The sequence below is a fragment of the Pseudophryne corroboree genome, chromosome 1, assembly GCF_028390025.1.
Source record: "Pseudophryne corroboree isolate aPseCor3 chromosome 1, aPseCor3.hap2, whole genome shotgun sequence".
In the NCBI taxonomy this organism is placed as follows: Eukaryota; Metazoa; Chordata; class Amphibia; order Anura; family Myobatrachidae; genus Pseudophryne; species Pseudophryne corroboree.
Genome location: NC_086444.1, coordinates 353467043 through 353539131, shown reverse-complemented (window position 1 = coordinate 353539131; position 72089 = coordinate 353467043). Strand labels below are relative to the sequence as shown.

At 40.4% G+C, this 72089-nt stretch overlaps 1 protein-coding gene across 4 annotated transcripts; it reads left to right on the top strand.

Annotated features, from left to right (window-relative positions):
* The first annotated feature begins 28679 nt into the window (after window positions 1-28679).
* Window positions 28680-61193, top strand: TBX1 (T-box transcription factor 1). 4 transcript variants are annotated; one of them, XM_063964754.1, is made up of 9 exons: window positions 28680-29124; window positions 34938-35048; window positions 37565-37964; window positions 41902-42003; window positions 43662-43833; window positions 44907-45062; window positions 49415-49482; window positions 50619-50716; window positions 59416-61193. In XM_063964754.1, the coding sequence occupies exons 1-9, from the start codon at window positions 29100-29102 to the stop codon at window positions 59799-59801; spliced, it is 1518 nt and encodes a 505-aa protein (XP_063820824.1). In that variant the 5' UTR covers window positions 28680-29099; the 3' UTR covers window positions 59802-61193. The 4 variants fall into 4 exon arrangements, with proteins under 4 accessions (XP_063820824.1, XP_063820826.1, XP_063820827.1 ...); XM_063964756.1 differs by having other exon boundaries at window positions 28681-29124; window positions 37616-37964; XM_063964757.1 differs by lacking the exon at window positions 28680-29124 and adding an exon at window positions 30134-30244.
* The last annotated feature ends 10896 nt before the right edge of the window (window positions 61194-72089 follow it).

Below are 72089 nucleotides of genomic sequence, written 5' to 3'. Positions count from 1 at the left end.
TCTGAGCTTACTGCATCTACTGGGACAAATTCATTGTGGGAAGAGGAGTGAGGGGCACAATATTTAACCAGTCACAGGATGAAAGTGCTCACCTGCCTACAGAGACCCAGAAAATATGTATTTATGTAATAGCTTTGCAGTTTAAGATGTTGGCAGCGGTTGTTCTACAGTTGGAATTCCAAGGTCTGATATCATCCTTTTGACAACGTTTTAGAACTGGGAAAATGTGTAGCAATGTATTCATTATGTTTTATTGTCGATTTTAGTCTCCTTTTACAGAACTGAAAGTAATCTTAGGGGTCAATCCAATTAGGTGCAAGTTTGCATCATGAAACATATGCAAATCGCACAAATGCGCACAACTGAAAAATGTGATGTCTAATTTGAAATGCTGAGACGTAGTAGTCACTGTAAGGTTGCGCAACTTTTCTACAAAACCTGGAAGAAGTGCATGGAAAAGTGGGGAAACCATCCTGCAGACCTGCACCCCAGAAAAGTGACAGCTGAGATAGCAGGACCATATAGAAGGTTGTTAGGTAGCCATAAGGAAAGTACTGGAGGTTTTTAAAAAGTGTCATATGGGTGATATTTGCGCTCTTTTATTAATGGTTGAAAAATGATAGCAGCAAGTGTTTTTATCAAATTAAATTCTCCAGCATTTTGGGGTAATGTAAATGTATGTATAGTCATTTTCCAGTGTTTTTATACAAGTTTGTAAAAAGATGGAATAAACACTTTGACCTTTCACAAAAAATGTGAATTTCATCTAAATAATTGGAAAAGGAATACAAATGTAATTCACAGTGCGAATTCACTGTGAGAACAGCTCCCAGGACCCAATTTGCACCTAACTGGATTGCTCCCTGAGGGGAAAATTTATTATTGGGCAGAAAATTTTTAAAAAAACTCTGTGGCGCAGGATTTTTCCCTCAGCTTGCGGAGTTTTGCTATTCAGTTATACCCCTTTTCCACTAGCTGTTTTTACCCGTGTTTTTGCACGGGGGCGCGCATCAACACGGATTTTTAGTAGGTGGAAACGGGTCAACACGGGTTGAGTGACCCGGGAATCCAACCCGGCTATTTACCTGGGTAGAACACGGTAATGACACGGATAGCGGTGCAGTGGAAACGGTCATTACACGTGTTTTCAGACCCGAGTAACGCTCTGAGACGCTGATTGGTGCTTCTGGGGCACTGGAAGATGATGTCATCCCTGGGAGACACGCTGGGCACATGCAGGCATTGAGGCAGCAAACAAAACACTCTGAAGTCGCGCTGGGTACATACAGATCTTTTTATTGCAGCAGCTTCCAAACAAACAGAAAATATACAGCAGCAGAAGCTCCAGCACAGCAACATGGCTAGCCATATCTGGTCAGACACAGAGATCAAGGAGCTGCTTAATATTCGGGGAGAGAAAGAAATAAGAAGGCAGGTGACTGGAACAGTTAAGGATGCTATCGTCTACAAGAACATATCCCTTATGCTGGCAGAAAGGGGCATCCAAAAAACCCAGCAACAAGTCGTTAACAAATTGAAGGCACTACGCAGACAATTCACCAAAGTACACGACCATAACCGCAAGAAAAGTGGTGCTGGGCGTATGGAATGGCCATATTATGACCTATGCTATAGTGTTTTCGGCAAAACTGCGATAACAAATCCCATAGCACTATCGTCATCCAGCTCTGCCAGTCGCCAGATGTCAGTCGACGAGGACTGTGACGAAACACAGCACAGCCTTCCCAGCTCACAATGCAGCCCATCATCCCCGCTGCTTATATCGGACAGCAGTTTTGAAGACTCGACCGTCAATGATGATTCCATCAGTGCCACTATTGAGGACGTACCACAGTCTCAGGCGGAGACGTCGCAACCCCCCAAGACCACGACTTTGCGCTCAAATAGTAAGTATTACCATTACAAATACAGTTGCAGCAGTCCCTATATGTAAAGGCATGGTAATGTTGCAGAGTATAGCTAGTGTGCAGGTGGGAGAAGGCCACAAACACGTATATGCTACCACTGCTATTTTTTAATAGAATCATGGTAATGTTGCAGAGTATAGCTAGTGTGCAGGTGGGAGAAGGCCACAAACACGTATATGCTACCACTGCTATTTTTAAATTGTTGCTTACATTCTGTTTCATCTCCTTCACAGTCTACAACGTTCCACAGCGGAAAAAGAAACTGAACAAAACAGAACAAACGGTCAAAGCAATGAAGTCCATTATCTTGGATCACCTGCGTGAGGCAGATAGTGAGCTCAATGCCCAGGAAGATGCACGGCTTGAGAGATTCCTTGCGTCAGAAAAAGAAATGCATCAAACTTTTATGAGTCAGTTAATGACCATGCATGATAGGCAGATGACATTTTTTGAACGCACGTTTGCACGTACCATAGGGAATACCACACAAACACAACAGCAAGACACAGCCTACCCACAGCACCCATATGGTCCATACAACTATGAGCCTCCCTCAAATCCCCCAACACAAATCCCGCAGTCCTCAGAATTTCGGGTATATAGACAACTGCCCTAGAGCAGCGGGTTATAAAACAATGTTTGTGTTTTAAGGTTATGTTTGCACTGTATCCTCAACCCTGATACCTACAAATGCAAACATTATTTTGATTTTACAGAGTGCCCTGTTGGCACTTTAAAGTTTTATAGTGTTACCTCAGAAAATGGGCAGTGGGATCCAGATATTTGGGCTACCTTTTTATATTGTTACCTCAGAAAATGTGCGGCAGTGCGATCCAAATATTGGGGGTGACCCGATATCTGCCAAACCAAACATTAGGTTTTTTTTTATACAGAGTGCCCTGTTTGCACTTTACTCTTTTACCTCAGGGCAGGTGTCTTCACCATGTGGCCCTCTAGCTGTTGTGGAAACACATAGCAACACATGCTGGTACATGTTGTTCCACAACAGCTGGAGGGACACATGTTGAAGACCCCTTGCGTTATGTGGAATTTTACATGTTTGCACTTAAATATTTTATAATGTTACCTCAGAAAATGTGCGGCAGTGCGATCCAAATATTGGGGGTGACCCGATATCTGCCAAACCAAACATTAGGGTTTTTTTTATACAGAGTGCCCTGTTTGCACTTTACTCTTTTACCTCAGGGCAGGTGTCTTCACCATGTGGCCCTCTAGCTGTTGTGGAAACACATAGCAACACATGCTGGTACATGTTGTTCCACAACAGCTGGAGGGACACATGTTGAAGACCCCTTGCGTTATGTGGAATTTTACATGTTTGCACTTAAATATTTTATAATGTTACCTCAGAAAATGTGCGGCAGTGCGATCCAAATATTGGGGGTGACCCGATATCTGCCAAACCAAACATTAGGGTTTTTTTTATACAGAGTGCCCTGTTTGCACTTTACTCTTTTACCTCAGGGCAGGTGTCTTCACCATGTGGCCCTCTAGCTGTTGTGGAAACACATAGCAACACATGCTGGTACATGTTGTTCCACAACAGCTGGAGCGACACATGTTGAAGACCCCTTGCGTTATGTGGAATTTTACAGTGACATGTTTGCACTTAAATATTTTATATTGTTACCTCAGAAAATGTGTGCCAACTGTTTAAAAGGAAAAATATAATAACAACTTTTGAACCAAATTTTTATAACTGAAAAAACGAAATAAACAAAAATTGTTTGCACACAAAAACTTGTCTGTTTTCTCTACTGCAACATTGTTTGAAGATTAGCTGCAATGGTGGCCCTTATGCACTCGCTGGCAGCGTCATGCCCCCCCACCAAGCCTGGTGCATCATGTACAGTGACCCCCGCCCCATGATCATGTACATTCCACTCGGGGAGAAAGTTTTCCTTTTGTATCTCACATATGTTATGGAGAATGCAGCAGGCCGCTACTATATCTGGCATTATTTTCAAGTCCACATCATTCCTCTTCATGAGGCAGCGCCAGCGTCCTTTTAAACGCCCAAACGCATTCTCCACTGCCATACGGGCCGAACTTAGGGCATGGGTATATGATGTCTGTTCGGGGGATAAGTGAACATGCTGGGTGTAGCCCTTCATTAGCCAGCGCTGTAATGGGTATGCTGCATCACCAATGAGATGGACCGGGATGTCCACACCATGTACGATCACCGATTTCTGTTAATAAAACATTAATATTATTACAGGGGTAAAACTTGACTATTGGTTTATGGGCGAACATTAGTTTAAGTAGTAAATAATCTTACCTCTCGAGGGAAAAGCCATCCACCAAGCTTGTCCTCAGCAATACTGTAAAGATCGGAGTTGGCGAGAACCCTTGCATCATGTGACCGTCCGGGCCACCCTATGAAGACATCTGTGAAACTAAAAATAAAGGTTTATGCATTATCATAAAACAGGCCAAGCCTATTTCAAACACATTAGTGAAACAGTGCTTACCAGTATTTGTGGTCCACTACAGCTTGCAGAACAATGGAATGCCAACCCTTACGATTGTAATAGTCTGCTGGGTTGTCATGGGGGGCGATGATGGGGATGTGGGTCCCATCTATGGCACCAGCACACTGTGGGTAGCCACGCTTCTTAAACCCTTTTATAGTCTCATCTAGCCGCTGTCCTTGTGGCAAGGAAATAAAGCGATGGTACATGGTATCCAGCAATGCCCGCGTGACCTGGTAGACAATCTTGCAGACCGTGCCAATCCCTACTCCAAATAAACTGGAAACTGTGCGATACTCTCCAGGGGTAGCATACCACCAGAGAGCAATCGCTAATCTCCTGGCTGGCTCAATGGGCTTACGGAACCTGGTGGTCTGCATGGTTATTGCGGGGGACAGTAGTTCCAAAACATACTCGAATGTAGCGCGAGACATCCTGAAGTTTGACATCCACTGCTCCTCCTGATATGCTAGAATAGTCTGCATGAATGCTTCCCCATGTCTGCGATCTCTCATCCACATTCTTCGGCTTGGTGTACAGTTCATTGTTATTAAAGAAATAACAACAGTGGATGATATACGCGCTCTCCTCCTTTTCAAATATTTGCGTCGATAGGTAGCCCTCTCTGCAAAGAATTGAGCTCTCCTTCTCCAGCTCTGCAGTAGGTAGCACAAGGTGAAAAGCTGCATCAAGCTGTCTGTAGCAGAAAGCAGCAGTAAACTGCAAACAGTCTGCGACTCCATGCTAGACACAGCTACTGCACCGGCGTCCATTGCTGCAATGCTGTGAGCAGGCCCCACCCCTCCCTTTTGGTCCTTTTGATGACATCATCTTGATGAGACAGTAAAAAGTCCATTTGTAATGACAGCAATAGGCTTTTACAGAGCTTACCCGGGTTAAGTGGAAACAGATCAGACACGGGAATAACCCGTGTCGAAGTGTAGTGGAAACGGAGGAGCCGACACGGGTTGTAGCCGTGTTAAACATCCCGGATCGGACACGGTACGTAGGTGGAAAAGGGGTAATAGTGGACTGAAAATGAAACACAGTGATTTTGTCTTTTTTCATGCACCTCCAGAGCAAGTCTGATTTTTCCTAAAATTGTTATGTTAAGAAAAAAATCACCAGGACTTGCGCTGGCACCCCAGTGGTACCACCCTCTGAGGACTAGTTAAGCAAATGGAAATTTCTAATTAGCTTAAATAGTCAGTAATTACTCACCTTCGGAAGCGGTATCTTCTCCAGCATCGGGATCCGGAGTCTTACAGCAGCGGTCAGTATGTGAGTGTGTGTGTGTGTGTCTAAGAGTGTGTGTGTGCATGAGTTTGTGTGTGACCCATGGTGTGTGTGACCCCTGGGAGGCAGCAGCTACCTCCCCTCCCAGTGGCCCTCAAGCCTCCCAGCAGCCCCCAAAACTTCCGGCAGCCCCCACCCCAGTGTAAAAATGGAGGGGAGACCAACAGGAGCTACAGAAATCACCGTAGACCACTGGACAGGTGAGAATCATTATTATTATTTTTATTTTTTTACTAGCGCTGCAGGGTTTTCAGAGCTGAAAACCTTGCAACCAGTTATTTAATGGTTTTTACCCTGCTAAATTTCACACCCAATTGAATTCCCCCCTAAGTAGTCATTGGAATACTGCGACACTAGATACATTTGTAAAAATTAAAAACAGAGATAATGTAACATTTTCCATCTGTTGAGATCTGTTTATTTGAAAACAATATCAATATTTACTATTCTTTAAGTAACGCATAAAACGTTATGCAGCTCTATATACAGATTGTTCCAGAAATGGACTGAAATTATTGTGTACACCGCAGTCACACATCCACAAAAAGGGGCTGTGGTCATGGCTTGTGGGGGCATACAGCGAGTCTTGGGGCCTGGCCTCATGGCATGCCCCCATCTCTCTGTAATATGCCGGGCAGCTGAGCAGAGCAACGTGAGTTGTAGCTACTCAGCTGTGTGACCCGGCAGCCAAGCAGAGTGTTAGGCCAGCCCCGGTCTCTCTGAGTGGCCAGACCAGCCCATCAGGCCATCAACCCTTCTGGCATTTGCCAGGCAGTCCGGTCCTGGATTGTTCACCTGCTCCTGACTAACTAGGGAGAATTTTGCCTGAGAAACAAAGTGACAAAGAGATCTCTCCATCATTTATTAATAGTTTCTTATATAGCGTAGCAAATTTCGCTGCACTTTACAATTGGAAACAACAGTGATGAAAGAAAACTGGGTAATAGCAGACAGTCATACAGGTAGGAAGGCCTTGATTGCAGGCTTACAATCTATAAGAAAACAGGCATTGATACACAGTAATAGTCCACCAGATTTCAAAGGTTCTTAGTGGACTGTATGATGTGGTCACACAGCAATGTTGGCCTGGGGTCAGGAGGATGTGAAAGTGAAGACAGAGAAAATATGTCAGGATATGTGTGGACTGTACAGTGGGGATGTAATTGGATCGGAAAGTTTATGAAGGTTATGTGGGCGGATTCGGAATTTGATAAGCTTGCCTGAAAGAAGAGTTTCCAGGGAACACTTGAAGGTCTGGAGACTAGAGGAGAGTCATATTGTGCATGGGAGGGCATCCCACAGAGTGGGTGCAGCCCGAAGAAAGTCTGCAAACGTGAATGGGAGCGAATAATGAGTGTGGATGATGAGAGACATAGATTTTGTGAAACGCAAGGTTGGGACATCTTTTGAGATAAGTAAAGAGTATGTAACTAAAGAGATGTATGTTGGATTAGTTTAGTTAATGGCCTTGTGTGTGAGTAAAAGTATTTTATATTGAATACGGTAGAATACAGGTAACCAATGGAGGGACTGACAGAGTGGATCCACAGACGATGAACGTCTAGCGAGGATGATTAGCATTGCAGCAGCATTCAGAATGGATTGTAGTAGTGAGTGTCTCTTTTTGGCAAGACCAGAAAGAAGACTATTGCAATAATCAATGCGGGAGATAATGAGAGCATGGATAAGAGTTTTTGCAGTATCTTGTGTAAGATATGGTCCTATTTTGGATATTCATGTAACATGAATAGGCAGATTGGATGTGTGGGAACAAAGGACAGCTCGGAGTCAAGGATGACACCTAGGCAGCAAGGATTGATTGCCAAGTTCTCAACAGTGATAGAGGTATCAGGTTGGTAACTACTATTGGTCGGTGGAAATATAATTAACTCTGTTTTGTAAATAGTAAGTTTGATGTGGTGAGATCACATCCAAGATGAAATGGTAGAAAGGCATTCAGTGACACGGACCAATACAGATGGTCACAAATTTGGGGAGGAAAGCTGATTATTTTATCAACAGATGAGGTATAGATTGAGAAAAGCACAAGGCCTAAGACTAAGCCTTGCAGTACTCCATCTGATAGAGGTAGCGACGAGAGGTGGATTCAGAGAAGGGGACACTGAAAGAGCGATTAGATGGGTAGGATGAAAACCAAGAAAGATCTGTGTTCTTAAGACCTAGGGATTGCAGTGTTTATATGAGAAGAAAGTGGTCAACAGTGTCAAAACCAGCAGAGAAATCTAGATGAATAAGAAGTGAATAATGGCCTTTATACTTTGCATTGACCAGATCATTCAACACTTTAGTCAGTGCTGTCTATGTGGAGTGTTGGTAAACGAAAGACTGAGTGAAGTGGGTCCAATAAGTTGTGTGAGTTAAGAAAGTGGGCCATTTCACAAAAAAGAGGACAAATTTGGTTTAAAAAATGGTTTAATTTCTTCAATATTCATTATCTGTGTCTCACAAATTAGGCCATAGATGGAGCAACATTACTCATAAATATAATGTTGGTATCTACATTATTAAGTAGAGAGAACATTACGTAAAGTTAACATTATTCTAAAGAAAAAAATGTTTATAAGGGATGCAATTTAATGTTTGATTTTCCCACATTGCAAATGGGAGTTCCACAATTGATCACTAGGTGGTGTTACTATTAGTATATGGTGGGTGACCACATGTGTTCACATGCAAGAGCAATCAGTGTTTGAAGATGAATATTGAAAGAGAACATTACTATAACTAACTTGTAACATTAGTTACAAAACACAAATTAGTTTCCTTCAGCTTTGTAAGATGTGTAATTTTTAGATACTATAAAGATTATGAGGATTCTGGACATCTAACCAATACTTCAATGTCCAATAATGGCCATTAAATAAAATATCTTATCTTATAAATGGTAACTAAAGTTACATATGTATTTAAGTCAATATCATATGCTAAATAAATTTTATTTTCTAATATTTTGTCCTCTTTTAGAAACCTACTAAAGGTAAAGCAAATCGTGTGTGAAAATACAACGGCTCTAGAAAATTGCATTTAATTTTTGATATTTTTTTTAGGAAATTCTGCAATTTGAACATATACAAAAGGTGAAACCATTGGTAGGATGATGATCATTTGAGGGCAAGGGACAGGTACACCTTTGGTCATTTTTTTGTGCTTTCATATTTTTTTTTGTTTGCAAAGACAGAGCAAGTAATAGACGGAGGATCTCATACATGAACATATGCTCTTGTGTCATTTAACGGATACACCCCATGCTGTATGTATAAGGTATTGGTGCTGTGGTGTGAGCTGTCAACGTTTCCCACTAATTGGCTCCCAGGATGACACTGCTCTGCACAGGGCCATAACTCCCAGAGGCAATGGAGATGCTTGCTTCCAGGGCTCCAAACCATGAAGGGGCATCTGCATGTAAAGCAGCCCCTGTGTGGTTCACAGCGGTATCCAAGTGTGACCGCTGCTCTTCTAACATAGCCCTGCAGCGCACCCACTGCTTTAATCTGCTTTGTCCCAGGAGCCCTGCTAACACCTACAATAGGGGACAGAATGGCCCCTGTCTGGTACTGCTCAGTCTGCTCTCCAGCAAGTGCACCCTTCTCTGCTGCTGGACTGTGAGTCCAACCCTGAAACACCAGTCATTGTCATACAGCATAGCTGGAGTCCTGCTTCAGATCATTACATTTGTTCAGAACATTAAAGGTTGACAGGGTGTAAAGGTCGATGTGACAATGGTTGACACAAAAATAGTTGACAGAAAAATAGTTGATACAAAAAATGTTTACAATTTTTTTATGTTTTTTTGGGGTCAATTATTGTTTAATGCATGTTATGTGACCACCATCAGTACAAACGCACCCAATACCCAAGAAATTGAATCTCAGGTCACAGTTCTACCTGTGAACTCTTTTGTAGTAGTTAAGTACCCCACAGTTAAAAGGGGATCACAAACACTAAATTGTAAAAAATTATAAGTATCAGTAAAGACAACTTTCTTACTGTACAATACTTGAAAAGAAAAGGTGGTCTGGTTTTATGGTATTATGATGTATTTCCTGAGAAAGAAAGCATTGACATCATAAGCCCAGATTTAGTGCTGTGTACTTTGGCAGAGCCATGTAAATTGCGTGACAAACATTATTTTTCTGATTTGCCATGTAATATTGAGTTTTGTTAAATGTTTATTGTTATACTGCCCAGAGTATAATGTATATTCTTTGTGTAACAGTTATATTATGTGATAGTAGTTATATGATAAATATTAAGCATAAATATTAAGCATAAACATAACTGGAAATTTATGGTACATCATTTAACTATTTATACAAACAATCTTATGTTCGACTATTGCTATTGTAAAGGAAAAAGTTGCCAATTACCACATTTAACAAATTTATATTTAAAAAAGTTTAATACTGAGGTTTTTTGATCATTCATGGCATGTAGTCCTAACTGTTAAAAAGTGTCCGAGAAACATTACTTCTCTGATAAACCAAGTATAATTGAGTTTATTCTTATTATACTATAAAGAGAACAATTTTTCTGTATTATATTTTCTCTTTGTAATGTTAGTTATGTGTGTCACGTTAGTTACAAGAACATCTATTTAATAAATATTATACACGATTGAAACTCATGGTGTTTCATTTAAATAAATATACCAACATGATCATATTTAGTTCTGAACTAAAGAAAAAAAAAACATTTACATAAACTATACAGAGAAGCAGAAAATTAAATTGTAACAAAGGCTGTTACTTTTAATCACTCATTATATGTAACATTAGTTGCAGCAAGTTGGACCAGAATTTTTAATTAAATGTCAACCTAAGTTTTTCAGCAAAGAAAGTAAATTATGCTTACAAAAGCACATTAATTTCATCTTATCTTGTAATAGTATATTTTATACATCTTCCATCTATTTGGAAGTTATGCAGTATTGTTCATGTAACAAACAGTAGATTTGTAACGTCAGTTCTTTGAAATGGTCTAAGTGTGTTAGGTGAATGTAGGCAAGTCTTTTAAGTAGCTTGGAGGGGCATGGGAGCTGAGAGATGGAATGGTAGTTTGAGAGAGATTTAATTTAAGCTGTTCCACCTTTCAAGTACCAAAAGGGAGAACTCTAATTATATTATAAACTATTACAAATTGTTATTAAAACTTTAAATATGTACATATTAATTATCGATTTCACTTTATAACAATTAACATCAATATTTGTGTCACAACGAGTTTCTCTATCCATGCAGACTTTGCTCACTTTGCCAGGCGCAGATTTAGAGATGAGGAACCACAGTAACGTATATGACAAAACGGTCAGTTGACACCCAGAAACGCCTATTTCATGTCAATCACTCTGCGGACACCAGTGCGATTGAAAAGCTTCGCTAGACCCTGTGTGAAACTACATCGTTCATTGTAATAGGACATCGCGCATGCGCATTGCACCGCATATGCATGCACAGAAATGCCTTTTTTTGCCTCATCGCTGCACAGCAAACGAAAGCAGCTAGCGATCAACTCGGAATGACCACCTCAATGTAGAGATGCAGCTTGAACACTTTTAAATAGAAGCGTTGTATTGTCCCTATTCATACCACTTGGAGAGTGGTAAAATGGAGAGAGATAAAGTACCGCCAACCAGCTCCTAACTGCCATGTTACAGGCTGTGTTTGAAAAATGACAGTTCGGAGCTGAATGGTTGGTACTTTATCTCTCTTCACTTTATCACTCCGCAAGCGTTGATGCATATGCCCCACAGTATGATGAGATATTATGCCATATTCAAGAGAGAACAGTGTCTTGACAGTGCTAGAACTAGATGCAAAAGACATTGCATATAAAATGTAATTACATAGAAACACTACCACATATGTCGCTTTTTACTTTAGAAATTAAACATCTTCTTTTTGCCTGCTGTTGCCCAAATACAAATAACAAATAAGTAATATGATTAAACTATACAAAGCATAGCCATGATACATAGAATATGTTAACTGAAGAGTTCAATACACAAAGAGCCAATCCAAAGCTGCTAGAAATTGCTGCTAGTGTCCTGATCAGGACATATACTTACATCAGGTCTCAAGTCTCTCCAGGCCTCCTAAAAGATGTGTCTTGTTTTTCTTACATATCCATGTACACACCCTTACTGGTCTTGATTTATGCTTCTAAACTCTGGTTATGCCCTTTCAAGGTATAAATTGCCACTAGTCTGAAAAAGGCTCGAGAATAGACATGGAAACTTTCTGGTACAAACTTTGGTATGCATTTTGGTACATTTTTGGTACCTAATTTGGTAAGTATGGGAAATGCAGAGATTTTTGGCACAAAAATGGACGAATATCCAATTTGGGATAAATGAAATTAAATATAATCAGTTGTCAAGATCTGAATTAATAATATGTTCAGTAAAATGGAAAGTGTTATTGTGAAGTGATTGAACTGAAGTCCGTTGAAGTGTATTTTAAATATCCAGTAATTTTAAAATTGACAAATGTGTTGCACTGTGGCCCGCCAAAAACCCCTGATTCAGAGGTGTAGAGCAACATTGTCGGTGATCAGCAGAGGTCACAGATATATGAGTCGGGACCCTGCTATATACAGTGAGTGCTGGGGGAACCAGGGCAGTGGACCCCCAAAAAGTAGTATTGTAAGTAGGAAAATTATTAAGTTAAATTCATTTTTAAAGTAAGAAACCCATCTAATGTAGTTTTGCACAAAACATATATTAATAATTGCAATAATTATAAGAACATACCCTTCAGGGGTTGTTAAAAGAATACACTAAGCATAAAAACATGGAGAGAAAATAAAACTGTAATTAATAAACATTTATGAAATGTGAAAAGTTTATTTAACTCTGTAGGACACTATAATGGCATTATCACATGATATGTGGACTGACACTATTGAGAATGCAAGATACTATGAGAAAAGAGAACAGAAATGAAAATGACATACAGCCCCACTTACTCGCACTGACTCATAGGGGCGAGTTAATTAATTTGACCCCATAGTATGTGGGTGACAACAACTGATCAAATGTGATCAACTGTAAATTATTAATTTGAATGATATTCCAATTGTTTTTACTGGCAATTGTTCATCTGAATGTAGATGGAGTGCCTCTCACTAAAGTGCATGAAAAATTATCATGAGAGTAAAATCTAATAATTGCCCTATAATAATTCTGACGATAGCTAAGAAACAAATCCTTAATCATTGGATCAAACCGTCTACCCCCTCTTTAATGGCAGTTAAACATATGACCCTTCGGATTCTTTATTTTGAAAGGCGTGCTTCTCTTCCTGATATAGAATCAGAGGTCAGGCGGTTTGCCAAAAAATGGGACAGGTATACTGATACTTTCCTGATGTACAAACGTATATTTGCAAACTTTTTGAGACCACTACGTGGTATCTGTATAGACAACTTGATGGTGTTTCTTAAATAATCTGTGCCTATTTACTGCTTTCTCTCTAGAATTTACTGATGCCTTTCGAGCCATGAAAATACATTATGTTTTGTCTTGAATTTTGTCCGATACTATATGTATACCGAGCTTTCTCTCTTACTGAGGCTGCTAGGTAAACTCGAGTACTGCTTCTAGCCAGCTGACTTTTTGGGCCTCTCTAGCCGCAATTCATTCCTGGTAGCATTACATTTGTCTTGTCTTCCCCTCCATATTTCCCCCCCCCCCCCCCCCCCCCCCTGTTGTTCCCTTCTTCTGACCTTTCATGTATATTTTTATTTTCTTTGATATGTCAATTGTTAGACCTCTATATATGTAATCCTTCTTTTTAATGTGACTGATGTCAGTAATATATAGTGTCTCTTCTTGTCATCATTTTGGCTCACGGTTATTCTTCTTCTCTTATTTATCGCCAGGATGTAATTTATACATCTGCTGTTTCTTTCAGTAATTCCTGGCATAGCCACTAAATGCCTTATTCCTATTGTACCGGTCCTCTATCAGTTTTGTATACATGTATCATGAAGGTCCTTTATGTCTTTGTACTTTTCCATAAACCCAAATAAAATTGTTGTTCAAAAAAAAAAAATTGCCCTATAGTAAACATGCACTGCAAATATCTTGCTGCTTAGATGAAAACTGCTTGGTGTGTGGAGTAATAACTTGTCTTTTAACAATGTATAAGTACAAATTACTAATTAGTAACAGGCATCAATTGTATTTTCATTTAAAAGTAGATAAATGCAATTATTGTGTCAATAAATAAAAAGAAGAAGACGACGATGAGAAAGAATGCGAAATCAAGATTCCATAGTACATTTTAGCATATTATTATTATATTTATTTACTTTCACGTATAACACATTGTCATTTAAGACTTATACAATAGCCATGTGTGCTTTCCTGTCCGACAGCTACAGTTGTTGTTGTTGTTATTATGCTGCTTTCTATATCAAGTGTTCCCATAGCATCTTATATATCAAAGATAATAATAGTAGACATTACAATCATTAAAAAAAAAAGATTGTTTTATTATCTAAACTTGCTCAAGACTCTCTGGGTCTTTCTATCCCTTCTACACCTCTGGAATCGGTTCTGACAAAAGAATGAAGTGCAATCATTACTTTCACATTTAGTGAATGCAAGTGAAACATTAAGAAAATATATCACATTACTGTCAGTAGCATTTATTTTACTCCAGTTTCCATGTAGTGCAAATGCTCCAGCATCCATTATCATCTTTAGAGAATGCTTTGGTAATAGACAATCATTATACAGTATATAGGATTTCACTTACTAATAAGGGGCAAAAGATCTGGAAGTTGGGAGATACCCAGTAATATTGTCTGGTAGCAGAACATATTAATCTTACCATGTTACCAGCCCATCGGTGCATGGGTGACCCGCATTTGCTGTGCAACTGGGAACCCTGACTTGGGTTTTCAGTTCACTTTCATCACAACAACAACAAAAGTTTCAGAATGACCAGAAAAAAATTGTATAATAACAAATGTAATGTTAATCAAGCAATATTTATTACAAAAACATTATCTGCATAAATATTTTTTTTCTATGAATATATGAGGGTTATTATCACCATTGACCTTTGAAGACTTTCCCCAGAGGGGCTATTGATGGTGTTCACTGTATAATAGATAGGGAAAAGTAGTAACTCCGATGAAAATAAGTGTTTTGATCAAAAGAGTAATCTCCCTTTGATTACTATAGCATATAATGCTTCCTAAGAACTGCCATGTGACTTTAGTCTAACATTCTCAATACAGTTTCATCCAGAATTCTGTCTAAACATTCTTTAATATTAAAATTAAAGTTTAATTTTTTTTGCTACAAAAAATCTTGCAGAATTAAGGGCCTTTAACCACTGGAGTCCAAACTACAAGCATTTCCTGGCTATTTTTAAGCTTGTACACTTTTCTGCTGTGCTGTACGTTTTTCCAATGTTCTGCCTTTTCCATGTACTTGGTTTCACTGCAAGTGAATGCATTAGGACCCACAAAAAGTCCTCAATTGACAAATCCTTCCCCAACTAATGTGCAAAATCTCTCTGATCACTGTGTTTGCCTTCATTTAATGGAATATGCCCTAAGTAAGGTAAGGGGTAAGCAGTTGATTTGATTCTGAGTTGGGACCAAAGGGAAAAAAAGGAACTTTGACCCTGGACAAATCATTCTGCAAATAATATTTATTTTAGTTTTATTTTGCATGTGGGCAAAAATACTGACTACTTTTGCATGTAGCCCACTAATGCTGGACAGCTTTATTTTCGCGCTGAAATTTAGATTTGAGTTTGACACACCCCTCTCACATCTAAATCCCTCTGCACATGTTACATCGGCGGCACCACCACCACTACGACCACCACTTATTCTGCAAACAACAGAACGTTTAGATCCCATCAGTGACGCAGTTAGTTATCTGGACTAAAGCACAGAGGTTGGCCACATAAACAGTATTTTTTTATTCCATAAACTATTTCCACTATTAGTCCGAGATCATGAAGGATGAAGCAATGTGTAACTTGTAGTAGCGTCCGCGTTAGGCGTGCGTCTACTCAAGTGTGTGTAGCCGCATGTCAGCAGCGTATTTCTGAAGTGTCACATTATTCACTTTCCCTGACACAACTGCAACGTGCATCCCTTCACAAAGGTGTCTAACCTGCCATCACACCAATATAAACCACTTACTACAGTCACGTACTGTAATTACTGTACCGTTAATTACAATGTTTTATTGTGACACTGTTATGTGTATAAATGTATTATTTATCACTTTTGGCTTATTATCATTAATATATAAATCTAGACGTGTCATTAAACATGTAACTAGCAACCCATGTCTACACTGGGCTATTTATTTCCATTGATTTATATGTAATCAGGCCACTTTGCATGCTTCTGTGAGGAGACTAATTGTTCACATCAGAAATATGTTTTTGCATGGTGTTGGGTGATAATTGTGTATATAATTCACATTGCACTCGCAGCCCGCTGTAGCCACACTACAGTAAATCTATCAGTACTAGGTTACATATTAACTACAGCGATTAAAGAGGGAAAGCCACCCTGGAACAGTATGCACTAAATCTGCTAGTAAATTACAGTCATAATGATACAGAAATATCCAAGTCGTTATTATGATTCATTGCTGTGTTCATCGTCATAGATCAGGACTATCTGGTTACCCGGTCCTACACTGACGCTAGATAGGCGATTCTCTCAATATTAACTCTTTCATGGATTTTGCATTTCCTAATACAGAGTGAGACTTCTCAGACTGCAAATGTCAGATACAAAGGATGGCTTCAAACCAAAACACAACATCTCACCTGGTCTGCCGAGATCTCTGACCTGCAGAGCTTGCAATCTTATGGGACTCCCTGGGTTCTGTAAGCACCCGTGTGAGGGGAGAATAGGTGGCCATATGAGAGCACGTGTCAGCGCAGGTCCTTGAACCCTGACAGCTCGGAGAACATTATTGCTTCTTAATTGAGAAAACTTCAAAAAAGCGTTGTGGTGTTATCTCTGGCGGTGCTTAGGCTGAGCCACTGCTGGGGCCAGGGGTGAGGAGGTTAATGTCATTCTTCCAATTTCAGGAGAGGTGATGGCTAGCTGCGGTTTCCCTGTGGCCAGTGACAGATCAGAGATACACCGAATCCGACCGATCGCAGGTCTCTCATCCAATTATCATCATACATAGATTGTACTGTAGCATTATATAGTGGTGATAGGTTACACGTGCAGATCTGCCATGAAATACCCATCTTGTAACAGGCTTATTAACGCTTTCAATCCCTTCGACAAGGATTTGATGAAGATCAGACTTAACCAGTGACATTGCAGGTGATGTGGTCTGGAACTACAAGCCCCAGCATTCTTTACCAGCTCTGGCAGGACAGTCTGTATTTTGAAGTTCCATCATTATGTGCCCAATAGTTGCTTTGGACTGTGGTGTGCTGTTGTTGTTGTTGTTGTTGTTGTTGTTGTTGTTTTGTTTTTGTTTTTTTTTTTTTTAGGGGGGGGGTTCATTTATTCGTTTTTCTTTTTTTCAAAAACGTTATCAATTCTGATACTGTATTTTTTGTAAGTCGGATAATTTTCTTATAGCCCCGTGTGTTGCTGTATACAGATTCAGCGAGGTTGGTATGTCGACTATAATGTTCTTATATAGAAGTGGCCTGGTACTTACGATTCTACAATTGGAAATGTGATAACAAGCTAAAACTCATCAAAACAAGTTGTATGACTAAAATCACTTTGTTGTGTTTATAGTGACATTTTTTTTTTCCTACCAGACCCACTACAACAATGATAATTGCCTATAAGTTATCACCCTATGAAGTCTTTACCTATTAACACATTGCAATACAATGTATAAGATTGTTCTTTTGTGTCACAGAGGCACAACGTCTGACATTTAGAAATAAAAGCAGCGGAAATGTTAAGAGAACTACAGAAATATGTTATCTTTAGATACTGTAGCAAATTAAATAATAATTAAATCCTCTAATTATTCATAGTCAGGTCGCAAGGCCTCAGCTGGGTGAATTTATCACTTTGTTTTAATGCTTGTCTGTGTATCAGAAATGATTGATTTTAGTGAAACTTAATACTGCTATGTGTATTCTTTCTGCAAGCAGAAATGTCATTTGTTATATGTATGCATATATATAGGAAGGGAGAAGACTATATATTATTAAATGTCTAATAACGATTTGCCTAATAAAATGTGTTACCTGCTGGTGAATTTTAGCTGGTGTTTACCCTGCACTAAATATGAGCTGTATTTATTGTGGGTAAACCCGGTGCTGAATGACTTATGGATTTGGCCTGGAACTCTCCATGTAATATCTATATTAGCAGTCTGTTGCCTTAGGACAGATGAAGCTGTGTCTTGTATGTCACCTATATGCAGCACATTTAGTAGTTGGGAAGGCTGGGTACACTCACTCAGGCAGGTAAGAGCACTGAGTGTACACTCACTCAGGCAGGTAAGAGCACTGTGTACTGTATAACAAGCCCATCACCTATACCAGCAGCCAGAGTGCAGGACATGTGCGGGTGTTTGCAGATTTACCCTCTCCCTGCTCCCACAGGATCAACTTTCAGTGTTCCTCGTTTCTTTTGGCTCCTGGTGCTGTCTGGCCATGGAGACAGGGCCTGAATGCTGAACCATGAATTGACTTGTGTGTATAATGTTTTTGCTGCAAGGCTGTAAAATACTCACACAGCGGTATGCGGGGAATATCCTAAAATGTACTCTTATGGATGACATAACTTATTATAATAGTCTGGCTACTACAGTATCATGGTAGTCTGGACAGTGGACTGTATTCATTTACTGCTATACAAAATGTAATAGATCAGCACATTTCTGATAAAGTAATTAAATAGGTAAAAATATTACAAATTATATTAAATAATAAATATGTCAAATTATTAGATAGATAGATAGATAGATAGATAGATAGATAGATAGATAGATAGATAGATAGATAGATAGATCGATCCAATATAGTGGTTATCATTGCTGCCTCAAAACACTGTAGTCATAGGTTCCATTCCAACCAGGATCCAGTATGTGTAGAGTTTGTATGTTCTCCATGTGTTTCATCCAGGTGCTCTGGTTTCCTCCCATGATCCAAAAACATATTGGTAGGTTAAATGGCTTCTAATAATAAATAAATAAACTGAATAAATAAACTCCTTTTGGGTATTGAATGATGTGCTGCATAATGTATGAGATAGATAGATAGATAGATAGATAGATAGATAGATAGATAGATAGATAGATAGATAGATAGATAGATAGATAGATAATGACAAGTGGTTAGCACTACAGTGATGTGTGGCAGCACTGGGTTATGGAACAAATTCAAGCATGTCCTTATATGTGTGGAGTTTGTTTGTATGTACTTTCCATTAATGCCACAAGGACTGATGTAAATGACTGGAAATGTTCTGGGTAATAGATACAAACGATGTTATAAATGAGTTTCTCAGTGAGACATGGTACTTGGCTGTAACATCACACTGGGACAGTTTACACAGAACCATTTATTGTATTCCTTTTCCTCTGATACCTACAGCGTATGAAATATTGAGCTGCAGACTATGCAATAGACTAAAGTACTGGCCCCTGTGCACCGGATGTACTAGCACCATGATGGCTAACCAGGGCCGTTTCTAGACAATTTGGCTCCCAGTGCAAGATTTCAAAATGCACCCCCCCCCCCCCCCCATTGCTATAAAAAAAAATTGCGTGCCCCCCCCATATAGCCAGAAAAAAAGCATGCGCGCGCACTCCCGACAAGGCTGTGTGGCCTGATTAAAATGGGCGTGGTCTCATTACAGTGGGCGTGGCCTCGTCTGATATCACACCCACCACAGGGGGAAAAAATAAAAATAAAAAAGTCCCCTTTTTACACATTACACCAGGCAAGTGTCCCCATATTACACAGCGTGGCAGGCAGGTGTCCCCATTTACAAAGTGCGGCAGGCAGGTGTCCCCATTTTACAAAGTGCGGCAGGCAGGTGTCCCCATTTAACAAAGTGCGGCAGGCAGGTGTCCCCATTTAACAAAGTGCGGCAGGCAGGTGTCCCCATTTAACACAGTGCGGCAGGCAGGTGTCCCCATTTAACAAAGTGCGGCAGGCAGGTGTCCCCATTTTACACAGTACGGTAAGCAGATATCCCCATTTTACACAGTACGCAGGCAGATATCCCCATTTTACACAGTACGCAGGCAGGTGTCCCCATTTTACACAGTACACAGGCACGTGCCCCCATTTTACACAGTACGCAGGCAGGTGTCCCCATTTTACACAGTGCGACAGGTATCCCCATTTTACACAGTACGCAGGCATGTGTCCCCATTTTACACAGTGCGGCAGGTATCCCCATTTTACACAGTACGCAGGCATGTGTCCCCATTTTACACAGTGCGGTAGGTATCCCCATTTTACACAGTGCGGTAGGTATCCCCATTTTATACAGTGCGGCAGGTATCCCCATTTTATACAGTGCGGCAGGTGCCCCCATTTTACACAGTGCGGCAGGTATCCCCATTTTACACAGTGTGGCAGATATCCCCATTTTACACAGTGCGGTAGGTATCCCCATTTTACACAGTGCGGCAGGTATCCCCATTTTAAACAGTGCGGCAGGTATCCCCATTTTACACAGTGCGGCAGGTATCCCCATTTTACACAGTGCGGTAGGTATCCCCATTTTATACAGTGCGGCAGGTGCCCCCATTTTACACAGTGCGGCAGGTATCCCCATTTTAAACAGTGCGGCAGGTATCCCCATTTTAAACAGTGCGGCAGGTATCCCCATTTTACACAGTGCAGCAGGTGCCCCCATTTTACACTGTGCGGCAGGTATCCCCATTTTACACAGTGCGGCAGGTATCCCCATTTTACACAGTGCGCAGGTGTCAAGGGGGGGGAGAGAGAGAGAGAGAGAGAGAATACTTACAACTTGCCGCTCTTCGGGTCCCGCGCGCCGGCCGCCTCCTCCTTCGATGGTTATCTTTGACTACTCCTCTCCTCCCTCTCTCTTCCACCCGAGCGCTCCTGCTCGGGGGGCGGGGCTTCGCGGAATGACGCGTTTGCGTCGTGACGTCACGACGCAAACGCGTCATTCCGCGATCCCCGCCCCCCGAGCAGGAGCGCTCGGGGGGAGAGAGAGGGAGGAGAGGAGTAGTCACAAAGTGCCGCGGCGGGCGCCCCGTGCGGTTGCACGGCTCGCCCGCCGCTAGAAACGGCACTGTGGCTAACCTATGACATGCGTGTCACTCGTGACACGCCGAGGCACTTTGACTGACACGCCTGTTGGTGCTGCCCTTTGGTTACATGTGCCGCTCTGGTCCAATCCCTGCTTGTTGCGTCATGTGCGGCTCTGTTCCAATCCCTGCTTGTTGCGTGCTTGTTGCATGGAGGCGTGGTGTCACCGCTGGAGCTGGCGCGAGCGCTCTGCAGGGAACCGGTCGGAAGAACGCTACAGGAGGAAAGGTGATCGGCGAGGTTCACAGCCCTGTAGACAGCCAAGTAAGGTGGCCTTCCGATCCCCACATCCTGCACCTGCAGGCCTGAGACCCGGGAGACAAGTTTCACAGCCCTGTGCGATCACCCCAGCTCAGTCCATCATAAACAGCGCAGGAGGACTTGTGATAAGCAGCATTGTGTGGCTCTCCTGTAAGTGCAATCATTACCTAGTGTAGTGCTTTAAATTATTTTGTACCAGGAGTCTGTCCAACAATACCATTACAGAGGTAATAAAGCATTTAATTTAATAGGTTTTTAATTACCTCTGTAACAGTGTTGTTGGACTGACTCCTGGTACAAAATAATTCTCAGCATTAAATAATATTAAAACAAATAAAAGAAACAGACTGACAGATCAAGTTAGTAGCGCTTGCTTGGCCCTGAAGTGCACAAAATACGGGTGGTCTTCAGTATGCCGACTACAACCCTGCAAGATTTAGCAAATGCAATTCAGCAACAGAAAAGTCACTAAACCTGGTAAATCATTATTTGTTTTTTTCTTTTTGAACTAATAAATATATTAAATATATAACTCTTTCTTTATTATGGCTGCAAATATCACCAAATTATTGATATTTCTTGAAGTGACACGCGACCCGAGGAAGGCTACACTTTTTTCCAATTTTCGACACACCAAGCTGAAAAGGTTAGCCATCACTGTACTAGCATGTACTACGTATTAGTTACAGCAGATGGCTGAAGAAGGTTGCAGCTTTCTGATACCGTCTCCATCATGCTAACAAACTGCTCATCGCTGTATAGGTTATGCAGAATAATAGGGTATCCTGAAAATACAAAAGTAAATGTTCTATAGCTCTTTTTCTCTCATGTGATGTGCCACATGTATGACTCAGTCCTGACATCCATATACTGTACAAATACTCACCATACACTATTACAGACATGTCACAATTAAGCTGCTTAGTACATAAGTATATCCGTAGAACAGGCACGATGCATCTTCCCATGACTCCGGCACATTTCCACTTGTTGCTTTGTACGAAGGAAAAGTCTAATTACATTCTGCTACATTTAAATGACATAGCTACCGTATATAGTACTTAAATACTCTCATAATCTAGCATTTATAATTTAGTAACCTGGACACATAGCATGGCAGAAAACAATTCCAATGATGGTATTGGTTACTTCCAGCAATATATAAAATCATATAAATCATGTCTCTTAAAAAAAAAAAGTTATATTAGTTATAAACAGAATCGACACAGATTCACCAGCTTTGATATGTTCTGTGTCACATTACTACGACAACATGCCTGACTCCATGTCTCCCCCAACGTGAAATTCACTGTGTGTGTGTGTGTGTGTGTGTGTGTGTGTGTGTGTGTGTGTGTGTGTGTGTGTGTGTGTGTGTGTGTGCGCGCGCGCGCGCGCATCTATGTAAAGTAAACGCAGCCAGTTACATCTACATCGGTACATTATTACAGTATATACAGTTGGCTGTCTATGGTGCTGTGGGCACTACATACATGAAATACCTATGTAATTTCATCACCTCCATCACAGTGTTCTGTAGTTTGGTAGCTCATGTAACTAATACAAAACTGCTAGGCTACAGGATTCTAAATTAGACCTCACTGTCCCCATGGAGATGCACATCCACAAACCCATGCCGACTAGAATTTAAAGACCATCACACAAGTAAACAAATTCCCACTGTATGGGGAAATATACAAACTCTACACAGTTATAGCCATGGTGAGAATCAGAAATAGATAGATAGATAGATAGATAGATAGATAGATAGATAGATAGATAGATAGATAGACAAATTGATAGATAGATTTATATACATATGTGTATATATATATATATATATATATATATATATATAGATCCCATCCATGGCCGTGTGTGTGTGTGTGTGTGTGTGTGTGTGTGTGTGTGTGTGTGTGTGTGTGTGTGTGTGTTTATGACAATATATAAATATAGGCGTCAATATTATATTTATATATTGTTATAAATACACACACACACACACACACACACACATAGGGCCATGGATGGGATCAATATATATATATATATATATATATATATATATACACATATATATATAAATCTATCTATCTATTTGTCTGTCTGTCTGTCTGTCTGTCTGTCTATCTATCTATCAAATGACTGATTTTTTAAAAAAAACAAGAACAGTATCTTCCTTTTCTTTACAAACTCATGTCAATTTACACAAATCTTAAATATTATTTTCTTTCCTAGAACTAAGTATATTAAACATATTTCCAAGAAAAATCAACGTTCAACTCCTGGGATAAAGAAAACAAACAGTGATGAATATTAAGAACGTTTTGTATAGAATTCTTCATGGTGAAACATTTGCAATCTAGTACATTTCAGCGGACAGGTAAAGGTCAAGGTCAATAGCTCAGCATCCGTTATATAAATATAGAAGTAGGGACGCCAGCATTTGTGGTTCCACAATAACTGGAGACTCATATGTTGGCTATGGGTAATATTGCTTACACTTAGATTACTTATTATACAGATCTGATCTATGGTCAACAAGCTGCCAGCTCCCAGGATGCTTTTCAGTGCCATACATCCCGCTCTTCTGTTATTGCTGCTGCTGTGGCTATTATTATCAAATGTCAATATTTGCCCGTGTTGCAGTAAGGAATGCCCTTCCCTCTCCCCATGGGGTTTCCTTTTCTAAATCATATTTTTGTTTTTCCTTTTTCTTTCTTCTGTGAGGAAAACGCTAATTTCTGTCCTGATAGTTAATAAAGGTTCCTTAGAGCACATGAAAGTTTTCCTCCTGAAAGCTGAGAAATATGCAAACACGCAGAACTCAGGCTTTCATGTTCCTTTCATTAGCTGCAGGAATTCAGCCCTGTGTATTGTGCTGGCTCCTCCAATTAATGAGTTATTGATGGAGAAAGCATTAACTGGAAAGGGAGGCCTTTTCCCCTGCTTTCAGAAATATGCAAATAGTGGTCTGATGAGAGGAGTTCCGAAAATATACAATGTTATGGGACACCTGATGAGTGAAACTCGGCTTTAATGTGTCATCAAAACACCTTTTTACAGCACAAACCCTACACGCACCACAGCAGAATATTCCTGTTCACACGGTCCCCCAAGGGAAGGGTTAAAGCCACATAGAACACTAAATACATACTATTTTATCTTATTATTGCCATCATGCCTCTACCACTATATATTCCTATATATGTTGTAGCTATTTTAAAGTTATCTTTCCATCTGACAGTGACCTACATTACAGTACCTATATGCAAACATACATGCAGGATTATAGCGGTACAGTCATCGACATACATTGATAGTAATGTATTAAGAATGAGACATTTATTATCTTATTGTTATATCATTATTACAATGTTCCATGAATTTTAGTCTGCTACTTGTGTCCCTTTAGGATTTTGTATACTCATATGCCTCTAAATACCACACAAGTGGCATAGTTAGTATTCTCTTCCCACCAAGAACCAGGTGTGAGCTGCGTTTTCAACACAATCTAGATAACAAGGGTATATGGAGCGCTGCCTTCCCCAGCGAGCTGAGAGCTATGTGCAATATTTATTGTTGTGCCTTTCAGAACGCACCAAACACATACATTGGAGGCTTTTGTTTTACAATTAAAATAGCACAACGGGTGTTGTATTTCCAGCGGTGTGTATGCTACTGGTATCTGTGGGAGGTGAACACATTTTGTTACACTAAAAGGAAATTTGGCGTTATAAAGGCATACATTCATTAAACTTCTGAGACAGAGAGGACAAAAACAACAGAAATATAATGAAACACACCTCCTACAGGTCTAAATTATACAGATGGTTAGATGATAGATAGATAGATAGATAGATAGATAGATAGATAGATAGATAGATAGATAGATAGATAGATAGATAGATAGATAGACAATTTGTGCGCTGTAAGGGTTAACTGTTTTCCTCATTTGTTATCAGCAGAAATCATTTGAATAATACACATTTTATTCATTTGAAACGTAACTTTCAGTGACTCGGTGTCTGCCAGAAACCTGTTATCTGGACAGAATAATCGGAGATCTCCCGGGAAATCCTCCATTGATCACTGGGCAGCACAACCGTACAGCATCGGATGGAATTTGTGATCACTTTAATCAGACACATCCATGTGTAACAACAAATTCCTCACTGGAAGTGACACCTTCATTCTTAGCAAAACTGCAATGTTGTTTGTTTATTCAGTTTTTATAATATACTCTTCGTACTGTTCGTTATGAACATTGCGCTTACTTCATCTAGCAGCATAAGAGGCATCTAACTCTTGTTTACTACCAAATCGTTGTTTTCTTAGTCTTTTTGCATATATATATATATATATATATAATGTACACAGCTATATCAAACTAATCAGGTGAAGTCGTTCTAACAATTAATTTATATTATGAGCAGGGCATGTTTGTGTTTCCTTTTTTTTTTATTAAGCTAATCATTTCTATTGTCAAATATTTATGGGAAAACAAATCAATAATTCAGTCGGTCATTATTATTCTAAATCTTAACTTATTCATTACTACTGAAACATGCTATATTATTTTTTGAACCGATTTTCATTTATTTCTTGCACATTTATTAATCCACCCATAAAATAAATGTATCAAAATAAATCTAGTGAACCATAATAAACACATAACGTGACTAGTAATGGTAATTTAGTACTAATAAGACTACAACGATTTCGCAAATTAGTCATTAATCAAATTAGTCCTAGTATAACACACTTAATTTTTCTTGAAACATACTTGGTTTTAGATATCTTTTTAAGCATTAGTTCTAAAAAGATAACAGATGTATATAATACGTTTCTGAATTAGAGTTTTTTATGAGAATAATGAGGATTTATTGAATGTACTAAACTATACTAGTGTCTAGCACTAGTGTCGCCCTATTTTGTGTGTGTACATTCATCAATCACAGAAATTCGTTGAATAGTATGAACTTCAGACATACAAGGTCAAAATATTACTGTTATCTCACGAAGTTAAGCAGATTTGGAACCTTATTACTATTTAATATTCTATTTAATATGGAAAACTATAATGTAACTAAATATAATATATACAGTATGTATATATATATATATATATCGAATGTGGTTCTAATAGACTTGCTTGTAGCTTTGCACACAGCCTTGAGAAAAGCGCCCTGCGTGGCGCTGAAACGTTGGCAAAATGTGCCAATCACCTTATTGAATTTTTTGAAAAATACACTTTCTTACAAAGACCAGCGAGTGCCGCCTGTTCTATACAAATGATGAGTGGATGGATGCATACCCCTCTCTATTAGAACCACATTCGATATCCATTGGACCTTAGGACGGCACCCAGGCAGATGTCGACATAAGTGAGTGCCGACCTTACCAGCTTTGTATATATATATATACATATACTGTAAAAACAAATACAGAAAACAGTAACATTAATAAAAGGGTTCATATTTGTCGTTAAACAATCTACATGGCTCAAACGACAGACAGACATAGATAGATAGATAGATAGATAGATAGATAGATAGATAGATAGATAGATAGATAGATAGATAAAGAGAGGAAGAGAGATGATATGCATAAGCTTATGTTAATTTTTTTTTTTTTTTAAATAAAGCGAAATACTGTATGTGATTGTTTTGCATCTAAATTAGACTGTGCCTCTTAAAAAGTGTTGGAGCTGGAACGTTTTACAGAAATGGTTCAGTGTTTCAACCCGGATAATACTGCAAATACTTGTAAATGTCTATTGCTATCCATGTGCCTGATAAAGATCTATATGCAGGGTTCAAATGATCCGTCTGATACCCTAAAGATAACGGATCTATTCAAGTGAGGCTTATGGAGGCAAATAAATGTGTCAGAACGCACACTATAAACGTACTAGTTCTGGCTACTAGTGCTGTCTAATTGTCTGTACAACACATGCACAACATACAGTATATTTGAAAAACCCAGATCTGGTCCCTAATATGTATGGAAAATGCACAATACAGAGACCTCTGCAAGATCCAGAGGTATACATAAGAAGTAGGGGTGTTTATGTTTTGCAGGTAGCGGTGGGATACCACTCACTGTACCATACTTTCCCAAGCATTTGCCTTCATACTCATGATTGCAAGTCTTTTGATCCCACGAGTTTATATGCTAGATATAGGTCATTGTTATAATGCCCGGTATGTAACACCTACCCGGTACAGAAAAGATAGGCGTTATAATAATAATAATAATAATAATAATAATAATAATAATAATAATAATAATAATAATAACAACCACTGTATTATTGCTTGTAGGAATAGAGTGTTAGAATTACATGAGTGTAAAAATACTCACAAAAAATATGTGGGCTCTGTGGGTGCCTGGGCACCTCATTTGTGTTACCTTCAGCTATGTCTGTACATGGAGTCCTGTAGTCATAGACAGATAGATAGATAGATAGATAGATAGATAGATAGATAGATAGATAGATAGATAGATAGATAGATAGACAAACAGACAATACAGGATGAATAGACATATTGTAAGGCATCAAAAAAGTGCGTGGGTCCTATGATAGATAGATAGATAGATAGATAGATAGATAGATAGATAGATAGATAGATAGATAGATAGATAGATAGATAGATGTGTGTGTGTGTGTGTGTGTGTGTGTGTGTGTGTGTGTGTGTGTGTGTGTGTGTGTGTGTGTGTGTGTGTATAAATATATATATATACACACAGTGCGTGTATATATCTACAGATAGAGAGATAGAGAGATAGATAGATAGATAGATAGATAGATTAGATTTTATATATATATATATATATATATATATATATATATATATATATACGTGAGGTTTTGCTATTGTGGGTCATTGCAAACTTCCCACCAAGTGTGTCTGTCCAGTGACAGATTTATCATATGCAGTTTGGAGCAGAGGGAAGGGGAATAACAGGCTATTGAAACATATCCCCTGTGGTGTATAAGGAGTAGGGGAAGGGAAGGGAAGGGAAGCGTTAACACTCTGTGGGGCTGTTAACATTTTTAATGGGTAAATGTAAAAATGATTAAAACAAAAGAAAATAATAGATAACTGGTAACATTATTTCGGTAAAAAGATAATATCACTGGTTACACATCCTCTGTATGTCCAGACACAACGGTGTAGATGGGGACATATGTATGATTGTATTACTTATTTTCGATAGTGATGGAAAATAAGGTTTGAGGTGTCTCCATGCTCTTGGCCCCAGCCGTCTCATCCCCGCTAGTAGTAACAAGACAGTGGCACGCCAGAGGGGAAGGGCAGAGCTCATGGCACTCACCTGCATACAGACAGAAGAGGCGCTAGAGCAGCGATAAACAGTAGCACAATCCAGCACCTGAGCTTACAATTCACTACTGAGGGCTATTACTAACTGCTTTATTCATCCCTGGAGGCGGTGTTCCTGTATTTTCCCATATACCCCTCCATTAATTAAACTGCTATCCCAGGCACTTTAGAGGACACTACATGTGTCATAAAATCTGTTTTATTACATACAGATTAGAAGCTGATGACTTTCCGGCAGACTGGGAATGATCTGGATTCACGTGTTCTGCTCTAATGTATAATCAGTTCATACAGGGGGAAAAAGAAGAACTTAAATTCCAGCATTGGTGGTTGGCTAATGAAGGCTGCCTTAAGAAATCCTGCGTTGGATTTATAGGGCAAGAGAAAAAGGAGCCAGGACTGCATGCTGTGATGGGAGCAGTATAAATAAATCCGTGGCTACTGGTGTCTGATCCAACAGCCAAGGTCTGCTGTGAGGACAAGTGAATGTTTTCACCCTGGGACTTAACATGTAAGTAGATGGCTTCTTCCAGAACATGGGCAACTATGAAAGGGGTACAGACTGTGGCATGGGGGAACATTTCATGGGATAATAATCAATACAGCATTGAGCAGGATCTTGACATGGTATTAGTTTTATTTGATGTGGATCTGTAGTGGTTACAAAGATGTTAGACAGCTAGCCGCATTGTATTAAAACTGTATCATTTCTAAGGGAATGTATGACATAATAGCCATTGCCCAACAAGTATGACAATAGACCACATATCATTGCAAGAACTAGACTACAGAAACCTTACATTGCACCCCTGTTACCCCCACCACAATACAACAATACAACCAGATTTGTAGTTTTATTTTCTACATGCTCACAGCACTAATTGCATGTTTCATAAATCCATACGTTCTACTGTAGTTGACATCATTCCCATTCACACAACAGTTCTGTGTGTGTGTGTGTGTGTGTGTGTGTGTGTGTGTGTGTGTGTGTGTGTGTGTGTGTGTGTGTGTGTGTGTGTGTGTAGTTGTAGAATAACGTACAGACATAAACGATTATTATCGTCTCAAACACTTAATACAGTCAATATAGATGTATTTAAAGATTAATTTAAATGTTTTGGTGAGATCAGTCTAATCGCAATCATGTTGTGTCTGTTTTGGAACAACAATAATAATAATAATAATAATAATTAATAATAATAATAAATCGTGTATTTTAAAACACATTATACAACAACTGTCAGAGAATATAGAACACATATTTGTATTACTCTTTCTGGAATAAACTATAAAATGCAAATCAAGTTATAATATTATTTTAATCCCCTTATGATAAATAATGCAGATTAAATCCAGCCTGTAGTCCGGGTGTGCAGGGGTTAACCCGGTGTGGGGTTTTCCCCCATTGAGGCGCAAGTGGCGGTAGAGGGCCGGCAGAGGGAGGAAGCACTGCAGTCAGCGGGCACATTCCTATAGAGCTATCTAAGGTAAAGCAGCCTGTCCCCGGCTCCCTGACCTTGTCATTTGCCCTGTAAGTTTTTGGGAGATGTGTCTCTAACATTCTAGACGTGGAATCACCATTGTTCAGAGGACTCATGTTTGAAGAGACGATGTAATCATAATATTTTAAGGTATTTTCCAGCTACGCCATCGTGATCTCTTGTTTCTTGCAATGTAATAAGTGTCAGCAAATATGTTAATATGTCTGCTTTCAATCTACGGAATAAAATAAGGAATACATTGAGGAAAGTGGAAGGTTGTAGCAAATAAAGTCATTTGATATGTTGATATGAGGATTAAGTGATGGTTAAACACAATATCTTAACTGGGACTGTTCAGGAAATTTGCTTAGTGCTCAGGATCTCATTACTGCAGAATAATAAACAAACGGATGGATGTCTCCTGTAGAGTGTGCAGGACAGGACTGTGTGCAGGGAGCTATGGGCTGACCATGTACAGGGCTGGATGCAGTTGTTTATGTTCCTTATAATGCACAGGCTGTGCACTGTACACTCTCATGGCTCATTCCTTAGTACATGTACTATATATAATACACCTATACATTGCTTATACAAACATTGCCTCCCCGTGCCACTATTCCCCGTCCAACAACCATGATTAGTTATACTTTGGCAGAGGCTTGGTAGAACTGTATCATTCCATCTGACTTAGGGTTCCTGACATAGTTGCTCATTTCAGAGAAAAGCAACAGGAAAAAACAACAGAAGGCACAAAGGTGGGTGTTGACGTTCCTAAGAGTGATAAATTAAGTGCCCTTTAACCCCTTTAAAACCACGGGGATGGGCCTCTGTCCTGAAAATGTTTGAACATGATAACATAGGATAGCAGGAACTGGGCTATTTTCCTGTCATTACAATGAGAGCATCCCTTATAACGTGGTCTCAGCCAGGGAGGTGTCAGGATTGCGACTGCATACTGCCATGCACATCTCCCGTGTATTATGTGACAGGTAGAAGGGGTAGAGTGTGAGGAATGGGCAGGGTGCATAAAAAACTTATCCACACTTCCTTAGTGGGGGAGGTCAGAAATAATAATAACAATAATAATAATAATAATACTACAATAGAATGAATATATTGACATCAAATGACAAAATACAAATAGGGTGTGGAAGCAAATCCCTTATTGTACTGCGGTGGTCTCCTGGCCACTTACTGTGTGCAGGTTTATGATATACTGTAGCTGTTTGGTGTCTCCTCAGATACATTGTATCACCACTTGTTGTAGGGAGTCAGCGCGGCTTGTGTAGGCGCAATATACAGAATAGCTTGATCTCGTTTAGAACTAGGACTGAATCTACTCCAACATGGACGGTCTTATACTGGATCACAGGCCTGATCCTCAGCACAGAACTGGCCGGCGCTAAAGAGCTATTATTGGAGTCAGCAGAAAATCAGGCAATATTGACTTACCTCCGCTTGTCCGTCTACCTGTCAAGACACTTGCTGAAAATCAACTGTCACAACACAGAGCAACCAAGTCACAAGTCCAGTTTGCCAGCTATAAGTATGAATGCACACTTACTCCAGACACACTCCAGACATGGAAACTGTTCTGTATCTCACGGCGCGGGCTTCGGAGTCCAAGATAGTCTCTGTGGTTGGACGAGAAGAATATTCAATATAATTGTCATATTGTGCATAAAAAATTATATTCCTGAATATCTTACATACATGAAATACAATGCTTCTGATAAAATAAAATACCCCAGGATCTCTCTCTCTCTCTCTCTCTCTCTCTCTCTCTCTCTCTCTCTCTCTCTCTCTCTCTCTCTCTCTCTCTCTCTCTATATATATATAAAACAGTGTAGTATTTGGGAATATTATAAATAGAATATAATTTCTTGAAATTTAAATAATCTGCAAAAAACTACAGCACATTAATATAAACATGGTCCTAAATGTTATACCTAATTAAGGACACCATTGTATTCCAAGATGTCATATGTGATGGAGGAAATACAGCACAGGGCCCTACTGTACTAAAGCGTGCAGAACAGTATTACTCCTGACAATTGTGCGCTGGAAGAGTATCTAATACTCCCGGATGTTGTGTGCATAAAATTCAAGCACATAACGAACAGTAGTTATGAATATTGAAATTACTTTAGCATATATATATATATATATATATATATATATATATATTTCTCGTGAATATGATACACCCTATAGTACAAACAGCGCTGCTGAATATTATATACACTGCACAACAAATAGTGCTTGTGGTATTGTACGTACAGCGGAACATAGTATTCTATGTAGTAATGTATTCCTGAATATCACACACACTGCAGTACTCCTAGCAACATGAACATCATACATATTGTAAAATATAAAATAGTTCTGCATATTTTATGCCTGCTATCTATATATACAACACACTATGGTACCTATCTGTTCACATCCGTACTGCATTAAGTGATTAAATAAAATGTGAAACTAGATGCAAGTGATAAGTTGGGAGAAATCTGTGGCTGGTGGCTCTGATCCGATCAGTGATTTATTAGTTGCCGCAGTAATTGTAAATCTGTGAGTAAACTGGTCCACGGGTAAGAGGTGTATCGCCAGTGTATTACTAAACATAGCAACGTGACTCTCCTGTGCATTCCTGGTGGGGTATGCAAGCACGAGCCTCTGATTCCTACCTTCGCCACCGAGTATATGCCCAGAGGGGTTAGACTACAAATACAAATTATACCTTGCTTAATTTGACATGCCTAAAATATGGCCTATGTAAGTTATTGTAAGAAAACCAGTTCAGCACCATGCCATATATGATATTACACTTACATTAATTTATTACTTTATTCCAATAAAAAATGTTCTTACTCGCTCTATTCAAGCACTCAAAGTTAGATAATTACAGTTGCAGAGCCTTTTCTTTTCATAGTACACAACAAATTATTATTAAAATATACTACTTCATTTCATAGTGCATGTTCAATGTACTCTATATTCTCCATTTCCTCGGCTGACTGGCAAATTCCTGGGAATTAACTCCAAATGTCATGGTCTGATGGTCTGAGGACGTCACTATACATCTCTCTCTCTCTCTCTCTCTCTCTCTCTCTCTCTCTCTCTCTCTCTCTCTTTACTAACGTGTAACACAAACACACACGCATATATATATATATATATTACGTGTGTGTGTGTGTGTGTGTGTGTGTGTGTGTGTGTGTGTGTGTGTGTGTGTGTGTGTGTGTGTGTGTGTGTTTCTACGACGCTAAACTACGTCTATAGAATATACATGTTAAAATGTTTTATATTAATAACTACAAGATAGAAAATGTGAAAATGTAACTAACTAATATTATCAGACACATCGGCCAAACGGTTTATTTTCGGAATGGATAGTCTGTTGAATCGGAATCAGAAACGTTGGCTTTATATTACCCACCTGACAGACAACGGGAAAACACACACACTGCAATGTCACTGCAACTAGTTTTTCCTTGTTGCCGCGGTCTTGTCTACAACTATGTACACTATTTATTATTATTATTATTATTATTATTATTATTATTATACCTCTGACAGTCGTGTAGTCTGTATGTTATGGAGGGCATGGTTTGTGTGACAGAGCCCGTGAAAGGGCCATTTGAGCAGGTAATATGAGGAGGACACATCAGAGGTATAATCCCCTGTTAATAAGATCCGCTGCTATTTTAGATCGGATTCTTCACAAAGGCCCTTTTTTCACAGTAATATCTGCACATTTCTATTCCCATCAGCTCTATCTGCACAGCATCCTGCTCTGAGTGAGGAGATTACACCTGACATTCTACAGATCCCAATATATATATATATCAGTCACTGCAGTGCACAAAGTGTACATGAGTGCAAGCAAAGTCCACACACACACACACACACACACACACACACACACACACACACATATATATAAAACACAGAAATTTGTGCAACCTTAGCGTATAAAGATGCTTTATAAAGTCGATTTAATAGATACAATGTGAGTATAAGTGAGTGGGTGAGTGAGTGAGTGAGTGAGTGAGTGAGTGAGTGAGTGAGTGAGTGAGTGAGTGTGTGTGTGTGTGTGTGTGTGTGTGTGTGTGTGTGTATATAGATATCTATATCTATAGATATATATGTATATATAGAGATATATGTATATATAGATATATATCTATATATAGATGATAGATTAGATAGATAGATGATAGATAGATAGATAGATAGATAGATAGATAGATAGATAGATAGATAGATAGATAGATAGATAGATAGATAGATAGATAGATAGGTAGATAGATATAGATATGCACACACACATCAGGTGGTGATGTGTAGAAGCGTGCAGCAGACCCCGTGTGACGTTCGGTGTATTTTCCAGTTCGCACTTGGGCATGTGAGTGACAGGACTCTATTTAAATCATCCATCAGAACGTGCAGCCACCTCAGGCTGCTGGAGGAGGCGGGGAGCTCCCTACACTAACTCTGTGCGGCAGGATAGACCGTGACATCACCCAGCTACTGGCTTCAGGAGGGAGACTGGGGACAGATGAGGGTTGCTGGTGAGGCAGAAACAAATCACACTGATACCCCAGTAAAAGAGGGGGGGCTCCATAGACACCCATGAGGCTGCGCTCATTCCACTTAGCATTCAACAGCAGACCATGGAGTATCAGATCTACAGGACCAACACTCTGATCTTGAGGGCAGCTGGGTAGTGCTAGCTTGGGGCCGATCTTTCCCATGAATGGTGTGATAGAGAGAATGGTGTGATAGAGCAGCCCTCTCTCCCCAAAAGCCAGTGCTTTCAGTATCGCCTCTCTGATTTCAGCCTCAGAACAAGTGGACACAGAGGAGCAAAGCGCTGCCCTGGAGAAGCTCTGCAGGTTCCAGTCCCACCCCATGAGAATGCACTTCAGTGCTGTTACCAGGGATATGGAGGGTAAGTGTCCTCATCAACACTCTACAACGTCCCTGTCACTTATCAAACCAACATGTATCTTTCATCATCACAATATGTCTCCTTGGCATCGCTCAAAAAGTATCTTTAGTCACTTGCCAGTGTCCCGGCGTCTCTGCCAGCAGCACAGAGAGGCAGCAGCAGTCCCCACACAGTCCTGAAGCAACGTGTAACAAACACCACCTACCCCGCTCTGCCCTAGTAATAAACTCATTAGAGTGCATCAAATCACTCATGTCCTTGTTCTACCCATTACTGTGACAGTGCACGGAGAGCAGACCACGCCGCAGGAACACATACATCACATGGCGGTGGCAATTTGTTACAATCAATCTACTAAACACCTACAGTATGTGTGCACAGCATCCGCTAAAGGCAAGTGGATTGCATCTGAGTTATAGACCACTTACCATATACAGTATGTGGTTCCAGCTGTGCACCAGGAGATACCACTACATGGCAATACAAGTGTACAATTGTGTATATCAGAACACTGACGAATGTGTGACTGTGGGCTGTATGCACTAGAATGAGAATAAATCGCCACAATAAAAAGATTAAAACAAAGACAAAATAACCAGTAATAAATACACACAACACAATAGCTATACATAACTGCTCAGGTCTAAGCACAGAATACATTGAGCATGGCATGCGCCTAGTCGCTTACACGGATATGCCCCAGCATGCCAAATAAATCACATTTACTGTACACATTTGTATCTCACATTCTACATTTACACGATGTCTATATAAGATATACACATATATATATATATATACTTATGCCCCTTTCTAACACAAACATGTACTTAGATTTATTGACAGACAGAAAGAGTTGTGTGTGTGTGTGTGTGTGTGTGTGTGTGTGTGTGTGTGTGTGTGTGTGTGTGTGTGTGTAATATATTTAGGCACACACACAGGAGCTGGCACATGTATATTATAAGTGCCCCCTCCTACATGGATAATATCACAACAATCTTTAGCCATCAGATTTCTGTTTGTCATAAGCTGAAGTCCAGTCACTGGATGACGCCTTCACAGGATAATTATTATTTAGTAAATAACGTTGGTTACGATGAAAGATACATGTTAGGTTATATGATTGCCAATGATAATCTATAGGACACCGACAGAGTGGGAGCAATCCACACAATAAAGAGTCATATCATTGTGTACAAGGTCCTATAGTCTTTCGTTTGCTCAGTAAGTATATTATTTCTAAATATTCTGACCCATTTCATGGACAATTGTATTATTATTGTTATTATTATTATTATTATTATTATTATTAACAACATCAACAACTACAATATCGTTGTTGTTGTTGTTGGTTGTTGTTGTTGTTGTTGTTGTAGTAGTAGTAGTAGTAGTAATGTACCAAAGTCTTGGAGCTCCCAGGAGAAGCCATACACTAAACGCAGCTAGAAGCCTGCCAGTGCCACCCGTCCATTGCAGGTAACAAATGCTGCAGAACCTAGTGTCAGATTTATAGGCTGGAGGAATAGTTAAGGATAAACGATACCAATCCAGTTGCCCTCCTGTTTCCAATCTGCTTGCCATGGGCATTACCAGCGGCATGCTACCTATGAGGACACCATGCCCAGGAAGGAACAGGCTCCATTAATTGTGAGCTCAGTGACATATCCATAATGCAAGCCCTGTCCTCCAGGCTAGATAAAGGGAACTCATACAGCCAGGAACAGGGCACCTCATTGGTGCTGGTTGTTTGCTTTTAGCTAAAGGAAAATGCCCTGTTTGTTTTGTTGTGGATGGAGGTCCACACAAGTGTGTATGTCTATTGTTTAAACAATAGGAAGGGGAGGGCTGATGTGCGGGAGGAGGGGGTGTACCGAGTGTGACGCCTTATATAACTGCAGTGAAAAGTGGGTGTCATGAAGAGGAAGCTCTGTTAAGAAGAGGCACTTCTGTGTCAATCATCCCATCAGGGTCCCACAGGCAAGGAAGAGGCGCATTACCTGCAGGTCTCACCGTCTGCTTATCTAAATAGAACTAGGAACCGGTTTTCTAGCAGGAGGGGAGGCCCTGCCTTCCTGAGCCAGCCAGGAGATAGGACGCACGGCTCTGGCTTTGGGCTGCAGCACAGCGCACAGGAGGGAGCTGCTGTACCTTGGGCCACAGACCCCAAGCCCAGAGGCATGTAACAGGGACAGAAAGGAGATTTCCTGGCAGCCACTTGGCTGCGCGTACAAGCCAGCCCTATCTAGGAATGCTTCATATTGCACAGAGCTCCAAGACTGTAGCTGCTCGCAGACCAGGCGAGATCCTCTGTCTGTGTGTAAGTTACTGAGCAGACACCAGGAAGACGCCGTCAGCAGCTACATTACTCTCCCAAGTCTCTGCAGCCAGAGGTGTTAGCCTGAACTCAGGTAGCTGCAGCCCTGCCGGATCCCCCCAGGAGGAGGAGGAGAGCGCAGATCTGCTTTCTGGCTAGTTTTACTCTATTTGTTCTCTTTATTTCTTTGGAATGATTTCAGCCATTTCCAGTCCTTGGCTCACCCAGCTGTCCCATTTTTGCGATGTTGCAGCTTTCACAGCCAACAGTTTAAGCAGCCTAAATGCATCGGGGGGCTACCACCTCTCTCCTTCACCGGGCGACCCGTACAGCCAGCACGAAGCCCACTATGAGCCCTGCTCTGCGGCGCAGCACACGTACAGCTTCGGCCCTGGCTCCAGCCATGCCTGCCCGGAGCCTGAGAGCGGAGCCTCGTCTTCTAGCTGCTCCTCTTCTTCCACTCCAGGGAGCAGCAGCAGCAACAAAGCTCCGGTGAAGAAAAACCCAAAGGTGGCCAACATCACTGTGCAGCTGGAGATGAAGGCGCTGTGGGATGAGTTCAACCAACTGGGCACGGAGATGATTGTTACCAAGGCTGGAAGGTAAGCGGCGTCATCGGTGCTTACAGTGTGTGTGAGAATAAAGCGACATCTTTCTTTACTTTATGTCACACTGGTCCAGTCCGTGCTCCTGATTTCTCTCCCTGCAACCTGTTGTGTCTGATGACATCGTGACCCAGCCTAGGGCGCAGTGACCAGTCTCCAGGCCTGAGGCAGGCTGAGGGAGAAGGCTGGGAGCCGGCACTGGAAAATGTGACTATTATAGAAAGATGATTTCATAGTGGGAATATTTGGTGCTGTAATTACAATAATTCGCACAAGCGCAGTGAAGGGAAACCTAAATAATTCACAGCAAGTTGCTTTCAAAATATTTTCTAACAGTACATTAGCCACCTGCTAACACTGGCTTTATTACATGAAAGCGTCAGAGAAAGAAACACTGTTGCCTTTTAGAAGATTTATAAAGTGAAAAGTTGATCCGCAACGTATATTTACTAACACCTATGCTTTTATTTTATTAATTCCTTACTAAACCTTTGTCACCGCCCACCCCACCAGCATAAAGACCCCTAGGATTATTTTAAAAATGAGGAGATTTCTGCATTGGAAAAGCATAGGCTCCAGGGTGCTGACTGCAAAAGTGAGAGAGGACAGGGTAATCTGGAGTCAAAACATTATAAGAATTCCCACGTCAAGAAAGCTTTCAGCGCAATGATCAAGACGTTGTGGATTTCTTCCCTAAATGATTTCTTTCTGCTTGTGTAACGTCTAAATTCCTGCTGGGTGTCTATTATATTCACTGCATTACAGAGTGCCACTAATCTTACTGGATTTTCTGGCAATTATGAAAATAATAATTACCTAGCCTAGCTACCACAAATGAAGGTGATACTGGAGTCCGTGCTTACACTTATATCCTTATCTATATCTATCTATATATATATATATATATATATAGATAGATATCTATATCTATCTATCTATCTATCTATCTATCTATCTATCTATATATATATATATATATATATATATATATATATATTCTGTAAAGTCACTGCAGATTAAAATAATAAACAAAATATTACTGGATGATTTTATATATTTTTATATACTTCCAATGTACATATTATAGTGGAGTTTTTCATTATTGATTTGTACTTGAAATACATTCTGGGGTCCACATTTCTGCCTCAATCTTGTTTTATATTTTATGAGTAGATACAGGTCTGGGTTTATAAAATTGAGTCTATTTCCTTACAATTTACAAATTGATACAGCGAATAGTAATAACAGATAACAAGTGTAATAACCATAAGTAGACATTTTTGTTCATCATTTGAAATGTATAATTTTGAAATACTATTATGTGCACACTATTTCAATTATCTAATACATTGATAGACTCGTATATTTACAATGGTCACCCTTTTGTAGTAGGCTTTAATCCCAGCACCAGACAAGGAGATCTGTGATTTATTCAGTTTCCAGGTAATGGAATCACCGCATAGAAGTAGTAGAGCCTTAAAACCATATGAATGTGTCCAGTCTCCAGGCAGTTTAGTATGATGTTTATAGGGATTTTTTTTTCTGGGAAATTTTAATTTAGGTTTTCAACACCCAGGCCCAATACAGTGGTTCCCAGGTCAAATCACTGCCCTCACGCACAAGACTTAATTCAGCATGTGAGCTGCACTCTTTGCTCCATTCTTCCTCAAGCTCAGAGTAAATATTATTCCAAGTTACTGAATCCAATTAGTTCACAACAGGTGATTGAGCAGAATTGGTCGTTTTAGGCAAGGGAGATAGGAATAGCTTTTAGTGAATGCAGAAAAAAAACTACAGAAAATGGGGTGGGGGTTTGCAAAAATGTTCTCTTAATTTCACACAAGAAGCTTAGATTTCATAGCACGGCCGATTAACCCATACAGAGCTGCGCGTTTTCTTTTCCTCCAAAGCTTCTTATTGCATTTAAATGACTGCACAGCAGGATGCCCCAAATTCACACATCCATCCGCACATAAAATGTAATACACTCAGTTCCACACCATTAAGTGCAAGTGTTAGGGCCTTCACACCGTTGGTGTTAATGTCAATGCTGTGTTTAAATCGACTTAAACAAATCTAAAAAGCAAATATATATCAGTATTATCACACGGAAGGGTCGATTTCTCTTTAAATCCATAAGAGCTTTGCATATTTATAGCACTTTAATGTGCTAGCTGCCCTTCTTTAACCTTCAGTCTTTGGTGTTTACAGATGCCCATTGACACCATCTTGATTTAAATTAAGTTACTTAAGTTACAAATTGAGAAACAAATACTATATAATTCAGTTCCTCATCCGGTGTGTTTTGGTTTTGCTATACATCAGTAAATTCCTATGTTCTGTATTAATAAATCAGTCCAGAGAATGCTCATTTTACTATTAGTAGATCATCACAGGAATTAGTAAACTATAATTAACTTTCAGCTACAAGAATACCCCAGCACACACGTTACCTTTTCCTTGAGAAGAAAAGGACATCAGCAAACAATCCACGTGTACAAATCTTTCTCCGTTTAAGCGCAAACTAAATTATGAAAACACCCCTATAAAAAAACAAAACAGACACTGGTGTTTACTAAATAAAAACAGAGCTTCACGACTCCTGTAGAAAATGCTACAAGTAGCTATATTCTAAATAATCATAATACATTTATGCGGGTGGGTACTTAATAAAATAAGATGTTTATGATTTGATTTTATTTAAATACAGAAATAAATAAATATTTAACAGTTTTATCCATAAATCTCCTTACTAATTAGCATGGTATTATAACATGTAATAACAAGAATATAGTTTATGCTGAACAATATTTTGAAACTTAATTTACAGTGCAGGACTTTCGTTTTTCGTTGTTCCTGGGCATATAAAGCAGGCAGACGTATCATTTACTATCAAATACTTTTCCATTGTGGAGAAATAAAACAGAATATAATTTGAGAAAGTCATTGAATAATTCAGACGAGGACTGGGTCATGGACATCTCCAGTTACCATCCAGCAACCCAGGGAGAGATCTGGGCGAGGGCTTCGTGCCTTTGTCTGAGTATAGTGTGAAAGGAATGTAAGAGATGACATCTAGTTACACTCAGAGACCACTGAAACCTGTTTAAGGGCTAAATTAGTTAAAAGCGCTTTTCAGAGGTGGAAGAGAGCAGAAAATATGTGCTCAGTGCGGCAGGTCTGTGTGCTTTACCTGTCTCTCTAGGTATTGTTGTCCTGACACTTCAGCCATCAATAATAGCAGTCTCACTCCTATAGATCACTCCACAGAAAAGGGGGATTGGCAAATTAAAGTGACTGGAAAACTATTGCCACATTCCTGATGTGTTTTCACTTTGTTCAGGAACAAGACCTGTTGTGCTTCTCTATATTATATGACAATAAACTAGATGTGGTCAGAAATAATGCTCTAAAAACAACGCTAAAACGATCACGTAAAATAAGGCAACAATAGATGGTTTTGTAACCCTGGGATGGCTAGTGGATCTCTCTTAGTACATAGGAGTAAATAGCCACTGCAGTATTGCAAATAGAAATATTTTAAAACCATGTAATAATGTTACAAATAAATGGGAAATGACTACATGCAACCAGGGAACGACCTGCGGCATGCACAATGCAGACAGTGTGCCAGAGATAAGGAAAATTGCTACTATCGGGTCCATACATACAATGTAGCCTGCAGTTAGTGACTTTTCAGGGGCTTTGAAATAGACACCAAATACTCGTGCAAGTTACAATTAAATCTTTTATTAAAGGTCATCAATCTGAACAATGTCAGTAACGGAGATGTGCGATAAAACGTGGTGGCTTGTTTTAAATGATACTAAACTTTTCTAATGTTCTGAATGATAAATGATCCCATGAGTCCTGTCACCCTGTTCCCAATACTTATTCCCTGTACTTACCGGCGCTGCTTCCTTCCCTTTGCCAGGCGCATGTTCCCCACCTTTCAGGTGAAGATATTTGGGATGGATCCCATGGCTGATTATATGTTATTAATGGACTTTGTGCCGGTGGACGATAAACGCTATCGGTAAGTAAGATAAACGCTTTGTGATGGGGAGCTAATCATTCTCTTACTCATAACACATCACTGCTTCATACTGTTAGGTATATACTATAGCTGGTGCCCAAATAATTATTGTATTCGGTGTATTTCTGCTCTTTTGTATCTCCATGCCTCAGAAAATAAAGTTGTAGAATGTCCATTTATAAATGTAGAATGTAGTAATATAGATACAGAGAGATACACATATATGCACTATACCGTTCCAATGGCAACATATATGTATGTATGTATGTATGTATGTATGTATGTATGTGTGTAAATATGTATGGTACGCATGGTACTTTTAGGTGTAGAAATCAGAGCTGACTTTTTTGTTTGTGAATCTGCATAGATTGTATTCTATATGTGTGTGTGTGTGTGTGTGTGTGTGTGTGTGTGTGTGTGTGTGTGTGTGTATATATATATATATATATATATATCAGTAATCTGATGACGTTAAGGGGTCCCTTGGTTGGCTCCCTCAAATACATTAACATTTGCTTGGTGACCATCTAAATTGCACAAATAACCACATATGTATGATGCAAAGATGTTTGGTTTCAATATGCTGAATTACACGTATGTTGTAATTTGCCTTTACATCACATTCCGCAGTGATACACATGCTGTTATTATTCATAGAAACAAGCATGTGTGTTGTAAACGATATTGATATATAGTTGAGGTCACTTAAGCCGATATTAAAGTATTAAAAATTAACTTTTAATAGATATGTATTAAAATAATAAGGTGCAGCTTGGATTTGAGGACGTTTGTTCTGCTGTCGGATAATTAAGATGGTGTCTTAAAACATATGGCCCATTCTAAAAGAAAGCAAGGTGGAAGAGAGATTAATCTAGAATCAAATAAGGGGTCATATGCACATGCACATACGTCTTGCCAAGATGCCTCTAGTACCTTTCTGACGTGTGTGTGTGTGTGTGTGTGTGTGTGTGTGTGTGTGTGTGTGTGTGTGTGTGTGTGTGTGTGTGTGTGTGTGTGTGTGTGTGTGTGTGTACACAAAATTACATACATGGAGAGTTATACAACGTTTTAAATCTGTTAGATGTTATTGGCATATAGCATATATGGAGGGAAAAGTTTGGCTGTGTGTGCGTTTGGGGGGGGGGGGTTGTGATGATGTAATTACAGATAAGACAAGGGTGATGTCACATTAATCTATGATCGCATAATTAAATAAACATGTTGACTTCTCCAGATATCTTTCTCATTCTTGCGAGTAAGACATCATTATTGGAAAGTATTGCTAGGAAAAAACAATCCATAATGTGAGATGATTCTGTAGCAGGCTAACGTGTCTCTATAAACCTTTTATTGTGCTGGCTGATAGACAAGTTCACATTACTGTCTCTAATCTAAAATATATATAACAGAGCAGACCAGATCGCTTGATTGTAGCAGGTTATTTCGGTAAACATAAAGTTGTTATAAAGTTTTTATACATACAGTTGAATTGCTTTCGGGGCTTTGAATAATCTTTGTCAGATTAAAAAAAATCGAATATTTTAGGAAAGTGCAGAATAAAATGTATTACAGATGTGTGAGCACACACACTCTTTCCCTACCAGTCTATGGTGGCAGATGCACAGTAATAACATGTGCCTTTTTCCTCTGTATTGTAGGTATGCTTTTCACAGCTCCTCCTGGCTCGTGGCAGGGAAGGCTGACCCGGCCACCCCCGGGAGAGTACATTATCACCCGGACTCACCGGCCAAAGGCGCCCAATGGATGAAACAAATCGTCTCCTTTGACAAATTGAAGTTGACAAATAATTTACTGGACGACAATGGTCATGTGAGTGTGAGATGGCACCAGACAGGGCTGAGACGGGCAGGAGCCATCCATTCATATCTATATTAATCTGCACATCCATCACAAATGGAGTTGGGGAATTGATAAACGGAACCATATGTGTATAGTTTAGCTGTTTAATCCTAGAAAATCGCTGCAAGGTTAATACATATGAAACCAAATTATGATTGTTACACAACTAGACACAAACTGCAGCATGTAATTAATGAGTATGACAATCGGATTTCAGTCAGAAATCGCCAAATAACATCATATATTAAGAACGTAAAGCGTTGTACGAACATTCACATTACCATACGTATTTTGCATTATGTAATATATTTTGCATTAGCGAGATACTTCAATATAAGAAAAATCTTCATGTATTAAAATATTGTAATAATTAACATAAAATGGCTATATATAAATACACACAAATATATAAACCAATTATATATATATATATATTATTTAATTATTATCAGTTATTTATATAGCGCACACATATTCCGTAGCGCTTTACAGAGACTATTTGACCAATCACATCAGTCCCTGCCCCCAGTGGAGTTTACAATCTATATTCCCCACCACATGTGTGTACACACACACACACACACACACACACACACACACACACACACACACACACAGAACTGTTGTGTGAATGGGTTAGGAACCTATTAACCTACCTGTATATTTTTGGATCGTGGGAGGAAACCGGAGTACCCGGAGGAAACCCATGCAAGTACAGGGAGAATATACAAACTCCGCACAGTTAGAGCCATGGTGGAAATCGAACCCATGACCTCAGTGCTGTGAGTCAGTAATGCTAACCATTACACCATCCGTGTGTGTGTGTGTGTGTGTGTGTGTGTGTGTGTGTGTGTGTGTGTGTGTGTGTTATATACACACACACACACACACACACACACACACATTTTATTTATATATATATATATATATACACACACACACACACACACACACACACACACACACACACACACACATAATATGATTGCTATTTCCTATATATTTATATGAATAAAATGAACATTGGCATATTCTGTCTTCAGATCATCCTGAACTCCATGCACAGATACCAGCCCCGTTTCCATGTAGTGTATGTGGATCCTAGGAAAGACAGCGAGAAATATGCAGAGGAAAACTTTAAAACGTTTGTGTTTGAGGAAACCCGCTTCACCGCAGTGACTGCCTATCAGAACCACAGAGTGAGTATTTCTGGAGTTTATTACCTCTTCCAATGCACCATACATCAGACCTTTCCCAATGATGGATGAGAGGCCGGAAAAGTAGGAAAGAAAGAAAAAAAAATACTTTAACAATAATGCAGAGCAGTCAGTTCTAGGAAAACACAGTTGTGAAGCAAGAAGAAAGGAAAGTTGGTCGGTTAACAAATAAATATACATTTCCTTTTACTGATTCTCATTTTGCAGATGCCTATAAGCATTTTTAATATTGCAAAATTAATTTAAAAAAGCGAATTGATGAAAAAGGCTGAGACCATTCTGAATTCTTGTCTAGCAAGTCAGGGATTAGTTACACAATAAATAAACATTAGAAAATAGTTTTCCTTTCATAGAAAACAGAAATGTGTACGACCTGTATTTATGTTTGTACAACAATTTAAGAGATGAGAATAAACATTACAGGGGATGGAATCTTCCTAGGGACGCAAGCCGTTGCATTGCGAAATTACCGTAATAAGGAATTTAATAACGTTTAAAGCGTTATTCCTAAAGAAAATAACAAAAACAAAATTTACTATTATGAAGTCTCAAACTAATTTTTTAATTACTGTTATCTAGATAGATAAATACACGACTGTATTCTAGAATACAAGACTGTATTCTACTAAAAAGTTGGATGTTATATGAGATCATTTATAGAGGAAACCTGCATTTCTCATTGGTATCACGGAATGACTTGTGCGGCGACCTGATTGGGTGACTGTGTTCTTTGCAATTACCAGGACAAATATTGATCAATCGACATTCGCCTTACGCATCTGTATTATGTATGCAGTGATATATACTCATATACTGTATGTGTGATGTTTCAGGACAGGCTTGGAAGTAGCAGGCCTGTTGACTTCTTTCCATCTGTTAAATGAATTGCCCAGCTAGCCAGGAAGTAGGGAGCAGAGGGCGGCTCAGTCCTGCTATGCAAGTGATGGACATCAGGGGCTAAACATTTGCAAATTTGAGTTGCTAGGAAAAAAAACAGCCCTGAAACCCAGAGGGATACCATTACCTATGTAAACGCTAGACCCACTCTACTTTGACTATATATTGCTTCCCCACTGTGAAATGTCAATCAAATTGTGTTTGGACAAATCTGCTTTTCTGTTTACCTAGATGTGACAATCCTGATGTGCAAACCAATTATAAAGGAAGTAACCATCACTGGTCAATTTCCACCAATAGATTAATGTAAACAATAGATACATACAATATAATAAGCGCATCTTTTTGTTGCGGATTATAATCTTAGTATCAGGCCCAAATCTACTTCTGTAGTAGAGTATATATAAATATGTTGTCGTATTTAAATTAATGATGTCTGTAAGAGATCGCTTTCAGGGCATGCTGTGACTCATAGTTCCACATACCGACTGCAGGTGATAGGTTGTATAAATGTTGCCTATAAATCTGATTTAAATTTGACGATTAAGAAAAAAAAATTCTCCACATTCTCTCATAGAGAACTGTTGATGTGATCTGCAAGTACAGAGCAATATGCCTAGCTGTATGAGCTGTAGGAGCCTGGGATATGCCAGTGCACGGCCGCACATAGCAGGGTGTGTGTGTTAGCAGCTCATACACTATATTCCTCTAACAGAAAGTCTCAGATTTAGGAGAAGCTCTTGTGAGCCTGACATGTTCCTGATGACCCGGGACAGCTGCTCCCTCTCTCTCTCTCTCCCCCTCTCGCTGCCCCTCTCCTGGTTTCTATCAGTTTGACCTCTACGTCTGAAACTGTCACTGAAAGGGCTTAAAGATTGTTTTCCAACCCATTCCGGAAACTCACAATCACATACTTTATCCACGGATTTACTTAAATATAGAAAATGCCCTGCCTTGTCCCACATGAATTAAATACACACACACACGTATGATGTATCCAGAGATTTGTTTTAGCTGTTCTGCTGGTGACCCGTCTATGTAATGTGGCATTTTCTTACAAGTGCTTGCTACACACCCTCCCATTCTTCCCAATAAGCTGGAACCGGTGCTTGTTTTCTGGAGCCTTATAGAGAAGAACCATATGTTCCCCGCAGATCACCATAGTTGCTCTTATTGGGGGTAATTCCAAGTTGATCGCAGCAGGAATTTTTTTTAGCAGTTGGGCAAAACCATGTGCAGTGCCGGGGGGGGGGGGGGGGGGGGGCAGATATAACATGTGCAGAGAGAGTTAGATTTGGGTGGGTTATAATACTGGCTGCTTTATTTTTACACTGCAATTTAGATTGCAGATTGAACTCACCACACCCAAATCTATCTCTCTCTGCACATGTTATATCTGCCTCCCCTGCAGTGCACATGGTTTTGCCCAATTGCTATCAAAAATCCTGCTGCGATCAACTTTGAATTACCCCCATTGTTCCTTTACCTCTTAACCTATTGTATTTTATAGTGCATTTTTAATCCTACACATTTTCTCCTCGGGTTTAGCACAGTTTAGAGAAAGTATTGTAGCTCCTATAAATGAAACTGGGTCACTGGTTGGTAACATCAAAGCCTGTATAGGCCCTTGCTCTGTATGATTACATTGTTTCATGACGTTCCTTCATTCCCTTTATGTGTACATTGCTTAAACTAACATTAGCATTAAAAAGTTTATTGGCATTTCACTTTATTCATGTTCTTATCAAACTTGTAATGCTAAATAAATAAATCCATCTCATTCTTCTCATATCTATTTATTCTGTATATATTTCTCCCTAGGCATTGCTACGTGTATTCATGTCTATGCACACAAGTATGTTATTCAATGAGTTAGTCGTATACCTATCAGTGCATGTAATCAGTCCAACGTTTTGCATAATTATCAATTCCAAGTAGATGCAAGTAGTGGGGATTGTTCCCAAATGGTGGATACAGAAAGATGTGAGGATAACCTATAGACATGCGCCCTATGCAGCAGCAGTGGGTCTGGGCGGACTCACCAGCTGGAGCAACTTCCACCTAAACTCAAATAACTATTATATTATGGAGAACCTCTAGCCTACAGGGACCATAGGGTTTTTGTTGTTGTTGTGTTTTTTTTTTTGTGTTTTTTTTGGGGGGGGGGGGTTAAACAAGGGCTAAGAAGTGTATCCTAAATTATCCATTCAATTATATGAATATAAATCTATTAGCAACATGTATAATACTATTATAAAGACATACTTTAACCCAAAAATAGTGTTACTAAAGAATAGAAAAGTAAATTCACAAATAACAAGTAACTACATTGTAATAACTTTGTTTGGACAGAGAAACAGAAGCTCCCGACTGCTATAAAAATACATATCTTTGTCTCCACTTTTTGTTTTCATTGGTATTTTAATCTCTGCAGGTTTAATGACAAGTTGCCAACGGGTTACAGAACATTCCTTTCTCCCCTTTCTGTGACTTTTTCGTGAATAGCGAAGTACAGCACGGCAGAGAGCTACGAAATCGCTACTGCTGGTTTCTGTCTGTCCCCAGACCTTAGGAGGACATGTACTAAGCAGTGAAAAAAGTGGAGAAGTTGCCCATGGCAACCAGTCAGCTGCTCTGTATACGGTTATAGTATGCAAATTATAAATGTTATGTCAATGCTGATTGGTTGCCATGGGCAACTTTTCCACTGGCCCACTTCTCTTTTATCACTGCTTAGTACATGTCACCCATAAGTGCCATAACGTATAACAATAAGGAGTGCATATGTTTAATAGATGATCTGAACCTGGAGGACAGTATTTTGTATAACGATCAGTTAATACATTGGCACTATGACGTTGAATAGTAAATAAACTAAACAGCCACTTGATTGCAAGGATTCCGTCCATTTTTTCCACACCTGAGATAATGGGATAAAGACAAACTCCTATCTGTTGAATTGGCAAAGATGTTAATGGTATTGATAGTACATAGAGCATGGTGCTCCAACCTTTCGTATTGTACTTACCTGAGAAGCCTAATAAAATGAGGGGGGTGGGGGGGACTGGCTGCCAGGAGCCCGGAATATATAGTCCTACAGATATACGCCCCCTCTCCCGGGGTTTGGAATGTCGGGGGGAGAATGAGGTAATAAAATGTGAAGTTTTCCCTGAATTGTTAGATGAACCAATGCAGTATGCTGTCTTGATAGTATTATATGTAGTAACCCTCCACATTTCATAGTATACGCTATAAAAGATGAACTCATTATACTTCACCTGACTTTGTATTGTACTGAAATCCAATTTCGAAAGCACCTTTATTACACATATTGGTCAGACAGTTTGTGCATTTGATTAAAGCAATCTGACCTGTGCACCATACGAGGGATTAGGAATAATAAACATGTTTTGTAACATGCTCTTTGCTTGTCCTAGATTACACAGTTGAAAATCGCCAGCAACCCGTTTGCCAAGGGGTTTCGGGACTGTGACCCAGAAGATTGGTAAGTATAGAATCGTGGGATTAAAATAACGAATTGTTAAAACAAATGAAGTTTCAGTCATTCTTTTCATTGACTGAATTTATATATGTATATATATATATATATATATATATAGTACAAGGTTATCCACCTAGTGGAACAGATAGCACTCTCCAGACTTTATCTCAATTTAATCAGCAAAAAGTATTTAATGTTATGCTGTGATGATGTCTGCTGTGACCATGCTGTAACTCCTTGACAAAGGTCCTGGTGTGGACCGAAACGTCGGAATTGGACTTTACATTGGAACTGTGAGATTACCTTTATTAAATACTTTTTGCTGATTAAATTGAGATAAAGTCTGGAGAGTGCTATCTGTTCCACTAGGTGGATAACCTTGTACTGTACTATGGGTCCCACCTCTAAGTGGGTCGGACTCTGATTGGCACCCCAGTTGTTGGCAGAGTTGTGTGAGAGTGCAGGGATTTGTATGTATGTATGTATATATATATATATATATATATATATATATACTTTTTTTAATGCACACTCCTTATTTCTCTAGAGTCAGGCTTGTTAATGAAACTTTAGGGAATTAGAGTCAAAGCAAGCACTAGTCATGTGGTTGTGTGATCAGCATTACACGTGTAATTTTATTAGCTGCAATAAGAACAGCCACATGCATTGTATTGTCTTAGTGTAAGAGCAAGTACCTGCATGCCTCAGACCTCAATGCAATGTGTTTGCACAAGGATATTAAGAAATCACCAACACAGAAGATTCATAGCAGAGTGAACTGAGGGTAAAGGGCTAGTATAGAAAAAGATTGCTTTCAAGAAGTGCTGCATCTATGGCTATCTGCAGTCACAAGCTTTTCCGCAATCGGTATATGGAGCATGGAAAGTGTGCCATTCATTACCCCTAATATGGTGGAGGAAACACATTGTTCCCCTTCTATATTTCATATACCCTAAAAAGTAGTTTCATGGTGGAATAAAAAATATGATCCAGTATTCTGGGTTAATGCCTGCTATGTTGCTAGTGGATATCATGCTGTATATACACCTAGGATATGACAGCTCATCAGGGAAACATTGGCAATGATTAGGTCTACAGGGAAGAGCTCAGAATTGAGTTATATTTGTGTGACCTTGCAGGCCCAGGAATCACAGACCCGGATCCCTCCCACTCATGAGTGCCTTTGCGAGGTCCAGGAATCCAGTTTCATCCCCTCCACAGAATGGAAGTGAAAAAGGTCAGTATATGACTCACAGTCCCTATGCTGATCAATATGCTGGCTATTTGCTTCTGCTATTCAGGAGGTGCCTATAATGATGTCAGCAGGCAGCTGTCTCCGGCCACAGATATTCTGAGACAGCTTAATGTACTGAACCCATTCAAAACACATTTTATTTCTTGCTGTAAAGTAGATTTTGCTAACTGGGTAATAACATGTGATAATAATAATAATATTCATCTTTGATTACAAAAGTCACATAGAAAAGTTCCAAATAATGGATGGGAAGCACCATGTCACAGAATGATAGGTACACCACTGCTGCTAACTGGATATGACGAACACAAAATATAATATAAAAGCTCTTTTATTGCACTGTTATATTCTTAGCACTAATACTGAAATGGCTTATATAGTATATTTTGCATGTTACTTGGTCCAACCTATTTGCATATATTAGTGTAGTTTTATAGTGGAATTGTAATGGGGGTTAGTGCAGACCAAATAAATGTAAATGGCAAACACTGGAATATGGGCACATTTAGTCTGATGAATAATGTACATTATATATATATATATATATATATATATATATCTCTATGATGATTAGTGAGAAAATAGTATTTTCCCAATAGTAAGTGGGTTAAATGATTTGCTATAATTTGGTATGTTCACTACAGAAATATTATATTTTTATGTCCATAGCAAACAGTTGAGGTAGGTGGAAAATAGGTTTAGCTTCCAGCACATCAGTACATCCCCCATCAGTCACTGATAGGCAGAATGAGGTGCAGAACACTCACTATGCAGGGGCTGTGAGAGTATGTGTGCTTCTGGTCTGCAGGATCACCTTATTATTGAGATCCAGGATCCCGCCAACCACTATCTTGAACGTATCCTCTCTGTACAGCACTGCGGAATATGTGTGCGCTATATAAATAACTGGTAATAATAATACGTATACCATTTATATAGAGGGTCTAACAAGGTAATGTTCTGTTTTGGAATGGGTAGAAGTGTGGAAGTGCAGAGTTTATGGCCATGTGGTATTGTTGCAATTACTTTCTTCACAGAGATTGTGTTCTTGACATTGATAAGTCAGCACTGTGTCTACAGTGGCAGCTTCCTGCCAGATACAAACCTGCACACATGCAACCAATTCAAGTAGAAAACATGTTATGTGCAAAATAAAACCATATGCCTTACATGTTCCTTTAAGGTGAAACTTTATTGCTGTACATTTCCATGCTAGAGTACAACAATGAAGAGGCTGCAAGAGGCAGCACATAATTCAGAGATTAATATTAATAGTACTCAATCATTGCTGTATAGTCTAGGAGAGAACAGAATTGGAATCCTTTTAGGAAATCATTAGCAGATACTCTAGCAATAAAAAGGTACAAGGCTAGGAGGTAATGACAGAGGTGATCAGTGATAATAAGTTACACAGGAGATACTCATTGTGTCAGAGTAGATGAAACAGTAAGAGAACTCCGTACGGGCAACTAGATAACTGAATTAAAGGTAAACTCTTTTCAGACAACATGGAATGTACAGTATGGGGTGGATCTTACTGAAATATGATGTTTATATATGGTTGTCATACAGTGGGAATTTAATAAGAAGCTACAATAAGATATATTAGTAATGTATTTGTTAGCTGCAATAGGAATAGTAACAATACAATAAAAATTTCAGGCACTGCAATTATTATGATGAAAACAATTAATTAATGGTGAATGTCAGTCTTCCTATACAGGTTGAGTATCCCATATCCAAAAGTCTTGGGACCAGAAGTATTTTGGATATCGGACTTTTCCGTATTTTGGAATAATTGCATATCATAATGAGATATCATGACGATGGGACCTAAGTCTAAGCACAGAATGCATTTATGTTTCATATACACCTTATATACACAGCCTGAAGGTCATTTTAGCTAATATTTTTTATAACTTTGTGCCTTTAAACAAAGTTTGTGTACATACATACAATTCATTTATGTTTCATATACACCTTATTCACACAGCCTCAATGTCATTAAATACAATAGTTATAATAACTTTGTGTATTAAACAAAGTTTGTGTACATTGAGCCATCAGAAAACAAAGGTTTCACTATCTCACTCAAAAAAAATCCGTACTTTGGAATATTCCATATTTCGGAATATTTGGATATGGGATACTCGACCTGTATGAGACCAAATTAATGGTATATTGTCTTTCTATAAGGACTAATAGGGACACTAGAAAACATGTGCAGGTTAATCTCATATTTCTGATTAGATAGCTTTATACTGGGAGTGGGTGACCAGCAACTATTTAGAGCCTGTAAAACTTATAATAGAAAAATTACCACATCATCTTGCTATTACCTTGACAAGAACAAAGAGCATATTATATTATTTAGACAATAACCCCCAAAATAAAAACAAATTATGATGGAGATTATCCAGATTTGGGATTAATACAAACATTTATCTGTATACCTTTAATATTAAATAATTTCACTTTTTAAATTCTTTTTATTAGCAGTCTCAGTTACAAGGTAGCTAGGGCGATACAGAAAGAAAAGTGGAAGAGTGGTGAATATAATTGCACACAATTTCAAGGAAACAAAATAATAGAGATTTACAGCTGCAAAATAATGAAAAGAAAAACATATACAAAAAGGATATAATACAGTAACAATTCAGGAGCTATGGGAGGAAAGGGTCACAGTAGAAGCACTTCAATAAAGAAGCAAGAATGGAGTCAAGAACGAGTGAAAAGAGGGGGGAGTCACTGATAGACAGAGGTCAGGAGGTGCGAGGAGCAAAGTCAGTCTCGAAGAGAAGGAGGGGTACAAAGAGCCCAGGTAGTTCAGAACTATTATGTAGGGTATTAGAAACATGTTCCATGTGGTAGATCTGCCATACTGTATTTATGATCGAGGTTATAGACAATAGTAAAAAATGTGATTTTCAATCTGGAGCCAATCTTCTTTACATACACTTCCCCATGTGATAAACAAAGACAAATGTGGAGCCCCAACTTGGTGCAAAACTTGGTTGATAAATCAGTTTCTTGCTCTGTAGTGATGAGTATAGAGTTGTTTTCCTCTGGATTCCAACAACCTCCTTTTGCTAACTTGTCAGTCACAAGATTTCAATATGATTGTACTCCACATTCATAGCACTCCTCCATCTTCACATAGAACAGGAACACACACAAAAAAATAATAATAAATAGCTGTAGTACAGCACCTTTTGATTGAAAGGTATACATTTATTCATACATCAAACTCACATTTGGAAAAACTTTAAAAGCATTATAAACCCCAATGTGTGGTATTCCTCTGGATCAGTTTGCCCAGCTTAAACTCTGCATCATCAGGTGCAGGTGAGTTCCAGCAGTCAGACTCCAGGGATTCACTGGCTCAATGTGTTTCAGACCTGTTGGATGAAAGACAAGTTGGGGCTCCCCTATTGTCTTTGTTTTCACATGGGGAAGTGTTGTATGTAAAACAAGATCTGCGCCAGATTGAAAATAACATGTTTAACTATTGTATACATTTGGGAGGTCAGTGAACATTCATTTGATTTTCAATAGCCTGCAGATTTTTATATCTTTGCACACTAGAAGGTTATCCACTGCTTATAAAAGGTAGCTCACTGGTTTTAAAGTTGTAGACATATGTTATAATGGAAAGAAATTACATTTGTAAGATTTAATAAATGTGTATATCACTAAGTGCACCACCACACAAGAACAACTTTTTTTTAACTTATATGAATGTACTTACCAGTTATAAGGGGAGATGTATCAAGCCTTGGAGATAGATAAAGTGGCGAAGCTGCCCTAAGCAACCCAGTGTCCAAAAAATGTTTCCATGACTAGACTGATTCAGACTGGCAAAAGCGATGTTAGATAAATGACAGTTAGGGGGAGATTCAAATGTTTGAAAAGTCAGTTGGGAGTCTATTTTTTTCCTATCTAATACACAGGGAAAAAACAGACACCCAACCGACTTTTCAAACATTTGAATCTCCCCTTTAGAATCTGATTGGTTCCTATGCGCATCGGCCACACTTTGGGCCATATTCAATTATCTGCAGTGCTTACCACAGGCTCAAAGCTCCCGGTTTAAGTGCCTGAGACTCTTTAATTGCAGCATGCAGGCTTCTCATTCCCTCCCTCAGGGGCAGGCACAAGTAAGTAGAGGTTTTTGCCCTTACTTTGGCAGCCACAAGTACTTTCGTTAACCCATAGATCTGGTCACTTAACCCAGATTATGGGTTAACACGCATTAGCTATGGGTTTTCCGTGTGAACAAATAGGCTTGTAGTTAAGTAGCCTCAGGCATTAAAGCCACGGCTAATTGAATCTGGCCCTTTATCTCTCCCAATGATACACACAGCTTGATACATCTCCTCCATAGTAATTTTATATTGTTATGTTGCATATTTTACTTAGTTTGACCTTGTTACATCACAATTGATGATATTCATTACTCAAAACAAATCAATAGCATAATACAATATGTAACTTCTACATCACTGCTCTACATGACACCCCTACTGGTGTCAGCACTGAGCACAATGTGAATTTCAAAACCCAAGTGGCACAAAATATGTCACAGTTAGATAATATTCTACACAAGATACAATACATTGTATACTGCCATTATACAAATTTAAGAACACATAAAAATGGGGTTAATTCAGAGTTGATCGCAGCAGAAAGTTTGTTAGCAGTTGGGCAAAACCATGTGCACTGCAGGAGGGGGGGGGGGGGGCAGATATAACATGTGCAGAGAGAGTTAGATTTGGGTGGGGTGTGTTCAAACTGAAATCTAAATTGCAGTGTAAAAATAAAGCAGCCAGTATTTACCCTGCACAGAAACAATATAACCCACCCAAATCTAACCCTCTCTGCAAATGTTATATCTGCCCCTCTTTCAGTGCACATGGTTTTGCCCAACTGCTAACAAATTTGCTGCTGCGATCAACTCTGAATTACCTCCAATCTCAGAGTGTATGCAATTAAGAAACAAATTGCCTGTAAGCCAAACACATCATCAACCAGGGGATTTGATCTATAAATGCACATACATCCGATTAGAGTAGCAATCTGGAACAGAAGAGTGGCAAGGGAATTTGGATCAAAATTGGGCATATTTAGGATGCATAAAACAGGATGCCAGGATGGAATATATATTAACATATAGCTACATTATGTAACTTTTCATTTGTCCCAATTTGTGCATGTTGCTTGGAGGCACTCTGACACAGTGTTATACATTGTATAGTGATACTCAGGCCCATTTAACCTTAGGTGTAAATCCTAATAGAAGGTGCAATTTTGCAAGTTGACATAAGCATGCTGCACTGGTGGATGGGGGAGATGCAAATATAAAATGCACAGACAGATTTAGAATGTTGTGTCTTCCTTCAATATTAAATTGCAGTGTAAAAATAAAGCTAACCAGTATTTGTGTCCTACATACAAAGCAGGCAGTTTATTCCTTGCATATAATGACATTTGAATTATCACAGACTCTCTCGCTAGAAGCTTAATACACCCTAGGCCTAACCATAGTAATGGTGCAAGAGTGTGAGCAAACATTATTTAGCATAATAGGAGGATCAAGCTAAGGGATATGATAAGTCAAGATTAATATAATGGTGTTTCTTTCAGAATTAACCCCATTATATTCACTGAAATTGCTGCTTATTGAAAAATGATCTCAAGAATACTTACATTTTCTACCTAAAAGAATGTTGTAGATTCAGCTTTGTACTATGCTTATCACTTTGGATATTTTGTTACTATTTTGTTTATTCACAAAATCACTTTTTCACTTTATGTTTTGCTGCAGGGACATTCAGGCAAAATATTCCGTTTTAATTATGAATCCTAAAGATTAAAATATTAGTGTGTAATAGACTCCGGCGTGCCCCATTTAGAACTTCTTGTCTGTTTTCTTTGTATGAATCTTTGTTAGAGGGAGCGCCACCTACGGGAGGGAATTATAACTATACTGAGGAACCTTGGCCCTCATCCCGAGTTGTTCGCTCGTTATTTTTCATCGCATCGCAGCGATTTTCCGCAAACTGTGCATGCGCAATGTTCGCACTGCGGCTGCGCCAAGTAAATTTGCTAAGAAGTTTGGTATTTTACTCACGGCATTACGAGGTTTTTTCTTCGTTCTGGTGATCGTAGTGTGATTGACAGGAGGTGGGTGTTTCTGGGCGGAAACTGGCCGTTTTATAGGAGTGTGTGGAAAAAACGCTGCCGTTTCTATGAAAAACGCGGGAGTGTCTTGAGAAACGGGGGAGTGTCTGGGCGAACGCTGGGTGTGTTTGTGACGTCAAACCAGGAACGACAAGCACTGAACTGATCGCACTGGAAGAGTAAGTCTCGAGCTACTCAGAAAATGCAAAGTAAAAGTTTTTCGCAATATTGCGAATACTTCGTTCGCAATTCAGCTAAGCTAAGATTCACTCCCAGAGGGCGGCGGTTTAGCTTGTGCACTGCTGCGAAAAGCGGCTAGCGAGCGAACAACTCGGAATGAGGGCCCTAATTAATAGGTAGTCAGTCTATAATCTCTAGTGAGGATTTGTTATCGTTTTTTTCTATAAACCAAATACTGCCTGCATGCTGTAATAACCTCAGTGAGCTCCTAGCTTTAACGTTACAATTTTGGTTATTGATAAGAAATTAATCCTACTGAAGTGTCCATCAATAAGCAGCTGATTACTGAAGCCCCATAGCTGGGTCATTGTATTGTTTGTTAGCTTCAAGTTGCAAAAACAAACTCCAATTGTACATTACCTCGTTTCCTCTCTCTTTACCAGCGGCCTTTCATTAACTTTACTACGGAAGCATGCAAACACCAGGTCACTGCTCATTAAGCTCTTTATGTGGATATTCCCCATGTTGGAAAAATTCTGCAAATTTGGGGAGTGTTCCCGCACACACTGTGAGAACTTTCCTTCCTATTTACACTCCACATTTCACAAGTGTCACACACTGGTACATCTTGCATGTATTTATTTTCCATTATGCAGTGCAAACAGTTGTAGAGACACCAAGGGGCCCATCCTCTACAGCACACTTTGGGTCTGGTAAAATAAATGCAGTCTGTATTTGCTTAGGGTTACACAACTTTAAGAAATTTCATGCATGCACATACTTGTCAGTCATTTCTTTCAGATTTCATCCCTATAAGAATGTCTTGTCAGGAGGGCACAGGTTTCAATTAAGTACAATGATATGGATTGGAGAGTTTTCCACACAACGGTTTAGCTGCCTTTATCCTCCCCGCACTCAGACTATGGACTGCTGGAAAATACACAGTTTACTTTTCAGATAGATTTTCTTGCATTGTTGGCAGCTTCTGCTTAGAACAACTGCAAAGCCCCCTGTTTATTTTACTAACAGGGTGAAAGAACATCTGACCCATTGAATACAAAATAGCAATAATAACAAATATAGATCTCTATTTTTCACTCTTCTATTCCCTCGTTGAGCTCTGTTTTTTCCTGTTCTGTGCCCCATACCAGTTTTTCAGGTTTAAGATAGACTGTACTGCTTACTGTGAGGGAACGTTGTTTGTAAGTAATGATAACTTTGAGTGGTAATGATCATTTTGAGTGGACCAAATTAATGGTGCGTACAAGACTCCAGTTTGTTAATTTAAATACACTTGACATAGGGACAAATTTACTCTCCTAATTTCCACTGGTAATGAGGCAGAAACTGCAGTTTTCAAATTATTTACGTAACAAGCTTATTTAACAACTCTGAATGTTTGAGTTATTTCCTGCATCAGGCAAACTAATGCTGCAGAATGCAGTTCCCATGTTTTTCAATGGAAACTGTGGTCTGGCTCAATTTACCAACCCCAAAAAAGCTTAGATATTTAGAGCTTGGCCCTATTAGCTAAGCCATCTTCAGATGTTACTAGCTGCTATAGCTTGTAAGGTACATATTCACTATAGAGCAGTGGGTCCCAAACTCAGTCCTCATGGAGCATTAACAGTTCATGTTTTCCAAGTCACCTGTGGATTTTTAAAATGACACAGTGCAGCTGACGGGTGACTTGGAAAACGTGAACTGTTAGTGCTCCTTAAGGACTGAGTTTGGGAACCACTGCTATAGCGGGTTCTTCGAATAACACTCCAGTAGCTGGACTGTGCATATGTGTGCAGGAACTCTACATGCCATCTAGGAAGTGAGATCTTTTGCAAAAATATTTTACAATGGTGAAATTGCTTTGCCGATACAGGTTCTTTCTGAAGTTGTATCCAGGAAAGCAAAGTAAGATAAATAAGTCTGATAAATCAGAGCTATACGTTAAATTGCTATTTATTACATTTTGGCTTCATTTAGGTCTACAGTATCTGTTCTCAGGATAATTTCAGTTTTAGGTCATGATAATGAAATCAGTATGTTTAAAAGAATGCTAACATGCATGTCCAATTAAAACAGTTGTTTGCAAAGGGTGATCACTAATGGACTACAGTATATGTCTATGCACATGGCATTCTTCCTTGTATATAGAGAAGTGTTCTACCATGAATGCTTCCTGATGTGGGTTACAGACACATAAGGGTTACTTTTCAGATTCTTTTAAAAAACACAGTAATATTCCTTCTTGTCCGAACAACTAGAGAATGATTACATAATTTAATATTAATTATGACTGATTGATCTCTTTTTTTATGTTTCAGAGGGAGATGGCAGGAGAGATTATGAGAGGGATACCAGTGGCACTCCATTACACGGGGATGCAGCCCACCAACAGCTCATGTCCAGAGTTCTCAGCCCTTCACTTCCTGTGCCTGGTGGACTCGTTCCCCTGAGTACTGGCAGACCTAGTCCTCCTCATGAACTGCGCCTGGACCCTCATTCTCAGGGTTCAGAACCTCTTCATCACCATCCATACAAGTACCCAACAAGTTACGATCACTATCTAGGAGCAAAAACAAGGCCGACCCCCTACCCTTTGCCGAGCATCAGAGGACATGGCTACCACCATCACCATATGAACCCAGCAGCAGCTAACATGTACTCCACAGCCGGCGCACCTAGCAGTTATGAGTATGGTCCAAGATAACGTCTAATGCAAGAAAAAGATCTTATTGGACAACTATTTAAAGTTATTAGACAATGGATGTTTTATGCATGATTTTAATTATTCAGTAGTGTATGCTTTGGCTATTACATTACTGCTGAAATTAAAGTTGCCCTCTCCCTAAACTCATTAGGGCAGATCTTCAGTTTCCATTGTGATTGTGACAGCTACCAACAAGCAAGCTGGATCTTCTCCCTAATCCTGCTGGGGCTGTTATGACACTTGTCAGCAGAAAAGACAGGCTCTGCCAACAAGGCCACTTGACGTGTGTCATTAACTTGCTGTGATGCTGTGCTGGGGGGAGGGTGAAGGGGCCCAGAGACTTAGGAGGAACATAATAAAAGGAATTCTGTACAAGTTCAATTTTACTGAAGTTGCTGGAGGAGAAAAGTCTGTGTCGGCCATCATAACTGTACTGTTAAATCAGTGAGTGATGCAGACCTATTCATAAAGGGCATTGACTTCTGCAGGGTCAGGTGCACTATTCTTGCATAAAGGAAGCCATATGCTTTTGTTGTTGTGTTGTTTTCTTGTACTTTCTGAAAAGAAATGTACAGCATAGTGGGCTCGGTGACAGAAGAGCTCTGAGGTATTAAAGTAAGAAGCATTTTCTATTTTTGGAGAGTGAAGTTTGGCTGCACTATTTGTGAAATGACCTGCACATTCTGTGCTATTAAACTGCAGTAATGCAAATGTGTTTCTGTGTAGCCTACGTTCCTTCACAAAACCACCAACAGCTGTAATAAAACTCCTTTACAGGTAGCAGCATAACCGAGCAGTTCTGCCTCAGACAATCAATGGAATGTACAGTATGTGTTACCCATTTCCACAATGTATTGTTCTATAAAACTATATAATAATATACCACCTACAGAACTGTAATGTAATGTCATGTAATGTCACCAGCAAATGTGTGTCGTGTAAATCAAAAGGCTATATATTTGCAGTGCAAGTAGTAATTTTATTATCTGGTGCCTTAAATACTTATTTATCAGGTAGTAACTATTGTCTATGTATCAATTAGTTCTGCTCATAGGTTTGTGCCAAAAAGTTTGATCAACCCAGTGGAGCCAACACAGCATTGTTCTACTGCACCTACCAGTCTGGATGTGCCCATGGAGTTCTATTTATTTCCCTAAGCAGAATAAACCATCTCTTCTATTTATTTCCCTGCAGATATCCCTAATAACATGCCTAATATTTAATGATGAGACGCTCTTCTGCAACTAACTTTTCACCAATGCAAGCACTGTAGACACAAGTGTAGGAAACATTTGTAGACATGTATGGAGATAAACTATAACTGTTAAATTGAAAAAAAAAGAAAAAAAAAAGAATGGAGTCTTCTATAAACGTTTCCTTCTTTTATTGGAATGTAGCCTCGTGTCATTTTATTTTTGTGCAATAGGAGGAGACCAATGGTATCAGTCAGTGGGTGCCAGGGCAGTGGCCACTACAAGGTCCGAAGGTGAGCCCCCAATGTCACCCCCTCTGTCTAGGCCAATGTACCTCCCTCCCCAAGCAGAGTTGCAAAGAGAAATCCTGGGCCCCAGTACAAAAACTTCCCGGATCTTAGCAGCGGGCGGCGTATGGAAGTGGCTGCGAGGGATGTCTCAGACATGGGGGACACAGCCCGGAGACACACACATACACAACCACCCTGCACGGAGGCCCAACCAGCCACTCGCATGCCTGCCTGCCCACTGATTTATGATAAGAGAAAAAAAATGGCTACTGGTGTGCTCCGCCACGGGCCCCCTGGCATGCCTGGGCCCGGGTAATCTGTATCCACTCCGCCCCCACCTCCCCCCTCTGGGCGCCACTGTACCCAAGACTCACACTCAGGATTACGGAGGTCAGAGCAGCCTCAACTGAAACCAATACTTATTAACTTCAAAAAAAGCACTAATAAGTTACTAAAAAATAAAACCATAGTTGTAACAAGAAATAATTGTAATTTACAAATATATGCACTGCAGCTCATATGCTGCTTTGGGACATTGGGGCAGATGTATTAAGCCTGGAGAAGTGATAAAGCAGTGCTAAGTGCAATGTGATAACACACCAGCCAATCAGCTCCAATATGTAAATTGACAGTTAGGAGATGATTGGTTGGTGCGTTATCACCTTACACTTACAAAAGTATATCACTTTGCTTCTCCAGGCTTAATACATCTGCCCCATTGTGCACTAAACACTTTGGATATACTCTTATTTTAGAGGCAAAACTTGGATTTGTACGTCAAGATAACAGGGTCTATAGGGAGGTAATTGTAATAATTTTATGGGAAGAGCTGGGTGAATCATGCCTGTTCTATCCTACTGTTGCCGTATATGTACGGCGCTGCGGACCACTTGTGGCACCTTATAAATAATATTAATAATACAAAACATATCCTTTGTTTTTCAAAACAAGACATGTTGATCAGATTCTAGTGATAAATAAAGCCCATTTAGGTGGAACTCCTAAGTTAGTGCATGTTCACCAATTCTCTTTACCACCGTATAAAAGGACTCGTTTTTTAAAGCATTAACACTGGGAAAAGCACATTTGCCAATATGACTCTTTTTCTAGGATTTATTGCTCGCCTCCTGTTTTTCTGGTCCTTTTCTCCAATTAATTAAACTTGGCTGCTTCATGCAATTAATGGTAAAATAAACTATACTTAAATAACAATTATACAATTTTTAGTTAATTCAGCGGAGAAAAGTTGTGAGGAAAATGGGAGTAGACCAAGTAGGGTGAAATTGCCCATGTTAGCAGGTTAGGGACCTTAGTAGTGTTTAAGAGTGCCAACTTATGAACACTTTATAGTTATACCCAAACAATATATAGTTATACCCAAGATCCTGCTTTCTATATTTTAATCTTACAGTATCTGTAGGTGTGTCGATGTTGGGTCTAATTTAAAGGATATTTCTGAGTCAAAAACAAATGATAATGTATTAGTTTTTAAATGTAACAGATGTGGCAGCTTTGTTAAAAAGTAAAAATAAGATTTTACTCACCGGTAAATCTATTTCTCGTAGTCCGTAGTGGATGCTGGGAACTCCGTAAGGACCATGGGGAATAGACGGGCTCCGCAGGAGACTGGGCACTCTAAAAGAAAGATTAGGTACTATCTGGTGTGCACTGGCTCCTCCCTCTATGCCCCTCCTCCAGACCTCAGTTAGGATACTGTGCCCGGAAGAGCTGACACAATAAGGAAGGATTTTGAATCCCGGGTAAGACTCATACCAGCCACACCAATCACACCGTATAACTCGTGATACTATACCCAGTTAACAGTATGAAATATAACTGAGCCTCTCAACAGATGGCTCAACAATAACCCTTTAGTTAGGCAATAACTATATACAAGTATTGCAGACAATCCGCACTTGGGATGGGCGCCCAGCATCCACTACGGACTACGAGAAATAGATTTACCGGTGAGTAAAATCTTATTTTCTCTGACGTCCTAGTGGATGCTGGGAACTCCGTAAGGACCATGGGGATTATACCAAAGCTCCCAAACGGGCGGGAGAGTGCGGATGACTCTGCAGCACCGAATGAGAGAACTCAAGGTCCTCCTCAGCCAGGGTATCAAATTTGTAGAATTTAGCAAACGTGTTTGCCCCTGACCAAGTTGCAGCTCAGCAAAGTTGTAAAGCCGAGACCCCTCGGGCAGCCGCCCAAGATGAGCCCACTTTCCTCGTGGAATGGGCTGTTACTGATTTAGGATGCGGCAATCCAGCCGCAGAATGCTCCAGCTGAATTGTGCTACAAATTCAGCGAGCAATAGTCTGCTTAGAAGCAGGAGCACCTATTTTGTTGGGTGCCTACAGGATAAAAAACGAGTCAGTTTTCCTGACTCCAGCCGTCCTGGAAATATAAATTTTTAAGGCCCTGACTACGTCCAGTAACTTGGAATCTTCCAAGTCCCTAGTAGCCGCAGGCACTACAATAGGTTGGTTCAAGTGAAAAGCTGATACCACCTTAGGGAGAAACTGGGGACGAGTCCTCAATTCTGCCCTATCCATATGGAAAATCAGATAAGGGCTTTTACATGACAAAACCGCCAATTCTGACACACTCCTGGCCGAAGCCAAGGCCAATAACATGACCACTTTCCACGTGAGATATTTCAAATCCACAGTTTTAAGTGGCTCAAACCAATGTGATTTTAAGAAACTCAACACCACGTTGAGATCCCAAGGTGCCACAGAAGGCACAAAAAAGGGGATGAATATGTAGCACTCCCTTTACAAATGTCTGAACTCCAGGCAGTGAAGCCAGTTCTTTCTGGAAGAAAATCGAGAGAGCCGAAATCTGGACCTTAATGGAACCCAAATTTAGGCCCATAGTCACTCCTGACTGTAGGAAGTGCAGAAAACGACCCAGCTGAAATTCCTCTGTTGGGGCCTTCCTGGCCTCACACCACGCAACATATTTTCGCCAAATACGGTGATAATGGTTTGCGGTTACTTCTTTCCTGGCTTTTATCAGCGTAGGAATGACTTCCTCCGGAATGCCCTTTTGCTTTAGGATCCGGAATTCAACCGCCATGCCGTCCAACGCAGCCGCGGTAAGTCTTGGAACAGACAGGGCCTCTGCTGTAGCAGATCCTGTCTGAGCGGTAGAGGCCATGGGTCCTCTGATATTATTTCTTAAAGTTCTGGGTACCAAGCTCTTCTTGGCCCATCCGGAACCACGAGTATCGTTCTTACTCCTCGTTTTCTTATTATTCTCAGTACCTTTGGTATGAGAGGCAGAGGAGGGAATACATAAACCGACTTGTACACCCACGGTGTCACTAGAGCGTCCACAGCTATTGCCTGAGGGTCCCTTGACCTGGCGCAATATCTAGTTTTTTGTTTAGGCGGGACGCCATCATGTCCACCTGTGGCCTTTCCCAACGGTTTACCAACAGTTGGAAGACTTCTGGATGAAGTCCCCACTCTCCCGGGTGTAGGTCGTGTCTGCTGAGGAAGTCTGCTTCCCAGTTGTCCACTCCCGGAATGAACACTGCTGACAGTGCTAAGACGTGATTTTCCGCCCATCGGAGAATCCTTGTGGCTTCTGCCATCGCCATCCTGCTTCTTGTGCCGCCCTGTCGGTTTACATGGGCGACTGCCGTGATGTTGTCTGATTGGATCAGTACCGGCTGGTTTTGAAGCAGAGGCCTTGCCAGACTTAGGGCATTGTAAATGGCCCTCAGTTCCAGAATATTTATGTGTAGGGACGACTCCTGACTTGACCAAAGTCCTTGGAAATTTCTTCCCTGTGTGACTGCCCCCCAGCCTCGAAGGCTGGCATCCGTGGTTACCAGGACCCAGTCCTGTATGCCGAATCTGCGGCCCTCTTGAAGATGAGCACTCTGCAGCCACCACAGTAGAGATACCCTTGTCCTTGGAGACAGGGTTATCAGCCGATGCATCTGAAGATGCGATTCCGACCACTTGTCCAAGAGGTCCCACTGAAAGGTTCTTGCATGGAACCTGCCGAATGGAATTTTGCTTCGAAAGAAGCTACCATTTTTCCCAGGACTCGTGTGCAGTGATGCACCGATACCTTTTTTGGTTTCAGGAGGTCTCTGACTAGAGATGACAGCTCCTTGGCTTTCTCCTGCGGGAGAAACACTTTTTTTCTGTTCTGTGTCCAGAACCATCCCCAGGAAAAGCAGGTGTGTGGTAGGAACCAGCTGTGACTTTGGAATGTATAGAATCCATCCGTGCTGTTGTAGCACTTTCCGAGATAGTGCTACTCCGACCAACAACTGCTCCATGGACCTCGCCTTTATAAGGAGATCGTCCAAGTACGGGATAATTAAAAACTCCCTTTTTTCGAAGGAGTATCATCATTTCTGCCATTACCTTGGTAAAGACCCTCGGTGTCGTGGACAGTCCAAACGGCAGTGTTTGGAATTGGTAATGGCAATCCTGTACCACAAATCTGAGGTACTCCTGGTGAGGATGGTAAATGGGGACATGTAGGTAAGCATCCTTGATGTCCAGGGATACCATGTAATCCCCCTCCTCCAGGCTTGCAATAACCGCCCTGAGCGATTCCATCTTGAACTTGAATTTTTTTATGTATGTGTTCAAGGACTTCAAATTTAAAATGGGTCTCACCGAACCGTCCGGTTTCGGTACCACAAACAGTGTGGAATAGTAACCCCGTCCTTGTTGAAGTAGGGGCACCTTGACTATCAACTGCTGGGAATACAGCTTGTGAATTGCCTCTAGCACAGCCTCCCTGCCTGAGGGAGTTGTCGGCAAGGCAGATTTGAGGAAACGGCGGGGGGGAGACGCCTCGAATTCCAGCCTGTACCCCTGAGATACTACTTGAAGGATCCAGGGATCCACCTGTGAGCGAGCCCACTGATCGCTGAAATTTTTGAGGCGACCCCCCACCGTACCTGGCTACGCCTGTGGAGCCCCCGCGTCATGCGGTGGACTCAGAGGAAGCGGGGGAAGAATTTTGATACTGGGAACTGGCTGACTGGTGCAGCTTTTTCCCTCTTCCCTCGTCTCTGTGCAGAAAGGAAGCGCCTTTGACCCGCTTGCTTTACTGAAGCCGAAGGGACTGTACCTGATAATACAGTGCTTTCTTAGGCTGTGAGGAAACCTGAGGTAAAAAATTTTCTTCCCAGCTGTTGCTGTGGATACGAGGTCCCAGAGACCATCCCCAAACAATTCCTCACCCTTATAAGGCTCTATGTGCCTTTTAAAGTCAGCATCACCTGTCCAGTGTCGGGTCTCTAATACCCTCCTGACAGAATGGACATTGCATTAATTCTGGATGCCAGCCGGCAAAATATCCCTCTGTGCATCCTTCATATATAAGACGACGACTTATGTTCGCAAAATAGTATCCCTGTTTGACAGGGTTACAGACAGTGCCAGATTAAGGTCCTGATGGGCCTGGAGCTGAAATTAATAAAGGGCCTATTATGCGCCGCCTCAGGGGATGTGACCAGCATGGTGGGGGTGTGACTACTGATATGGGGGTGTCGTCTATGCCATGGGGTGTGGTTAGCACCATGGAGGGCATAGCTACCAGTTCACCCACCTCAATCTCCCTCCCTTCATTGCTTATATGAAGCATACACCACCTACAGTACAGGTTGAGTATCCCTTATCCAAAATGCTTGGGACCAGAGGTATTTTGGATATCGGATTTTTCCGTATTTTGGAATAATTGCATACCATAATGAGATATCATGGCAATGGGACCTAAATTTAAGCACAGAATGCATTTATGTTTTATATGCACCTTATACACACAGCCTGAAGGTAATTTTAGACAATATTTTTTATAACTTTGTGCATTAAACAAAGTGTGTCTACATTCACACAATTCATTTATGTTTCATATACACCTTATATACACAGTCTGAAGGTCATTTAATACAATATTTTTAATAACTGTGTGTATTAAACAAAGTTTGTGTACATTGAGCCATCAGAAAACAAAAGTTTCACTATCTCACTCTCGCTCAAAAAAGTCCGTATTTCGGAATATTCCGTATTTCGGATATTTGGATATGGGATACTCAACCTGTATTATATTATAAACCACTGAATAAAACCCCCCACAAACTATGGTTTATTAATAAAATAAATGTTATTGAGGTTAGTAGTACTCTAGGAACACAAAAAGGCCCAATTTATGTAATTGCAGCTTTTTTGACAATTTTTGTAAAAAATGCAAAACCAAAAGTCATGGTGTTTTCGCATAACCAAAACACCAGACGACAAATGAGAAAACCAAAACCAGGATAAATGGTCTGATGCACACCTCTAATCCATACATATATACATACACACACACACACACACATATATATATATATATATATATATATATATATACACAGTGGTCGAAGTGGAAATTTTGAAGTGGGGGTATGGAAAAGTGAAGGTAGTAATTATGCGTGCGCGTGCACTCCAAAAAAAGGGGGCGTGGTCCCTGAAAAGGGGGCATGGCCTTCTGGTTAGTTTACCACCCCTTATACACATTTTGCACAACAACAGTAGGACCCCATACTACACGGTTTGAGCCTGAAATTCACATTAGAGCGTACAGAATGAGCCGAAATGCACATTATAGCACACGGTATGAGCTGAAATTCACATTATAGCATACTGTAGGAGCCGACATTCACATTAAAGCACACGGTAGGAGCCGAAATTCACATTAGAGCACACGGTATGAGTCGAAATGCACATTAGAGCACACGGCATGAGCTGAAATTCACATTATAGCATACTATAGGAGCCGACATTCACATTAAAGCACACGGTAGGAGCCGAAATTCACATTAGAGCACACAGTATGAGCTGAAATTCACATTATAGCACACGGAATGAGCTGAAATTCACATTAGAGCATTAGAGCACACCGTATGAGCCGAAATTCACATTATAGCACACAGAATGAGCCGAAATTCACATTAGAGCACACCATATGAGCCGAAATTCACATTATTGCACACAGAATGAGCCGAAATTCACATTATAGCACACAGTATCAGCCGAAATTCACATTATAGCACACAGTATCAGCCGAAATTCACATTATAGCACACAGTATCAGCCGAAATTCACATTAGAGCACACCATATGAGCCGAAATTCACATTATTGCACACAGAATGAGCCGAAATTCACATTATAGCACACAGTATCAGCCGAAATTCAGATTAGAGCACACCATATGAGCCGAAAATTCACATTATGCCACACACATAGCCACATATGTACATAATCACAGCCACATACACTATACACACACACACACATATATACAAGTGCACACATATACACACACACACACACACACACACACACTTACACATAAAGCCACATATACTGTATACACACACCCACACTGTACCCACCATGACACTCTCTTCTATAACTTCCCCTCTGCTCACCAGTTGCCGGAGTATCACCATACGAGAGCCGGGCAGCTGCGCTGTGGAGCGGGAGCCGGCCTCTTGAGTTGTCATCTGGAGAAAGCCCGAGCTGGGCAGCGGAGCTGTCAGGGAGGCGGGAGCCGGAGCCTTAGCGTAATCATGCCTCATACCGGGGAGCCAAACATTGTAGCCTCACTTGTCAGGGGGGCCCAGGGACGGGAGCCAGGCGCTGTACTATTTCAAATCTGCAGCGGACTAGCAGCCAATCAGGAGCGGCTGCTCCTGATTGGCTGCCGGCCCGCGGCAGATTTGAAATAGTAGCGCCGCTGTCACCTTCATGCAGCGGCAGCCCGGCCGCAAAAGATGCAAGGAAGGCCGCATTTGGGTACAATCAGGCCCAATGAAGAGGGATCGTACCCCCCTCAGCTGACCCCACCCCCACATCAGACCGCACTCCCATTTGGGCTGCTTCAATAAATTTCCCGGGCAGGTTTTCCATCTCAATCCGGCCCTGTATGTATATCTATCAGACAGAAGTAACTACAGACACAGGAGGATATCCTATTAGCCCTGATGCCGGTGTCCTTATCCCCCGCCACTCTTCGGCAAGATGCTTTGCGAAGCATAATCCAGATATGTAGCAGCAAAAACACGTGTTATCGTGCGTTTGCCAGTATAATTTCGGCCATTAAAAAATGGCCTCAGAAAGTTGTAACAATCAAAATCAGATATGGGCTAATAGAGCATCCCCCACAGTCTTTTCTATTGCCAACATTTCTTTAAAAAAAGGGATTAGGTCCCTGAAACGTTGGCAATATAAAAGACTGTGCCTGATTTAACTTCTGCCTGAGAGACTCTGAGTGACGCCACCATTTCCCCATTTCCATATGCTATATAAATTATACCATAGTTCCCAATGCTTACCCTGAAAGGGTTTAGACAAAAGGAGACCAGCACACCACCATATGAAAAAATATGAAAAGCATTTAATGAATCAGTAGCATTATCAGGCCTTTTGAAAAAAATTTTTAGTACTCATCATGAGGCTTTCAGCAGTATTCAAGCAGAACAGCCATCCCAACGGCCCGTTTCGGTTGTCACACCTTCATCATGGGGTCAGCTACATATATATATATATAAATTATATATATATATATATATATATATATATAGAGGTTGGGTATGCAATCCCGGATGTTGGGATGCTGCTGGTCAGGAGACCAATAGCGGCATCTCGATAGTCGAAATCCTGACAAGACCTGTTAAGTATTCTAACCCTCCCCCTACCCTACCCTAATCCTTTTAGATGTTTCACTCTAACACTCCCCCCTTCTTTCGCAGCCTAACCCTAAACTCCCTCTCTAAACCTAGCCCTCCCCCCCACTCTTCCCCATACATACACACCCGCACCATAACCCTAAGTCCCCTGGGGGTCACCACCTAAAACTATCCCCCCACCCTCTGCGTAGTATTTACCCGCCGTACTGTTTTGACGATCGGGAACCTGGAGGTCGGGATTCTGGAGTCGGTGTCCTGACCCCTTTCGGGATTCTGGCGTTGGCATTCCGATGGTGTGTCGGCATTCCGGCGCCGGTATCTCATGCACCGGGATTCTGACTGCTTGGATTTTAACCACATCATATATATGTATATATATATATATATATATATATATATATATACAGTATCAGTGGTGCAAGTAGAAAAAAAGTTTTACAGGTACTTGTGCGCCAATGAAAATGGGGGCGTAATACACATATGGGGGTGGGCAGATACACATATGACCCCAATAGAGACAGATACACGTTGCCCCACAGTGCCAGATATACATTGCCCCAGGGTGCCAGATACACAAATGCCCCCACAGTGCCAGATACTGAAATGCCCCCACAGTGCCAGACACATATTGCCCCACAGTGCCAGATATACATTGCCCCAGAGTGACAAATACACATTGCCCCAGAGAGCCAGATACTCAAATGCCCCCACAGTACCAGGTACTCAAATACCCCCACAGTGCCAGATACACATTGCCCCCTAGTGTCAGGTACACATTGCCCCAGTGTCAGATACACATTGCCCCAGTATCAGATATACATTGCCCCAGTGCCAGATACACAAATGCCCCCATAGTGCCAGATATACATTGTCCCACAGTGTCAGATACACAAATGCCCCCACAGTGCCAGATACACAAATGCCCCCACAGTGCCAGATACTCAAATACCCCCACAGTGCCAGATACACATTGCCCCCCAGTGTCCGGTACACATTGCCCCCCAGTGTCAGGTACACATTGCCCCAGTGTCAGATATACATTGCCCCAGTATCAGATATACATTTCCCCAGTGCCAGATACACAAATGCCCCCACAGTACCAGATACACAAATGCCCCCACAGTGCCAGATACACATTGCCCCAGTGCCAGATACACAAATGCCCCAGTGTCAGATACACAGTGCCCCAGTGTCAGATATACATTGCCCCAGAGTGCCCACGCCCACCCCTCTCACCGCTGCCTCTGATGCTGCTATGTGAGGGTAGGAGAGTGCAGCGCAGCACCTCTCCTGCCCCTCAATGCTGGTAAAGTCCAGTCTCCGGCACTGGGTATCTCAAATGAGGCGCCGGTTCGTTAGCGAATCAGAGCTTGCGGACCGACAGCCAATCAGGAGCCGTGGCAGCCGGTCCGCGAGGTGTGATAGGCTAGCAAAGCGGTGCCTTATTGAGATTCACTCCGCCACACATCACAGAGAATTGAGGGGCAGGAGAGGCGCTGTGCTACGCTCTCCTCCCCTCACACAGCACACATCTTTATTATCTGCGCCATGATAAGGAAAAGTCTAGAATCCTTATATCCTGCTCTGCAAGATCATAACACATGTGAACAATGTAATTTTTGTCATGTCATGTAAATAATATAAGATGCATTATGCATCATAACTGTTGTGTAATTCCTGCCAGCAGTGGGAACCTGAAAGGAGGGGGCATTTGCTGGCCAAAGCGTTAAAGGGAAAAAGGACACAAATTAAACCTGAGAACTCACTAATACTTGTGCAGCATCTGCAGCAGCAACAGAATATCCAAGCGCAGAAAGTGCCACTGCACTGATGGTGCAGGGTGCTTTGTGGCATCAGGCCCCGCCCATTTTGACGCAATTTGCGGGTCACGGAATGGGCGTGGCCAAGCGCAGATGGGCGGGGCTTAAAACAAGGGCCGCGGCGGGGGCTCCAATACAAGAAAAAAAAACAAGAAGGTGATCTGGCAGTGTCTGCTCCACTTGAGGGAGGGGTGGGGGGTCGGGGAGTTGTTGGTGCCGGAGGGGGCGGGGCCAAGGACGCTGCAGGCTGCAGTAGCAGGAATTTCCTTT

What these genes read in the sequence shown, in the direction of transcription:
- TBX1 (XM_063964754.1), top strand. Translation starts at nt 29,100, where the DNA reads ATGTTTTCACCCTGGGACTTAACAT. An exon ending in TGTTACCAGGGATATGGAGG is followed by an intron (nt 35,049 to 37,564) that starts GTAAGTGTCCTC and finishes GAATGATTTCAG; the next exon opens with CCATTTCCAGTCCTTGGCTC. An exon ending in ATTGTTACCAAGGCTGGAAG is followed by an intron (nt 37,965 to 41,901) that starts GTAAGCGGCGTC and finishes TCCCTTTGCCAG; the next exon opens with GCGCATGTTCCCCACCTTTC.